The sequence below is a fragment of the Lathyrus oleraceus genome, chromosome 4 (genome assembly GCF_024323335.1).
Source record: "Lathyrus oleraceus cultivar Zhongwan6 chromosome 4, CAAS_Psat_ZW6_1.0, whole genome shotgun sequence".
Classification (NCBI taxonomy): Eukaryota; Viridiplantae; Streptophyta; class Magnoliopsida; order Fabales; family Fabaceae; genus Lathyrus; species Lathyrus oleraceus.
The window spans coordinates 102713025-102785113 of record NC_066582.1 but is presented as its reverse complement, the minus strand read 5'-3'; the positions used below and the strand labels follow the sequence as shown (position 1 = coordinate 102785113).

Genomic DNA, 72089 nt, shown 5'->3' with positions numbered 1-72089 from the left:
AGAGAGATCAAGAAGCTGTGTGCTTCTCGTCTTCCAGCATCCCGAGCTTCTAGGGATCCATAGGATGTTATTTTCCTTTTCTCTTTGTAATGATAAAAAATGCTGTACTTCTTTGTCTCGATTATATTGAATGAGATATTTTCCATATGAAATCAAAATGCTTAAATATTCAAAATTTGCAAATAAATACCCTAAGGGTTCCTTGAAAATAAAAACAAAGCATCTGCACAAGCATTTCATGCATCATTTTGCATAAGCAGGTACCTTGTTCCTGGTCTTCTTGTCTGTGGCCTAACTCTGTGCTCTTCATTTATTTTGAAGACAAGCTGACTCACCGGTATTATACTCGAGCCAATTCTGCAAGAGTTATGGATCAGCTAGAACAAGAGAACCGAGAGCTAAAGGAAGAGGTCGCCAGACTTGGCGCTTTGATGGAGCAACTCCTTGCTGCTCAGAATCAACCTGCTCAACCGCCTCCTGCAACTCCTGTCCAGAGGACGGTTATTTCTGAGATTGTAGCTCCGACTGTGCCAGCTACCAGTGCCCAGTTCGTGCCTCATGCTATGCCAGCCGGGTTTCCTTGGGGTATGCCTCCGGGCTTCATGCCAGATATTCCTGCCCCAACTTTTGCTCATATGCCGGCATCTAGCCCGGTCCCTGTTGCTGCTCCTCCTGTCGTGCATACCATCCCGAGGGTAGACGACACCATCTATCATTCCGAGCCGTCTGAGGGCCCGGACGTTAATGAAAAGATGGACGCTATGAACGATCAATTCCTTGAGCTGAGGAAGGAATTGAAGACCCTTAGAGGGAAGGATTTGTTTGGCAAGTCCGCTGCGGAGCTGTGCCTTGTTCCCGGCGTAAAGATACCGATCAAATTCAAAGTGCCTGACTTTGAAAAATACAAAGGGAACACCTGCCCTCTTGCTCACCTGGTCATGTACGCCAGGAAAATGTCTACTCAAACTGATAATGATCAGCTTCTGATCCATTATTTCCAAGACAGCCTGTCCGGTGCTGCGCTCAGATGGTACATGAGTTTGGACAGTGCTAATATCCGATCCTTCAACGATCTTGGCGAAGCCTTCGTCAAGCAGTATAAGTACAATGTTGATATGGCTCCTGACCGTGATCAGCTCAGGGCCATGTCTCAGAAGGATAAGGAGACATTCAAGGAGTACGCCCAGAGGTGGCGAGAGTTGGCTGCTCAGATTACTCCCCCGTTGGAAGAGAAAGAGATGACTAAGATCTTCTTGAAAACTCTTAGCTCTTTTTATTATGAGCGGATGGTTGCAAGTGCTCCCTCTGATTTCACCGAGATGGTGAACATGGGGATGCGACTTGAGGAAGGTGTCCGTGAAGGACGATTGGCAAAAGATGAAGGCTCTTCTAAACGGTATGGGGCGTTTAAGAAGAAGGATGGGGAAGCACATGCTGTGCAGTCTCATTCTAAATCCAAGAGACCCTCTGATAAGAGGAAGCCAGTGCGTCATCAGCACCAGGTAGCTAGTGTAGCGCCTGTTTTCCGGGACAATTATCAGCCTCAGCAACATCAGCAATATTAGCAGCAGCAACACAATCAGCAACAATCTTCTCAATAGTATCGTCAGCAACAATCTCGTCCACAACAACAGGCCTACCAGCCTCGTGGTAGCACTAGTAATCAAGCCAACATGAACTATGATAGGAAGAAGATCAGTTTCGATCCGATTCCCATGTCGTATGCAGAATTGTATCCCTCTTTAATAGAGAGGAAGCTGATTACTCCAAGAGATCCTCCGGCTATACCGGTCAACCCTCAGTGGTGGTATAAGCCTGACCTGCACTGTGTCTATCATTCTGGCGCTCCGGGCCATGATGTAGAGAACTGCTTTCAGCTGAAGACCAAGGTGCAAGACCTGATGAGATGTGGCATTCTGAGCTTCGAGGACTCAAGCCCGAATGTTACAAAGAACCCATTGCCCGCGCATGGGAAATCGGTTAATATGGTCCAGGGATGCCCTGGGAAGTACAAAGTCAAATATGTAAGCCATATTAGACAGTCGTTGGTCGAATTACATCGGTTGTTGTGTCAGTACAGCCACATGGAGCATGACCACGACAAATGCCGTATTTGCTCGGTTAATCGTTTGGGTTGTAACCAGGTACGCAGAGAACTCCAAGAGTTGCTAGATGAAGGTACCATTGAGATTCTGCAAAATCGCAATGTTGATGAAGATGAGCCGGAGGTGAATGTTATTTCACCAGTGTTCAAATTACCCGAGCCTGTTGTTATTCGTTATGATAGCAGCAAGCCGAAAGTCTCTTCGTCGCTAGTCATTAAGCCTGCAGGCCCTGTGCCTTATTCTTCTGACCGAGCTGTTCCATTCAGATATAACCCCGTTGCTGTTGAAGATGGGGTAGAAGTGCCTTTGCGTTCAACGTCTGTAACCAACATTGCCGATGTTAGCGGGTTGACCCGGAGTGGTCGTGTATTCTCTGCGCCTAAGCCTCAGGCTAAGGCTGTTGCTTCTGACACTGTTGAGCGTCCGGTTGGGACGGCTGTGAATATTCAGAATCCGGCACTTGATGTTGCCAAACCCTCCTCCTCTGTACAAAAGACTCCTGCTTCTTCAGCCGGCCCGAGTGGCATTTTGAATGAAGAGTGTGATGAGATGCTGAAGCTCATCAAGAAGAGTGAGTACAATGTTGTAAACCAGCTTCTACAAACGCCATCCAAAATTTTCATCTTATCTCTGCTTCTGAATTCAGAACCCCATAGAGAGGCTCTGCAAAAGGTTTTGGACTTGGCATATGTTGATCACGACGTCACCGTTGAACAGTTTGATGGTATTGTTGCAAACATCACCGCTTGCAACACCTTGAGTTTCTGTGACGCTGATCTCCCTGAGGAGGGAAGAGACCACAACATGGCTTTACATATCTCTCTGAATTGCAAATCTGATGCCATGTCCAACGTGCTGGTGGATACTGGATCATCTTTAAATGTATTGCCAAAATCCACCCTTTCAAAGTTGTCATATCAAGGGCCTCCCATTAGGCAAAGTGGTGTTGTTGTGAAAGCATTTGATGGGTCGCGTAAGACTGTGATTGGGGAAGTTGATCTCCCAATCAAAATTGGACCAAGTGATTTCCAAGTTACCTTCCAGGTAATGGATATCCACCCATCATATAGCTGTCTCCTTGGCAGACCATGGATTCACGAGGCTGGCGCCGTGACATCCACCCTACACCAGAAGCTGAAATTTGTTAAGAACAAGAAACTGGTTGTGGTAGGGGGAGAAAAGGCTCTCCTGGTTAGCCACCTGTCTTCTTTCTCATACATTGACGCTGAGGATGAAGTTGGAACGCCTTTCCAAGCTTTATCTATTGATGAACCAATTGAGAAGAAGTCTCATTCATTTGCTTCCTACAAAGATGCGAAACTGGCCATTGAATGTGGTGCAGTTGCTGGTTTGGGGAAGATGATTGAGCTTGAAGACAACAGATCCCGGGCTGGCATTGGCTATTCGTCTGGGGCATTTAATGAGCAAGGTTTGTTCAAGAGTGGAGGTTTCATCCATGCTGATCAATCTGAAGAGGCTGCTGCTATCTTGGGAGAGGATGCAGAGGACTTGAACAATTTTGTCATACCTGGTGGTGTCTGCCATAATTGGGTCGCTGTAGATGTTCCTACAGTCATCCATAGATCAGAGTAATTGTTCACTTTGTTTAAAACCCTTCTCCCATGCCAAAAGGAGAAGTGATGACATTGTTGGCAAAGCATTTATACAATGATGTTTTCATTCAATTAATGCATTGTTCAACATTTGTTTTTCCATTTGTTTTCACTTTTTGCTTTTTGCATGAAATCAGTGATCACAAAAAACCCATAAAAACAAGAATAAAAGCAATCATTTTTCATCTGCATAATGATTTGCTTGTTTACATTATAAAGTTTTCATTAACCAAAATCATTATGCAGGTTGATTCTAAAACCCATTGAACATAATGATCCAACGCCATCTCCCAATTTTGAATTCCCTGTATTCGAGGCAGAGGAAGATGATGTTGAAGGGATCCCTGATGAGATTACCCGTCTCCTTGAGCACGAGAAGAAGATCATTCAGCCGCATCTCGAAGATCTGGAAACAGTCAACTTGGGGTCTGAGGATTGTGTTCGTATGGTGAAGATTGGGGCACTTCTTGAAGAGTCTGTCAAAAAGGATTTGATCAGCTTGCTACGAGAATATTCAGATATCTTTGCTTGGTCATATGAAGACATGCCAGGTCTAGATACAGATATTGTGCAACATTTCCTGCCTTTGAAGCCTGAGTGCGTGCCTGTGAAGTAGAAGCTCAGAAGAACTCATCCAGATATGGCAGTGAAGATCAAAGAGGAAGTTCAGAAGCAAATTGATGCGGGGTTTCTGGTGACTTCTACATATCCTCAATGGGTGGCCAATATTGTGCCTGTTCCTAAGAAGGACGGAAAAGTCCGTATGTGTGTTGACTACAGAGATTTGAATAAAGCTAGTCCGAAAGATGATTTTCCTCTGCCACACATTGATATGTTGGTAGACAATACAGCTAAATTCAAAGTCTTTTCCTTTATGGACGGATTTTCCGGATATAATCAAATCAAGATGGCACCCGAAGATATGGAGAAGACAACATTCATCACACCTTGGGGAACATTCTGTTATCGAGTGATGCCCTTCGGTCTGAAGAACGCCGGAGCCACGTATCAACGAGCTATGACTACCTTGTTTCACGACATGATGCACAAGGAGATAGAGGTCTATGTTGATGATATGATTGCTAAGTCCCGAACGGAAGTTGAACATGTTGAGCATTTGTTGAAGCTTTTTCAGCGTATGAGGAAGTTCAGACTTCGCCTGAATCCGAACAAATGTACATTTGGAGTCCGTTCCGGCAAGTTGTTGGGTTTTGTTGTCAGCGAAAGAGGTATTGAGGTTGATCCTGCAAAGGTCAAAGCAATACAAGAGATGCCTGCACCCAAAACTGAGAAGCAAGTCCGAGGTTTTCTTGGCCGCTTGAATTACATTTCCAGATTTATATCCCATATGACTGCCACATGTGCGCCGATATTCAAGCTCCTCCGGAAAGATCAGTCTCATGATTGGACCGAGGATTGCCAGAAAGCTTTCGACAGTATCAAGGAATATCTGTCTGAACCTCCGATCTTGTCTCCGCCTGTGGAAGGAAGACCTCTGATCATGTATCTGACTGCTCTTGAGGACTCGATGGGTTGTGTACTCGGTCAACAAGATGAATCAGGGAAGAAAGAATCTGCTATATACTACCTCAGTAAGAAGTTTACTGATTGTGAGTCTCGGTACTCCATGCTTGAGAAGACGTGCTGTGCTTTAGCTTGGGCTGCTAAGCGTTTGCGCCAGTACATGATAAATCATACAACTTGGTTGATATCCAGAATGGATCCAATCAAGTATATTTTCGAGAAGCCTGCTTTAACCGGGAGAATTGCCCGTTGGCAGATGTTGTTGTCTGAGTATGATATTGAGTATCGAGCTCAGAAAGCTATCAAAGGTAGTATCTTGGCTGACCATTTAGTGCACCAGCCGATTGAAGATCATCAGTCAGTTCAGTATGACTTCCCAGATGAGGAGATTCTGTATTTGAAAATGAAAGATTGTGATGAGCCTACACTTGATGAAGGTCCGGAACCTGGTTCCAGATGGACGATGGTGTTTGATGGCGCTGTAAATCAGTACGGAAATGGTATTGGGGCAGTAATCATTACTCCTCATGGCACGCATATTCCGCTTACAGCAAGGCTAACTTTCAAATGCACGAATAATATGGCTGAGTATGAGGCCTGTATTATGGGACTTGAAGAATGTATTGATCTGAGGATCAAGCATCTTGATGTTTATGGTGATTCGGCCCTGGTTGTCAATCAGATCAAGGGTGAATGGGAGACGAATCAGCCAAGTCTCATTCCATACAGAGATTATGCAAGAAGGATTTCAACGTTCTTTACAGAAGTTGACTTTCATCATATTCCTCGAGAGGATAATCGGATGGCAGATGCTCTTGCTACGCTTGCTTCGATGATTGTTGTGAAGTATTGGAATGAAGTTCCCAATATTGTCGTGATGCGCTTGGATAGACCAGCTCACGTATTTGCAGTAGAAGAAGTCAATGATGACAAGCCTTGGTATTTTGATATCAAGAATTTCCTCCAGAACCAGGTTTACCCGCCTGGGGCATCTGTGAAAGATAGGAAAACTTTGAGAAGGTTGTCAGGCAGTTTCTACCTCAGTGGTGAAGTGCTATATAAGAGAAATTTTGACATGGTTTTGCTCAGATGCGTGGATAGACACGAAGCAAACCTGTTGATGACTGAGGTCCATGAGGGTTCATTTGGTACTCATTCCAATGGACATGCCATGGCTAGAAAGATGTTGAGAGCAGGCTACTATTGGCTGACAATGGAGTCTGACTGTTGCAAATATGTGAAGAAATGCCATAAGTGTCAGACTTATGCGGATAAGATTCATATTCCTCCGACACTTCTGAATGTGATTTCATCACCATGGCCTTTCTCTATGTGGGGAATTGACATGATCGGCATGATTGAACCGAAAGCGTCCAATGGACACAGGTTTATTCTCGTAGCAATTGATTACTTCACCAAATGGGTTGAAGCCGCTTCGTATGCGAACGTGACCAGGCAGGTGGTTGTGAAGTTTATCAAGAATCAACTGATTTGCCGTTATGGTGTGCCAGATAAGATCATTACTGATAATGGATCTAATCTGAATAATAAAATGATGGAAGATTTGTGCGCTGAATTCAAGATTGCACACCATAATTCCTCTCCCTACAGACCCAAGATGAATGGGGCTGTTGAAGCTGCTAATAAGAATATCAAGAAGATTATCCAGAAGATGACAGTTACGTACAAAGATTGGCATGAGATGCTGCCATTTGCTTTGCACGGTTATCGTACATCTGTCCGCACTTCAACAGGGGCAACCCCTTTCTCTCTTGTTTACGGCATGGAGGCTGTTCTCCCAGTAGAGGTGGAGATCCCATCAATGAGAGTCTTGATGGAAGCCAAGTTGACTGATGCTGAATGGATTCAGAGTCGTTACGACCAGCTGAATCTGATTGAAGAGAAGCGATTGACTGCCATGTGCCATGGGCAGTTATATCAGCAAAGAATGAAGAAAGCATTCGATAAGAAGGTCAAGCCTCGTGTGTTCCGAGAGGGTGACCTCGTGCTCAAGAAAGTCTTGTCTTTCGCGCCCGATTCCAGGGGCAAGTGGACTCCAAACTACGAGGGTCCATATGTTGTTAAGAGAGCCTTTTCAGGCGGAGCTTTGATGCTTACAACAATGGATGGGGAGGATTTCACTCGTCCTGTGAATTCAGATGCAGTCAAGAAATACTTTGCCTAAAAAAAAAGTATATGCAAATGAAAAACAGAATAGCTCGCTAAGTTGAAAACCCGAAAGGGCGGCTTAGGCAAAAATGAGCGTCTCGGTGGAAAACCCGAAAGGGTAATCCAGGCAAAAATTAGAGACTTGGAAAAAGTGAATATTTGCATCCCGCTAGATTGAGCACCTCACCCTGGGGCAATCTAGGCAAAAATTAGGGATTTGGCAAGTAACTGCATCCTGACAAGACTTTCTGTTCCGCAGCTGTCTTTTCGTTAGAGGTTCTCGATTCGTCGTCAACTGAAGCTTCGGATACATCGAGATTCAAATTGGTAGAGAAAGGATCATTATGTTCAATGTAGCCCTCTTCCAATATATATCACTGATTTCAAATTTGTACAGATCTATGGAGTCTTGCCATTTGCAGGCTACCATTCCATCAAATCAATTCGAGCTTTTTATCCAATTATTTGCACTCTTATTTGTTTCAATTCAACAAATGTTTTGCATGTTTTAATTGATAAAATGTCATTGTTTTAAACAAATAAATTTTTTCAAAATTGTTGTTTTGAACAAAGTGAACATTCACAATGATGAAAGGATACTCAAGAATTTCTCAGTGCTCTCCCAAGGGTGGCATGATTTCCAACAGGTAAGACATTTGTTCATATTCCTGGCATTGGTTGTATCCTCTTTCTCCTGCTTTGTTGTTGGGGTTGTTCCCCAAGCAGGTTTGTTGTTGTGGGTTGTTCCCCTAAGTAAAGTGCTTGTTGAAGACTTCGTTTTCTTCTCCAGCAGTACTCTCCCCCAGCATGGGTGTTCTCTTTGTGGTAGATTCGGTAGTTGGTAGTTTGAACCCAGGTACTCCGTTTCTCCCCAGTCCAGTCGCTAGTAGAGTTGTTGCTTCTCTCCTCAGCATGGTTGCTTTCTGTTGAAGATTCAGTGGTAGGTGGATTGATATCCCGGTACTCTACCGCTTTCCCCAGCGTTGTCGCAAGCAGGGTTGTTGCTATCTTTCCTCAGTACAGTCGCTAGTGGAATCTGTGATATATCCCCAGAGCAGAGTGCTTGTTGAGGACTTCGTTTGCTCCAGCAGTATCCTTCTTCCCGGCCAAGTTGCCAGCGGAGTTGCTATCTCCCCATCAGAGCGCTTATCTCTTCAGCAGGGTAGTGATTGTGTTCCTCCTCAGCAGTTGTGGGTGTTCTCCTCAGAAGAGTTAGCAGTTGGTGGTTGATCTCCAGCCCTCCTCCCTATCCTCAGTGGATTCTTCAGTGAAATCCCCAGTGGAGCCGTCAGTTGGTTGGTGGTTTGGTGGATTGTATTTGTGCAAAATCCCCGTTAGAGTTGGTATCCCCAACAGAATGGATATCCCCGACAGAGTCAGGATCGTATCTGTGATAATCTCAGAATCTCTGCCAGAGTTGAAACCTCTGTCTCCCCAGTAGGGCCAGTTGGTGATCTATCATCCAGAGACTGGGCTGAGTTCCTGATTGCTTTTGATCCCCAGTAGAGTGGCTTATTGCAGAATCTACTTGTGTGATCTTTTCTTCCTCCTCAGTGGGTTGTTCTCCAATGGAATACTTGTATCATCCCCAAGTAGAGTTGCTTGTGCAGTTGGATTCTACATGGATGATCTGTTCTCCCTTTGTGGGTTGTTCCCCAGTGGAGTTATTTGGAGTTGCTTTCATAGCAGTGAGCTCTTGTTCCCCTGCAGATATTTTGGGATTTCTCCCATTCCCCCGACAGATTTGTCTTTGTGGCCGTTGTTGCCTGTTGTGACTTTCTGTACTCCAGTTGGGATGTTTGTTGATCCATCGCTCAGAGATTTTGTGATATCTCCGATCTTTTGCCTCCCCGCAGATCTTTGCTTTTCAGCTCGAAGATCTCCAGCAGATTGGCTTTCCAGTTGGACCTCCTTGTTTCTCTCTGGAAGTATAGTACCGGGCGTTTGATTCCTGGGACCTGTTTGTGTTAGATATGTCTGTTTTGTCAGCATTCATCAAACATAAATCACGCATATTCATGCATACTCATAAACATTCAGATATTCATATTGCATTTTTGCCATATATCTTTGTTTGTTGTTTCCTGCTATGGTGGTATAGATCTTCTTTATAGATCTCCCAAAGCAGGTGTCGGGTGTTTAATCTCTCAAAATAGAGTCAGCCCATAAGCAAAAAGTGTCTACCCTTTCATGCCTTTCCCCACTGAGATATATCCTCGTGGATGACGGTTACTTCCGTTCCCTCCCAACACACATTGGGACGGGTTTTCCCTTTTGAGTTATATCCTCATTAGGTTAAGTCTTGATTCAGTCCGCCTTTTTGGTTCGATCCTAAATTGGCATTTTTCAACTGTCTCTCGTGCTTCCCTGTGGTATAAATGAATAGTTGCTTACAAAACGGCGCTCATTCATCTTATCCTCAGTGGAATCTTTTTTGGCCTTCTGCCTACAAACCAGCAGTTGTAAGTCCTATCTTTGCGGTTTTCTACCTACTACCCGGTAGTTATAAACCCTGTTTTCTCCCCTAGCAGAGTTAACTTTGTGTTCATCCCAACCGATGGCAGTTACTCTTCTGTGGTTTTCTATCCAATTTTTTGGTAGATGTAATCCCCTCTTTGTGGTTATCTTCATCTGGTAATCACAAAAAACATAAATAAACAATATAATTGTCCATCTGCATAATATTTGATCACAAATTCACTTCTCGAAAATCAAAATACCAAATCATTATGCAGGTTGGTTCCTAACCCCATTGAATACAATGATCCTTCTCCTTCTCCAAATTTTGAATTCCCTGTGTTTGAGGCTGAGGAGGAAAGTGATGTAGAGATGAGTGAGGAATTGTCTCGTCTCCTTGAGCAAGATGAGAAGATTATTCAGTCGTTCAAAGAGCAGATTGAGCTAGTCAACTTGGGTTCCGAAGATGATGTGAAGGAAGTCAAGATTGGGTCTCGACTGTGTCCAGATGCTAAGAAGGGGTTGATTGATTTTCTTCGAGAGTATTCAGATGTGTTTGCTTGGTCCTATCAAGACATGATTGGGTTGGATTCTGAGATTGTGGAGCATAGATTATCGTTGAAGCCAGAATGCCCGCCAGTCAAGCAGAAGTTGAGAAGTACGCATCTTGATATGGCTATGAAGATCAAAGAGGAAGTTCAGAAGCAAATTGATGTCGGTTTCCTTGTAACTGCTGAGTATCCGTAATGGGTGGCCAATATCGTGCCTGTGCCGAAGAAAGATGGAAAAGTCCACATGTGTGTTGATTATAGAGATTTGAATAAAGCTAGTCCAAAAGATGATTTCCCTCTGCCACACATTGATATGTTGGTAGACAATACTGCTAAATTCAAAGTCTTTTCGTTTATGGATGGATTTTCCGGATATAATCAGATTAAGATGGCACCCGAGGATATGGAGAAGACCACATTCATTACACCCTGGGGAACATTCTGTTATAGAGTGATGCCTTTCGGTTTAAAGAATGCTGGTGCAACTTACCAGAGAGCAATGACTACTCTTTTTCATGATATGATGCATAAAGAGATTGAAGTATATGTCGATGACATGATTGCTAAATCAATTGATGAAGAGGAACATGTTGAGCATTTATTGAAGTTATTCCAGCGTTTGAGGAAGTATAAACTCCAGCGTTTGGTGTTCGTTCTGGTAAGCTGTTGGGCTTTATCGTCAGTGATAATGGTATTGAAGTTGATCCTGCCAAGGTCAAAGCAATACAAGAGATGCCTGCGCCCAAAACTGAGAAGCAAGTCAGAGGTTTTCTCGGCCGCTTGAATTATATTTACAGACTAATTTCCCACATGACTGCCACATGTGCACCTATATTCAAGCTTCTTCGGAAAGATCGGTCTTGTGATTGGACCGAGGACTGCCAGAAAGCTTTTGATAGTATCAAGGAGTATCTGCTTGAGCCTCCAATTTTGTCTCCACCTGTTGAAGGAATGTATTTGATTGTGCTAGAAGGTAGTATGGGTTGTGTTCTTGGTCAGCAAGATGAGACTGGGAAGAAAAAATTTGCAATCTACTACCTCAGTAAGAAGTTTACTGACTGTGAGACTCGGTATTCAATGCTTGAGAAGACTTGTTGCGCATTGGCTTGGGCCGCTAAGCGTCTGTGTCAGTATATGTTGAATCATACCACTTGGTTGATATCCAAAATGGATCCAACCAAGTATATATTTGAGAAGCCTGCTTTAACTGAGAGGATTTCCCGTTGGCAGATGTTGTTGTCAGAGTATGATATAGAATACCGATCTCAGAAAGCGATCAAAGGTAGTATCTGTAAGACCCCAATTTTGTCCCTAAGATCCCTCATGGCATCACATCATATCATATTCATTGCCTCAAGGATCATTGTACACCTTTGCCTCCTTTCCTAGTGGGTGGGTTATCTTTTGAGAGTGGTTCTTGATCACCAAGCATGTTTAGCATTTGTATATCATTGCTTTTCATTTGTTTACTAACCAAAAGTACAAAAATATGTCATCTAACCTTGTTACTTGCAGATGAAGCAACCATTAGGTCAAGACAGTCAAAATCATTCATTGAGCAATGGATGGTGGCCATTCTTGAGAATTTGGGCACCATGATCATTCATCAAGAGTTCATATGAGTTGTGACATCATTTGGAATCAAGATCTCAAGTGGTAGAAGCTTGAAATTCATCAAAGCATTGTTCAGTCAACCAAAACCCTAGCAAAGTCAACTGTGGTCAACTGTGCATTTAATCAGGGATTTGAAGGTGTGAAATGGTTGGAGAGGTCTCATTCATGTCCATACAAGCCTCATATAACATGTCAAACATCATCATTGGAGAATTTGAGGTCAGACAAAAAGTTTCCAAAAATAGTAAGTGACCTATAATTTCAAACTGCCAAAAATGGAAAGGTCTTCTCCTCAACTTTACATCATCAAGCAAGCTTCAAATCAAATTTTGTCCAACATGAAAGTTGAAGATCTTGCTCTCACCTTTCCAAAAAGTCCAAGAACACTCATTTCTCATTTGTGGTTGGCAAGTTATGATCAAATCATTTTCAAGAAAAGTTGAACTTCAAGGAGGCATAATTTTCACACCAAAAGGCCAATTCATGTGATTCTTTTTTGAGCAAACTCCATTTGACATCCTCTATTCAAATCATTCATTACATTTCATCAAAAATCACCATATAAAAAGTGCATTTTTCAAGTGAATCAATTTGAATTTTGGTGGGAAAAAGGTCATTTTGAAAAGTACACATAATTTTCACTCCAAACCAATTGCAATGACCTTAAAACAGGATTTGTGACTTGCTGCAAGTGGAATTTTACTGTTCCATTGGTTATATTTGCATAAGGGCATTTTTGCCAAATTGCATAACATGCTTAATTCACTAATTCATTGCATTATTGCTAATCATGTTTAACAAGTGTGATTAACAGGTGGTATAAAGTCCTAATCCTAACAGAATTCTGGGGAACACTTCACAATCTCAGATCCAAACTCAAAATCTCTCAAATTCTCTCAAATTGGCTCAAACTTTTTTTCAACTTTTCCATCGAAATTCTTGATTCTCTTTGCTTGTTCTTGTGCTAATCATCATCTGCAGGAATTATTGGAGATCTGTTGAAGCAAAGATTGGAGAATTCTTGAAGATTTGCAGCTGTTGAAACTTGAGCATTCACATGGCATTTGGAGTTTTCTTCGAATCTGAGCATTGTTGAGCTAAAGCACATCATTCATCCATCTTCCTCTTCATCATTGAGCGTCTGTTTTGACAATTGAGGCCTTGAAACACACGAATCAGCTGCTGCATCATCAAAGAGGTAAGAATTTGAATCCTCCAATTCTCATAATTATCATGTGGCTTTTATAGATCTTAGCATGTAGATCATTCTGCAACTTGAATCGTGCATTTTCATTAGGTATTGAGCAAGTTATGTGGATTTGAACATTTGGATGTTAGAACTTATTTCGATCGATTCTTTGCATGTGGTTAGAATTAAGTGAAATCAATGCTAGATTAGTGATGTATGATGAATGCCGATTCGATTGATATATGGTTTGCAAGTTTCTGTGATTTTTTGTTCTTGATGATGATGAATGCTGAAGAACACGATGAGTTCTTTATATTTTCGTTTCCAGAATCTCTTCAATCCGCCTGGCCTTGGTTTGCATGATTTTTGGTGTTTTCAGCGCATGGAGTGGTCCATTTGTCACGACCTGATTGGTTAAGCGTTTCATTTAAATGAAACGCATCGTTTCATACTGGCGCCAGATTCAAATTGTTCGGCTTATTTACAAAAATGCCATGCGCTTCATTTAAATCATTTTCCAACTCAAATTTTTATTTCATTTCATGATCAATCTTCAAAAAATCATAAGTAATTCATCTTTGATCCAAATTGAGTGAGAATTTTTGCATTGATCTCCATTTTTCCTCTAGTTTTTTAATAGTATGATAGAAAAAGTTGTGCACGGCCTGTTTCTATTTTGGTCTAATGGTTTTGTTCATGTATGCTTTTTGCCTATGCTTTGCCATTTCTTTTATGAAATAATGATGGTTGATCCTATGGAGCTGAAATTTTATATGCATGATCTAGACATATTAAGTGATCTTTTGGTATATGGTTTGCTATTTTTGCATTTCTGGATTGTGAGATATGACCTGATCTTTGGAGGTGTGACAATGTATGTCACACCATTTCTTGTTCATGTTCTTGATTTTATTTGCCATGCCTATTGAACTTGAATTGATCTGGATTTTTGCATGTTGATACTTATGGATGTTAAGTTTGCTTGTGATTTTTCCTGGAATTTTGGAATGCATTTTCTATTTGTTTGAGAATTTCTCCCCTGTTTGACCAATTGGGAACCTTTCGAGAGTCATGAGATCATATGATTTGTGAAATTCTTGTTGTTTATTGGATGGACTTGAAATTTTACACATGCATTCTAGACATCTTGAAGTTTGACATGGCTTTGATTCCATTCATTTATCATGTTTGGTTTCTGTTTTATGTTTGCTTGAAGTTGATGCATGATTTAGTGCCTTGCATGAGCTTGTTTGAACATGCTTTGACTTAGGGATTTTAATTGACTTACTTCCACTTATCCAAATGCCATGAAATTTGATGTGTTGCTCATTGAATGTGTTCTGTTTAAGCATGATTTTTCTTGGAATTTATTGAGCCATGTTGGTATTGATATGCTTGTGTTCATTCTGTTTACATCATTGAGTTCTCAACTTGCCTAGTTTGACATGATTTGCTTATGAAATGGATTTGGTGCATAGTTTTGATATGAGACCAATTGGACTTTGTTCTTATTTGATTAATCTTGATTTTGATCAATTTTCATGTTCTGTTTTGGTCTATTTCTCCTCCTTTGGCCCTAGGCTTTGGCCTAAGGGTTTACTTCTCATGTTTGAGTTTGATTTTCAGGTTGAAGAAGCAATTGCTTTAAGGAGATTAATTCAAGTTGATTGAGCTTGGTTTATTTGATTGTCATGGACTAACTTGGTTTGTTTTGTAGGATGCTAGCTCATTTGATTGAGTTTGTGCTTTGCACATGTGTTTGATTGGGTTGACTGTTGGTTCTTATCTTGTCTGTTTTGACTTTGTGATTGGTATACTGATTATATTTGATTGATTTCAGGTACATTAGTTGCTATAGTTCCTTTGTGAACTTGCTATTGCTTTGCTTGATAGCTTAAGCATTGAGGTATACCATCTTTTCTTCATGTAGTCTGGAAGACCTGGCTTGTTACTTAGCCAGGCACCTGTCTGAAGTCCTCCTTAAGAGGCAATGTTTGTGATTGTTTATCTTTGTCCCCAAGCAGGTAAAGTCCTTTTGATAAGGCAATTGGTAGACAAAAGAGATGTGTAATCCATCTCCTACTATTCTGTGTGTCACTCACCTTGCTCACACTACATGTGTTGATGCATAGTGAGTAAAAGCCCAAGATCTATCGAGTCATTAACTTGTGGAGAGAGTTCCAACTTTCTGAACTCCCACACCTTCTGATATTCAATGCTCTCCCTGACCAGGGATAAGAGCAATGAGGCACACACCTCATATCCTTTCATCTGCTTCACCTTGGCTCTCAATGTCAAGGTTAAGAGCACCATCTACCCCATTCCAGTTGACTTCATAGTCTAACCCTTGCTTGAGCCAAAATTGCTTGTATATAGAGTGTGCTAAATGACTTTGTTTGATTGATTGCTTCATCTGTACATGTTTGCTTGTTTGCCTTTGTGCATTTATCATCATTAATTGTTCATTATTGCATGATCATCACTTCATATCTTTGTGGTTTGTTTGAATTTGCCCATTGAGGAATCAGCTATAAGTCCATTCTTTGGCTTCTGTTCCTATGATTTGGAAGGGATTGAGTGTAAGACCATTTCATTGGCCACTCATGTCCTCTTTGCTTAGTGCTTCTATTTGTTGTTGTATGTGAGGATGCAATTGTAAGACCATGTTGTTGGCATTTGTACTCCCATGATCATCTGTTGGAGATTAGAGTAAGCCCAGATAGATTGGCATCTGATATCCATGTTTTGTGTTTGCCTTGTGAGGATGCAATTGTAAGACCATGTTGTTGGCATTTGTATTCCTGTGATCATCCTTTGAAGGTTGGTATAAGTCCAGATAGATTGGCATCTGACATCCATGTTTTGATTCTTTGGAGATTGGTATAAGTCCAGTTGATTGGCATCCGGTATCCACCCTTTTGTTTTGTTTTTGCTTTGTGAGATTGGAATAAGTCCATTTATTGGCTTCCGGTATCATTGTGTGTTTTAGGAGATTGGTGTAAATCCATTTATTGGTATCCGATATCCGCTTTTGTTTGTGAGATTGGTATAAGTCCATTGATGGCATCCGGTATCACCTTGCCTTTTATTTGCTTACTTGCTTTATTGCTTTATCACCAACCAATTGAAGGTTATCAGTCAGTACAGTATGACTTTCCTGATGAAGAGATTTTGTACTTGAAAATGAAGGATTGTGATGAACCATTGCTAGAAGAAGGGCCAGAACCTAGTTCCCGTTGGGGCATGGTATTTGATGGAGTTGTTAATCAATATGGAAATGGCATTGGGGCAGTGATTATTACTCCTCAAGGCATGGATCTACCATTTACAGCTAGATTGACTTTCAAGTGTACAAACAACATGGCAGAATATGAAGCTTGCATTATGGGGCTTGAAGAGGCCATGAATCTCAGAATCAAGTATTTGGATATCTTCGGTGATTCGGCTTTGGTTGTGAATCAGATCAAAGGAGAATGGGAGACAAATCAACCCGGTTTGATACCGTATAGAGATTATGTGAGGAGGATTTCAACTTTCTTTACAAAGGTTAAGTTCCATCATATCCCTCGAGATGAGAACCAGATGGCAGACGCTCTTGCAATGCTGGCATCAATGATTATAGTAAAGTATTGGAATGAAGTTCCCAATTTGTCGGTGATGCGTCTTGATAGGCCAGCTCATGTGTTTGCTGTTGAAGAGATCAGAGACGAAAGTCGTGGTATTACAACATCAAATGTTTCCTCTAAAGTCAGATTTACCCGCCTGGGGCATCTTTGAAAGATAAGAAGACTTTGAGAAGATTAGTTGGCAATTTCTACTTGAATGGTGATATACTGTACAAGAGAAACTTCCACATGGTTTTGCTCAGATGCGTGGATAGACACGAAGCAGACTTGTTGATGACTGAAGTGCACAAAGGTTCCTTTGGTACTCACTCCAATGGACATGCAATGGCGAAGAAGATGTTGCGAGCAGGTTACTATTGGCTGACAATGGAATCTGATTGTTGCAAGTTTGTGAAGAAGTGCCACAAGTATCAAATTTATGCTGATAAGATTCATGTTCCTCCGACACTATTGAATGTTATCTCTTCCCCATGGCCCTTCTCCATGTGGGGAATTGATATGATTGGGATGATTGAGCCCAAAGCTTCAAATGGACATCGTTTCATTTTAGTGGCAATTGACTACTTCACAAAATGGGTTGAAGCGGCATCGTATGCGAATGTAACCAAGCAAGTTGTTGTAAGGTTTATCAAGAATCAGATCATATGTCGTTATGGTGTGCCAAGTAAGATCATTACTGATAATGGATCGAACTTGAATAACAATATGGTGGAAGCTCTTTGCAAGACTTCAAGATTGCACATCATAATTCTTCTTCCTATAGACCCAAGATGAATGGGGTTGTTGAAGCTGCAAATAAGAACATCAAGAAGATTATCCAGAAGATGGTTGTCATGTATAAGGATTGGCATGAAATGCTCTCATTTTCTTTACATGGGTATCGTACATTCGTCCGCACTTCAACAGGGGCAGCCCCTTTCTCTCTTGTATATGGTATGGAAGCAGTACTCCCCGTAGAGGTTGAGATTCCTTCATTGCGTGTACTCATGGAAGCCAAGTTGACTGAGGCTGAATGGTGTCAGACCATGTTTGATCAGCTGAATTTTACTGAAGAAAAGAGATTGACTGCCATATGTCATGGTCAGTTATATCAACAGAGAATGAAGAAAGCTTTTGATAAGAAGGTCAAACCTCGAGTGTTCAGAGAAGGAGACCTTGTGCTCAAGAAGATTTTGTCATTTAAGCCAGATTCCAGAGGAAAATGGACTCCCAATTATGAAGGCCCATATGTTGTTAAGAGAGCCTTTTCAGGCGCTGCATTGATTCTTACAACTATGGATGGTGAAGAGTTCACTCGTCTTGTGAACGCAGATGCAGTCAAGAAATACTTCGCCTAAAAAAAAAAGAAAAAAAAATAGCTCGCTAAGTTGAAAACCCGAAAGGGCGGCTTAGACAAAAAAAGAGCGTCTCGGTGGATTGAAAACCCGAAAGAGCGATCCAAGGAAAAATAGAGACAGAAATTGATTTCCCGATAAGTTGAGTACCCCACCCCGGGGTAACTTATGCAAAAATTAGGGATTATGGCAAGTAACTGCATTCTGCTGATCTTTAGTAATTTTTGAAGACTTGTTTAAGCACAAGGGTTGACATCAGTGGTTAAGAGCACAGTGGATATCAAGATTTGGTAGAAGGATTAAGGATCATTTGTATTCAATGTAACCCTTTTCCATGTAATTACCATTTTCAACTTTGTAAAATCTATGGAGTCTTGTCATTTACAGACTACCATCCTATTAAATAAAGTTGAGCCTTTATCCAATTGTTTCTATTCTTATTTACTTCAGCCAATAGTTTTAAATTTATTTATGATCATTTTGAAATTAAATTTTTTAATCAAAATCAAGTTTTCTTTAATATATAAAAGCAAGAACTTTTCCAAAGTAAGTAACAATAATATCAACATCATTTCAATAAAAAGCAAGTTCTTAAATGTGAAGCATATGATATTTCCCAAGCAGTAACTCTTCGGGTATCTCTAGACATCAGTGTTGATTCATCTCCTCAGCAGAATGCTTTTATCCCCAGCTAATAGATTCAGTTCCCCGGTGGAGGTATTTGATCCCCCAGTAGAGTTTCTTCCTATTTCCCCAGCTGAGTTGGTTGGTTTATACTCTGTGGCATTTTGTTTTTCTCCAGTGAAGTCGCTAGAATGTTTGTACATCCCCAGTGGAGTTTATTTCTCCATTCCCAACAGAGTTCCAGCCCTCTCCGACAAAGTTCGTATTTCCTCAGCAGATAGATCGTCATCAGAAGATGTTTGATCTCTCCCCAGTAGATCGCTTTGGTGTCCCCACCAATCATCGTATATTTGCTACCAGTCAGAGTTCCCTCCTGGTTTCTGAGCAGCTTTTTGATTTGTTCCCCAGTAGGGTTGTCTCCCATTCTTATGGTGTTGACTTAAAATTCCCTACAGTTTGGATGTTTTCCCTCAGCATATCTCTTTCCCCAGGAAGGTTGAGCCTTTGGGATGGTGATCTCTTTTCTCCAGCAGTTTGTCTCCATGATTTTCGTGGATTGACTGAGGATTGTACCGGTGGTTCAATTTCTTTGCGACACTTATGTATCCTCCGTGATCGTTTTGTCAGCATAATCACCATATATACATATACATAAACATTTATATGAATTCATGATTCGCATATCCTGCATCTTCATATTTGATTTATTTAAGATCTTTTATGGTGGTACTTTATCCCCATACCAAATCTGGTGTCTGTCCTCCTTCAAATATAGAGTGTCAGCCCCTAAGCAGAAAAGACTTTAACCTTTCTCTGTTTCCCCACTGAGTTTGTTTCCTCGTGGATGATTGCTAATTCAGCTTCTTCTCCAACAAATTCTTTGGATGGAATTACTCCCCTTGAGTTATGTCCTCATTGGGTTGAGTCTTGATTGACTGTTTTCTTTCTAATTCTTAACTGGACAGATACTTTGGTCCCTCTAAGAGTCTATTACCCAGTAGCTGGTAATATTCTTCTTAGTTTGCAGTTTGTTACTTCTTTCCTAGTACCCGACAAAAGTACCCTTTTTCTCTCCACTAGAGTCCCCTGAAAGTATATCCTTGATATGTTCATCCTAACCGGTGACAGATATCTTTCTTCCCCCCGCAGAAGTCTATCCTTGATATGTTCACTTTAACTAGTGACGAATATTCTCTTCTTTGGTGTTCTACCCAGTAAAAAGGTAGTTGTAATCCCTATTTTGTTCCTCAGAGAGTTAATCCTTGATATGTTCATCTTAACCATGACGAGTTTTCTTCTCCTAGTGGTCTTCTACCCAGTAAAAAGGTAGTTGTAAATCCTATTAATCCCTTTGAGCAGAGTCTATCCTTGATATGTTCACCTTAACCGGTGACGAATTTTCTCTTCTTTGGTATTCTATCCAGTAATTGATAGATGTAATTCCTATTTTATCTCCTCACTAGAGTCTATCCTTGATATGTTCACCTTAATCGGTGACGGATTTTCTCTTTGGTTGGTATTCTATCCAGTAACTGATAGATGTAATCCCTACCTTTTGTTCCCCTTTCAGAGTCTATCCTTGATATGTTCATCTTAACCGGTGACGAATTTTCTCTTTGATTGGTTTTCTACCTAGTAACAGGTAGTTGTAAATCCTGCTTTGTCCCCTCGCAGAATAAATCCTTGATATGTTCATCCTAACCGGTGACAGATTTTTCTCTCCGACGGTTTTCTATCCAGTTTTCGATAGATGTAATTCCCTTTTGTTCAATTGGTATATCCTTGATATGTTCATCCTAACCAATGACGGGTATCCTCCTTGACATCCCTAGGCAAGTCTATCCTTGATATGTTCATCTTAATCGATGATGGATTTTCTTCCCTGTCGAGTTTATCCTTGATATGTTCATCCTAACCGATGACAGATACTCTCACCTTTTGGTCTTCTGCCCAATAACTGGTAGTTGTAAATCCTATTTTCTGTAGTTTTCCCCAACAAGTTTATTCCTACCCAGTAACCGGTAATGAATACTTCCTCCTGGCGGTCCTCAGCGAGTCATCCTTGATATGTTCATCCTAACTGATGACGGATGTTCTCCCTGTCAGATCTTTATTATCTCCTTACCCAGTAACAGGTAGTAGATAATAGATTTCTGCTCCTCCTGTGTTGAAATTTTATTTTTCTCCCCAGTTGAGTTGAGTGCGTTTTCCTTAGTGAAATCGTTTTTCTCCCCTGCATGAGTCAAATATTTCAGTGTTATCCTGACTTATTCGTATCCCCTGCAGATGTTTGTGTTTCCCCGGCTGAGTCTTTCCATTTCGTATGGAATCCCTCTAATCCCCCGGCAGTTTTAAGTCGTAGCCTGGCCTACGCATAACTCCTTTTTATCCCCTCAGAGTCTCTGTCTCCCCAGTGAGTTTTCCTTGTGGAATGCATTATGCTCCTGCGGACTTTCGGTCTCTCTGATTTCTTTTCCTTTGTGGCAACATTTCCCCACAAAGCATTAACTTTTGCATTCATATCATATGCATTATGAGGTCTCTTAGGGACCAAAATTTGTTTCTCTATGTTGTTATTTAAGCCCATTCTACTGAGTCGACATGAATATTTTAACCTTCGCCTCCTCAGTTAGAATATCCTTAAATAGGGGCAACTGTAAGACCCCAATTTTGACCCTAAGATCCCTCATGCATTTCATCATAAGCATTAGCATTGGGATCATATCTTGGCATCCTCCTCGCCCCTCTCTCATTAGGTTTGTTTTTGGGAGAGATCACCAAGCATCTTTGTGATTATATCATACTTGTATTTTATCATTTTACTAACCGAAATACCAAAAATATGTCTTTGTATCTATCTAACTCTTTTGTAGGTAGGGCATGATTTCATTGATTCATTGATCACATCTAGGGTTTGAGACCCTCATGAACAAAGAGCACAACCAAGAATTGATTCAAGAATGGTTATAAGCATCATAGTTTGCTTCAAGAGTTTGAGGGTGATTTGCCTTGGAAACCCTAGTTTGACTGAGTATCTTGAGTAACTTCTCCAACAAGCTATCTCACCAATTGATCGAATTTATCAAGGTATACTTCAAATATCATCATCTTATGCATATATGATCTACCATGAGCCAAGAAAGTCAAGAGAATTGGAAATTAGCAAGTTGGTTGATGGTGGTTGGCCAGATGAATTCATCTCATCAAAACTGGGTCTCCCTAGACCCTATCTCCTACACTTTTCACCATATGAAAATGATTCCAAGAGAAAACTTACTCTAAACTACATTATAAACAACTTTCATGTTGATACCTAGAGCTATTTTTTCTTGGAAAATCATTTTCTATGTTGAAACATTATAGGTCATTTTGTCTAAACCCTAATTTGAAAGTCAACTTCCCAAGGCCATAACTTGCACAATTTGTATGACATGAAATATTTCCAAGTTGCACAATTAAATTCAATGTGTCTACTTCAATTTTTATGTTTGGAGTAAGAGCTAATTCAACTTCTTTGCACATGTGATATGAGGCTACATTATAGGTCACTTTTGACATATACCATTGATCAAGTGATTTCGCTAAACTTCAAAAATGCATAACTCTATCATTTCAAATCCAAATGACATGAAATTGGTGACCATTTTAAGGGTCTTTGATAGATCTACAACTTTGATGAATACACTTTTCTCATTTGAAGCTCTCATAAAAAGTTAAGCAAGGTGGAATGTTGAGACATATGGCTTGACACTTAGAAAGTTTATGATATGTCAAATTTTTCCAAACTTCCACCTCAAATATCTCAAAGTTCCAAGCTCCAAATGAAAAAGTGTTCAACATCAAACTTGTTCCTCTTGATCTCACCTTTCCAAAGAGCTAAATTTCATGCATTTTGGATGAGAAATGCCTAGGCCGCGCATGGCTTAAACAGGTTGGTATCAAGTAGCATGGATCAAACTTCAAATGACAATGCTCAATTGCCTTGCAATCCAATCCACCTCCATTGCATCTGAACTTGATTTTGGACTTTTGGACAATCATTTCACGGGCCTATGCGTGCCCATGCAACTTGCTTACATCATTTTGCCAAAATTAGAAACTTGAAGGAGTGTGCAATTATCATTGGAATTCTCTATAAATTGAAGCTCTTGTGATCAAGATTAGGACACACACTGCGCAAGCTTTGATTCCCCACAGAAAACCCTTCATACCAAGAGGATAAACCTGAGAAATTCTGTTGAATTTGAGCTTGAATCTCCACTATTTTGGAATTCAATTCTCCAGGAGTCCTTTGATTCTAAGCCATTCCATTCCTCTTCTGCAAGCAATTGGAGTGAATCAAAGCACGATTTAGATCAAGATCTAGCAAGCTCAGACCTCCATTAAAGGTATTTTGCAGAATTTTTCAACTCTTCGATTCTCCTTGTTTATTGCTCAATTCTCTTGATTGTTGTGTTGGCTGAAGTCCTACCAATGTAGGCAAGGTGTTTGAGTTGTTTTGGTGCTAAACCGAAGCAACTCAGATCATGAACCTCATTTTTCAATTCCACATATCTCTCAATATAGTTGGAATTGGAAGAAATGGAGGTGATATTCGTGCTCAGTGATGTTTTCTCTTTGAAATCATGTCCCTGTTTGCAATTTTGGTGATGGTTGATGATGACTAGTCCGATGAAGCTCGCCGGAGAAGACAACCGGAGCTCTGGCTCCGGTGATGATGTGTTTGAGGTCTAAACTGTGTGATCCAATTCCTGTGTTCTAATCTTAGCTATGCATTGTGATTAACAAGTTTGCAGCGCAGTTGACTCACGTGTTGGTGGAATGTGCACTGTGGATCATCAGATATGCCACCTCAATTAATGAGGGAGATCTGATGGTCCACGTATTTTTGCATTTTCTGATTTTTCATTTAATTCCATTATTTTCAATAATTCATAATAAATTTAATATTGATCCAAAAAATATGGGACTTTCACTGAAAGTTTTCAAATATTTTTTTCTTTCATATTTTGAATTAAAATTATTTTTTGGATCATTATTAATATTTTCCATGAATTAATTGATTTTTCATTTGTTTTAATTGTTTAAAAATATTTTTAAGTGTCCAAAAATATTGAATTTTTTTATCCAAGGTCCTTTGACCTTGTTTGACCTATGATAAATCACATGACCATTTATTTGGTGTTTTGATGTGATTTTAGGATTTGGACAAAACATATTTGAATTTAATGCATTATTTTAATATTTTTAATTGAATAAATGTCATTTTTATTATGTTGACCATTTGGATTGACTTATTTGAGTTTCTCATTTGTTGTTGGACTTTGATCAAGGTTGATTTGACTTTGTCAAGTTAATATTATTAGATTTAGGGGATTGATGGAATGTACATTTCATCTCCCAAAATGAATGAATAATATTAATTTGGTAAAAGTCCTCCTTTGACCAATTTGTGATCTCATTCATCCCTTTCCCTTTTCATCTAATTCCCCTTCTTCATCCATTCATTTCCCTTTGGCCAATGACATCTCATGATCCTAATGCTAGTTGATTAAAAGATTAACATGAGTATGGATGAGATTAGGCCACACTCTTTGCATATTTTTATGTGTGGTATGTTTAATGAGCATAGTTCTTAATACTATGTCTCCAATATGCATTAACACCAAAAGCTTATTGCCCGGCCTCAAATAGTTGTGACTTCTACATAAGTCCAATTACGATTGCTTAACATAGCGTTAAATTTGTGACATAAAAGGCATAAGCATTCTAGTTAGTGAGATTGTAAGTCTCCCCTCTTCCATGGTATTGTGTGGAAACTTGGCCTTCTTTCCTTCCTTTGGAAGATATTTTGGTTCAAGGATCCATGCTTGTGGCAAGTGGGTTGAATGTTCTCCAAAGAATGTCTTGAATGAAAAAGCAAAACACAATTAACTATTAATTTACTAACCATTAACTTTTACTTTCAAGATTTTACTTTTAATGCAATTTATTTTATTATTATATTATCATTTATCATTGTACATATCATTCTAATTGTTTATGCTTTTACAATTTTCACTTTGTCCACTTGGACCATATTGTGTGATATTATTTTACTTTGTGTATATCTTGTTTGTTTGATTGGTCTTTGACCATTAATGCACATAATAATAACAAAAATCCTAAAAGATAATTTGAGTAGAATGTTGTTTGATCTCCCCAATTGGACTTAGAATCTAGGCAACATTCCTTTGCTATTGGACTTGGCCAATGCCAACATATGAAAAACCAAGAACTTGCAAGTTTGAATTCATCTGCTACATCATTCAAGATCACTCCAGATTCATCTGCAATATTGATTATCATTAAGTTGTTTGTGGAATTCATCTGCTACATGGGCTACCTTGAGAAGATCTTTGAAGTGGATAAGCTTGGATGAGGCCATCTTTATTTGATGTATTTGCTCTTCAAGATTGATATGTTTGTGCATTTGTATGTTGATTGAATCTAAAAAGTCCAAGGGAATTCTGGGTTTCTATTGACATACTTGTCTATTGGATTGCTCCCATTTGGTCAGATCTTTTCAACTTTAAACTTTTAAATTGTGTGCATAGGATAGTCTCTTCATCTTCTCCCAATTTCTTTAATTTCAAAATCTCTCCCTCCATTTTCAAAAACATTCTTTGTGTGAACTATTTTTGTTCTAAACTTTGACCACTTTTAAGAAGATAGAAACTTTGGCCTTATGCCATTGTCTTTTCAAACTCATTTTTCTTCAATCAAACTTGTAAATAAACTTAATCATATTTGACTTAAACTTTCAAAAATGCCAAAAAGAACTAACCCATTCAAACCATTTTAGGCCTTTGTGCCTTTCAAACTTAAATTTTGTTAAAACCAATACACTCATTTTGAAATTTCTAGCACGAACTACGAGGTTTTGATCCCTCATTTTTATGTTGGTACGTAGGCACAAGACCGAAGATCTTGTCAAACACAAAAACCTAATTTATTTTTGGCACAAAGTACCATTGTTACTACACGACTCCATGAACCATAGTTATCACCAGTAAGTAAAGTGGTAACAAGGACAACTAAAGGATTATCTGAATGGTGAACAACACAAGGATCTGTGTTTGAGGTTGTTGTCGAGTGATCAGTGATGGGTGGATTTTCAGAAGAAGGAATGGGAATTGTTGAGTTTGGGATAGCATATATAGTGACAGATGAAAACAAGGGTGTCAATGAAGAAGAAAAGAAGCAAAGTGATGGATATTAACCAAGAAAAAATATTGATACCATATAAATAATAGAAACAAATTAATATGTAGTAAAGGAGGAATAATTGTTGTATCAGAATGTTATCTTTGTTTAATGTGATTTGCATTACATATATACATGATTTCGTGTGATGTACACGTATTGTATAAACTAAAAAATAGATACAAGAATATATGTATTGAAAGCATGCATTGAAAGCCTAACCTATATTTTGCCTATAATAAAAACCTATTAATACAATTGATAACAATTTTCATATGAAGAGATACAGTTGATAAGCTTTGCCTTATTGTACTTGATATGCATTGATCAGCTATGTACACACCTAACTTTGCTGTAATTTTGGTATTCATTCATTGTATAATATATTTCTAACATAAACACATATCATTCAACTGCACTTGAAAATTTGCAATTGTGTATGTGTTGTTTAATATTAAAATTGAATAAAAGGCTTGCTTATACATTGTCGAAACTATGACATGTATATCGATTCCCTTGAAGACAAAAATGTAAAGAAAAAAATGAAATGGTTGGTTATAAATGGAAAACATAATAGATTAGGAATATGAAAAGCTGTAAAGTTCAACTTGAGAAATGGAAAAAATCAAACATGCAAAACAGACATAAGTAAAGCCAATAATGGAAAAAAAACATGCAGAACAGACTGAAGTAAAACCAAAGGACATAAGTAAAAAAAAAAGACTTCATTGTCAACCAATATCATCTCAAAATTCTCATTCGTGTTAGATACAAGAGTTCACTTATGGTGGACTTTGACGACTACCTTCTATAACTCTTTACGATCGTTTATATCCTTAATCATTTCACAGGATTTGGCTATGGTGAATGGGTTAAACTTTGAGTAGAAATGAAGAAAAAAAGGTTCGATTATGAATTACAATATGATGTATTTTAAAAAAATATGATACAAATTTGATGGTGGAAGAGGAAGAGAGATGTGCGGGTTAGCAAAAATTCAATGGGTTTCAAATGTAAATAAATATAACACATATTGAAACAAAAGTTTTCTTTAACATTTTCAATGGGTTTGTTGAAGAAACTGAGTTTGGTTTTCGAAAATCAGCGATGAGAAAGATGATATGATTGTGAAAAATGGAAATGAGAACATTGGGAATGAAAAAGGATTATGAAAATATGAATAATTGATTTGACAATTAGTTACTTTACATCTTAAAAAAATAATTCAATTAGAAATATCAAAAGAAATAGGTAGAAAGGAGTGAATATTATACATTTTGATAGTTAAGTTGAAATCAGAACGCAAAAGTAGTTGGAAAAAATAATAAGTAGACGGGTTTTGCCCTATTTGAATAGGCGGCAGAAGAATCATAAATGGTAATATCGAATTTTTCAGAACATCAAATTTTTTTATATTATATATTTGAATTTTGAACTGGAAAAGAGATTGTAAAAATATTTTACATATATCTAATGATGTGTTATGATATTATTTAACGAGTTCAAAGACATAACTTATCATGTTCATTAAATAATACGATAATACATAATTAGATAGCTGTATGTGAATTATTTTTACACCAACAATTTATATATTTATATAAATTAAAATGGAAATTTCAATCACATTCTCTTAAATTTATTAAAATAACACTATCACCCTCTCTAATTTATTAATTTTCTTTAAGGTATCATCAAATAGACAAACATGTTTTTTCTGCATTAATATATCAAAAAAAAAATTGAAGATACTAATAAAATATTTTAATAACACACAAAAAAATTTCGTAGATATCAATAACATTTATTTTTGGTGTTAATAAAAAAAGATAAACATTTATTTATTTTATCTAGTGACCTAGTAACTGAATAACCATATAATTGAATATCCGTACACAACTGAGCTAACTTAACATAACATAATTTAATGAGTGAGAAGATAATTGAATTTAAGAGAGAAGATAGATATTTGTCTTTTTGATAAAAACAAAGTATATATTTTAAAATCACAGGGATTAGTAAATCTTAAGGATGGAAGTGTAATTTCTCCCTAATTAAATCTTTAACTAAACTCGTTCAATCAGATTGAAAAATAAGCACGGATATATATATTTTCTTGATGAATAATACTCACTTATAAAAGGATAACATCATTATTCATATTGAGGGTCATATGTGTGCATGATTCTTAAACCAACCTGAATTAAATCATATATATAATTTGGTTTGATTTAATTTATAAAATTATTTCTATGGAATCGGTTTATATTTTTTAAAACCGAATTATATTTAAATTTGTTTGGTTTAAAACCGATTTTTATCAAAAATTGATTTTTAATTTGTATTAATTTTTAAACCGATTTTTGTTCAAGCCAATTAATTTGAATAGTTTTTATTAAAAATTAATGATCTAAATATTTGTTTTTAAGGAACTGAATTTTTCAATAATTAAAAAAATAATAAACTACAAATTCTTTCTTTCTGAATCGTGACTCAACTTTTCTCTTTAAGTAAAAAAATTAGAATCTATTAAATAGAAAAAAATTACTATTTAAAAAAAAATAATATAGTATAACAAAAACAATAATTTCTAAAAAGTAATTCAAAACAGGAGAACAAAAGTTCATTGATCTCAGCTAAACAAAACAAAAAGCAAATTGTATAAAAAAATTAGAAACTAAGCAAAATCAAAATTAAGTAGGGGTGGTAAAACGGGCTTGGCCCGCGGGACATGCCTATTTTGCCCGCACTTTTGTGCGGGGCGGACCAATGATTTAGGCCCTCACCCTCAAATGTATCCGCTCCGCCCCGTTTTTTCGCGGGCTTTTGCGGGCACGTGTATTTACATAAATTTTTGCATTTTTAGGCTTAAAGAGTACAGTGCCCGCGGGCTTTTCCCGCCTCGCCCTCACTTTTTTGCGGGGCGGGTCTAAGTTTTAGGCCCGCATCCTCAACTATGACCGCCCCGCCCCATTTTTTTGTGGGCTTTTGCGGGGCGGGCATGCCCGTTTGCCACCCCTAAAATTAAGGAAGTAAATAATAAAATAAATGGGAAAAAAGATAAAATCAAACTAAATCAGATCTACAGAGAAAAAAAAACTAAATCAGATCTAAAACTATATTATCGTGAATGTTGTCATTGTTGTTGCAATTAACATCATCTTGTTACAATCATCATTTCAGTGTTCCCCATCGACCATCAATGTTCTTCTCAACATATAACACAAAATGAAATATATCCAACAAAGAACCATCAATCTCTCTAGCAAGAATGAGTATGAATATGAACCAGATATTGATGAATAAACAAAATCTAAATCTTTTCGTTTGGAATGGACAAACGAATGTCCTCCGATAGGTATTAGGAGGAAGGTGAAAGTGAACAAAAAGAGAATGATGGAAAATGAAATCGATAACAAAGTGTTTTATTTCAAAGAATGATGGATGATGAAAACAGATACCATCATCTGTCTTTAGTTCAAGCATGATGAATTGTATCTTCCCTTCACTGTCAATCATGGGTGAACGATGCTCTAGCTTGAGAACTCTTTGATTTTCTGAATATCATATGAGAGTATTCAGTTTGAATTTTAGATCGACGAGAAGTATGTCCTTGGAGACCCTAAATTAAATTGGGGGATTTGCGCCATTGAAATACACAAATGCAAGATGGATATATGTATTCATTCAGGTTTTTGTAAAGAAGATGGAATGATATACCCTAATTATGCATGTTTTAGAATAATTTGGACCTTAGAAACCATATCCTTTCATCAGGACATATTACAGATGTTCATATTTGAACACACTCTATTTTGTTTACAAAATAAGGGTGTTTAGGGAGATACACATCTGTAAAATTCCCTATTTTGTTTTTCAATCAATTAAAGCGGGGGGTGTCTGAAGATGCATATTCAGACTCACCCAGAACACTGTTCATACATAACCAGTATAAATATGCAACGCGGAACTTAAAAACCAAAATTTTGTCCAATAATTGTCCAAAATTTACCCCCAAATTCTATAACATTCAAGTAGAATAGACATTACATATGTTACAAATTGTATCGAGATTACATCATTGACAATATTACATACAAAAAATGAGTTACATTGTTAGATTAAAACTAAAATGTATTAGAACACATGCCACTACCTAAATATATTGGTGGTTCATTCTTTGACCTTTCCTTATTTGATTTTCTTTCAACGTCTCCAAACTTGGTGAACTATTCCATCCTTCCTAGAAAGTGATCATACCAAGTTTCAGCATCTTGGGTGAAATGTGTCATCCACTCTGATGATATCTTTGGTATAAGACATCCTAGTTTTAAATAAAATTGAACAAAATATTGTGTTTCTGAAAGCCACGCAATACACCTGATGCATCCAGATGGATTTTGAGGTGGCCTGTTCTGAAGTGGAAAAAATGTTTATAAGAAATTGTGTCTTGTTAGATCAATACACACTCTATCATAAGCATTTGTTATAAGATGTTCCATTTCAGGGAAACATGTCCATTTTGCATACAATATTTGACCACTAACATAAGGAACAAGAGCATTGAGAATTGCATCGTAATTTTCCTTTTTCCCGTATAGAGATATGTATGATTCCCTATGCATTGTCATCTCTTGTATAAGCTAATGGCAAACAAATTGGTAGTCCTCTCCTTTATCGAGTAAACCCAAAACAACTCTAAAATCACAATTATCGTCACCTTCAACATCTACAATCCACTCAATATATTTATGCATAAAAAGAGGTATCTCTTCAATGTGTATAATTTTTTATAACGGTGGTGGAGGAGGTGGTTTGCTAATGTAAGCATCCTTGAAACACTTTTTTTATATATATTTTGGAGTTGGAGAATCTGAAAAATGTGAGTCAACGTGTTTAAAGTATGAAGGACACCGTCTTGTAGAGTGGTCACTGTTGGTTGTAAATGTTGGCAGTAATTTTGGTAAAACAAAGAGTGTTCACAAGATGTTGCATGTGATGTCTTAACTTAAGATATTTGTGTACCTACTGGAGTTTAAATGGAAAACATACTTATGCAGGATTGTTTCAGAATGTCATACACCATGTCATGGCATCTGATATTATGTACCTGCTGGAGTTTAAAAACATAATTATGCAGGATTGTTTCAGGGTGTCATACACAATGTCATGGCATCTGATATGTTTGTACCTGCTGGAAATTATAAATGGAATTATGGAATTATGCAGGATTGTTCCAGGATGTCAGACCCGATGTCATGACATCCTGTACACAGAACATTCAGGGAGAATGTTATGTGTTTTGTGATTGCGCATTTAATGGCAATCTATGTATGATTGAAGATCTGATTTGCAGGCGCATTCAATCATTGATTACAACCTGATTTACTTATTTTCCAAGGAGATCTAACCAGCTGACATGAGAAGATTTAATTGGAAAATAGTTTAGGGTTTTCAAGATGTCCAAGCCCAGTTGAAAGCTTCTATAAAAAGGGACTTGGAAAACCTGATTTGTACATAACCAATACTGAGCGAAATACTGAGAGAGAGCAAGGGTTTGTGTCTTATTTAGTCGTGAGACTTGTAAACCATTCAAGTCATCCATAGATGATTGAATTGGTCTGATTTATGGGTTGTAATTTGTCACTCTAAACTTTTAAGCAAGAGTGTGTGTCTACTTGATCAAAGTTGTTAAGCAAGATCAAGTGTGTGTCTACTTGGTTGAAGATCAAGTGTGTGTCTATTTGATTGAATATCAAGTGTGTGTAATTGAAAAGTGTTTTCTTTTCACAAGGGATTGTTGTTTAAAATCACAGGTGTGATTGAAGGGAAGTGAGTGGGTTCTCATATCTAAGAGTGCTTAGGTAGAAATTGCACGGGTAGAGATTAGGTGAGAAAGACTGTAACTTGTTGAAGTGTACGGAGAGTCTTTGAACTGATTCTATTTTAGTGGATTTCCTTCCTGGCTTGGTAGCCCCCAGATGTAGGTGAGTTGGACCGAACTGGGTTAACAATTGCTTGTGTCTCTTGCATTACTATTCTTTATCTTTATCCTGTTTGTATTATTCAGATATTAGTGTCGTGACATTACCTTCGACATCTCATATCTGATACCATAATTTCAATTGGTATCAGAGCAGGCACCCTGCTCTGGTTCTGGGTGAGATCTAGGGACAATACTTTCTGGTACAATGGAGAGAGATCGAGGATCTGTTCACAGGCCACCAATTTTGGATGGATCTAACTATGACTATTGGAAACCTCGAATGGTAGCTTTCTTAAAATCTCTGGATAATAAGGTTTGGAAGGCTGTGTTAACAGGCTGGGTACATCCAGTAATTACTAAGGAAGGAGAATCCACAACTGACAAGAAGCCTGAAGAATAATGGTCCAAGGAGGAGGATGGTCTAGCCCTTGGAAATTCTAATGCATAGAATGCCATCTTCAATGGAGTAGACAAGAACATCTTCAGATTGGTAAACAACTGTGAAGTGGCTAAAGATGCTTGGGACATTCTCAAAACCACTCATGATGGCACCTCTAGAGTAAAGATGTCTGGACTACAGCTGCTCACCACCAAGTTTGAAAACTTAAGGATGAAAGAAGATGAAAATATTCATGAATTTCATATGAGTATCCTTGAAATTGCCAATGCCTCTAGAGCTCTGGGAGAGAAGATGTCAGATGAAAAGTTAGTAAGGAAAATACTCAGGTCACTCCCTAAGAGATTTGCTATGAAGCTGACAGCCATATAAGAATCTCAATACATCTCAAATATGAGAGTTGATGAGCTAATTGGATCCCTCCAAACATTTGAGATGGGAATATGTGATGGATCTGAAAAGAAAGCCAAGAGCATAGCCTTCATGTCAAACACTGAAGGGGAAGATGAGGAAGGTGGTCAAGATATTGATGAAGATCTGGCAAATTAGGTAGCAATGTTGGGAAGACAGTTTAACAGACTTATGGAAAAGATAGATGTAAGATCTAAGACCAATGTCAAGAACATCGTATCTGACATCAGTAAATTCAACAATTTTGGAAGAAGAACAAGGTATGAAGAAAAGCCCAAAGAAGGAAAAGAAGTTCAGTGCTATGAATGTGATGGGTATGGTCACATTAAAACTGAATGTGGGACCTACCTCAAGAAACAAAAGAGGAGTCTTGCTGCCTCTTGATCTGATGGAAGTGAAACAAAAGAAGATGCAAATCGTGTGACTGCATTGATAGGAAGATGAGGTTCTGATGAAGAGTCAAGTGATGATGAAGTAACCTTTGAAGAGCTGGCCACTACCTACAGAGAGTTGTGTCACAAAAGTGCTGAGGTGTGTAAACAGGTTGAAAGCCAGAAGAGGTAATAACTCAACTTGAGAATGAGAAGGTAGAACACTTGGAAACCATCTCAAAATTAAAAACAGAAGCATTGGTTCTGAATGCCAAGCTAGATGAAAGTCAACAAGTTGAAAGCCAGGAGAAAGTGATAGTACAGTTGGAGAATGAGAAGGCAGAACATGTGGAAACCATCTCCAAGTTAAAAACTGAAGCTATGTTCTTGAATTCTAAACTAGAAGAGATGACCAAGTATGTAAGAATGTTAAACAATGGATATGATTCATTAGACAAGATTCTCCAAACTGGAAAAATAACAGGAGACAAATCTGGCATTGGGTATAATGAATCTAAGCCTGAGTGCAGTTACACTGGTGGCAAACCTAAATCCAAACCTAAGTGCTGCCATATTAAAAGCAAACCTGAGATGTCACATCATATGTCACAACATCAGAAGGGAAGACAGCAGAAAGGGAAACACCAAAGATGGAGATGCCATTACTATGGAAAATTTGGCCACCTGAAGCCCTTCTGCTATAAGTTGTATGGTTATCCTAGCCCTGTTCATCATCAGACTCAATATCAACCAAGACCCAAACATCACAGGCATGTCAACAAGAAGCAATGGGTTCCCAATACTAATGTTACAAGTCTAATAGCTCACACTTCCTTCAGAGTTTCAGCCAAAGAAGATTGGTATTTTGACAGTGGGTGCTCCAGACACATGACTGGAAACAAAGACCTGCTAATTGGCCTTCATCCTCATGCTATGAGTTATGTAACCTTTGGTGATGGAGCAAAGGGTGAAATCAAGGGGATTGGTAAGCTTGATTGCCCTGGAGTTCCTGACCTTGACAATGTCCTACTTGTTAAGGGCTTGACTACGAATCTAATAAGCATCAGTCAACTATGTGACCAAGGTCTAAATGTTAACTTCACTAAAACTGAATGTCTGATTACTAACAAAGAAAGTGAAGTGATCATGAAAGGAGTCAGGACCAAAGACAACTGTTACATGTGGAGTTCTCAAATTGGTTATTCTTCAAAGGGTACCTTAGTCAAAGAAGAAGGAGTGAAGACCTGGCATCTAAGATTGAGCCATCTGCATCTTAAAGGTATGAAGATGATTATATCTGTTGAAGCTATTAGAGGAACTCCCAAATTGAAGATTGATGAAAGAAAAGTCTGTGGGAAATGTCAGACAAGGATGTCACACCAGAAACTCAGACATGACATCACTTCCAAAGGGTTGAAACTCCTCCATATGAAGGGACCCATGCAGGTGGAAAGCCTTGGTGGAAAGAAGTTTGCAATGGTGGATGATTTCTCCAGATACATCTGGACCAAAAACAAATATAATGTGGTTGAAATCTTCAAAGATTGTTGTCTGAAACCTCAAGGAGAAAAGCTCATGGTGGCTCAAATAGATGTGGATAATATTGGGTTTGGTAGGAGGTCAGATCAGATGGTAGAACATGTTGCTCGTCAAATGCAGTTTGAAGTTAGGAAGAGCTTTGTTGGACTTGGGCTACAAGTCAAGCAGATAGAAGAGTCTATTTTTCTATCTCAAAGCAAATGTGCCAAGAACAATGTTAAGAAGATTGGCATGAAGAGTGCAAGGACTCCTGCTCCTACACATTTGAAAGTATTCAAAGATGAAAATGGTGTTTGTGCTATATATCAACCTGAATACATAGCAGCTAGAAGTAGCTGTTCTCAACAGGGTTGGTTGAAACTAATGGTGACTGAACACAATGTCACACAAGATGTCAGGACAGTGTACTGTGACAACCTGAATGCTACAACTATTTCCAAAAATCTTGTTCAGCACAGCAGGACAAAGCACATTGATATTCGTCATCACTTCATTAGAGAACTTGTGGAAGAGAAGATCATAGCACTGGAGCATGTTACTACTGAAAAGCAATTAGCTGACATATTCACAAAAGCTTTGGATGCCAATCAATTTGAGTGTTTAAGAGGGAAATTGGGGATTTGTATTCATGAGAATCTATAGCAATCAAAGGAGTTTGTGGTGAATATCCTAGAGGATATTTCTAACAAGAATAACAAATAATTCTGCAAGGTCTTTGTGAGAAGAAGGTGTGTAAGGTTCTCCCCAACTATAATGAATAAGTTCCTAAGGAGAGGAACAAAAGGAGTTGTTGAGTTAGAAGCCACAGACAATAAAGTCTGTAGGACAATCACTGTTGGTCAAGTCAAAGAATGGCCAAGAAAGAAGCGTGACACTGCTGAGAGAGTAATTGATTTGGAGGAAGAGAGTTCAGAAGAGGAAGATGACACCTTGGTTCATCACTTGAAACCAAGTGTTGCAAATAAAATGAAAACCAGGAAAGGCAAGACTGTGGCTGAGATGTTGACAGCTAGAACTAAAAGGAAGGTTGCTGCTGTAGGTCCTTCTAAATCATGGAGTAAAGTAGAGGTTCAAAAGAGGAAAATCAGAGAAAGCTCTGATTCTGAAGATGATGTCGAAGACGATGTCCCAGACATCTCACCTGCTAAAAGGCAAACTGTTAGAAAGTCTCCAGCTAAGGTTACAGCTGTGCATTTGGACAACATTTCCTTCCATCTGGAAGATGGTGAAGCCAAGGAGTCAGATGCCCATACCTCAAGTGAGAGGTCTAATTCTCAAGATCAATCTAGTGGCAGTTCTGAATCTGAAAGTGAAGAAGATGCTACCTCCTCAGACTAAGTTGTGGTTATGGTCCCCCTGTTATGATGACATGGGTGCTGTTCTGGATGCTGTTATAACTGTTTTGGAAGCTTGGATGTTTTGTTTCTGTTGAAATGACAGTCCTTATTGATGCCTTGATGTAATATTTGGGCTCTTAATGAGTTCCATGGATTTATAATTATCTCAGCTATTACAGCTGTGTATAATGATGGTTTGTATCTCCTAACAATTATGTTTTAACATTTTAAATGTTATGACATTTGTTGTGACATTCTCTGCCAGGCTAATTGACATTTATTTTGTCTAATTGGTCACCTTTGGTCAAAATTTTGACTAAAAAGGGGGAGAAGTGTTTATGTGGAGAGCTGCAGTTAAATATGTGGTTGTGGAGATCTGCAGTGCTGATGTAGCTAGCTAGGCTAAACAGATGACAGCTGATGATGTTGAATAGAATGATGTTATATGATGTTCTGTTCTGTGATGTTGGAGGAGATGTCTGATGTAAGACAGAATGATGTTCTGTTCTGTGATGTTGGAGGAGATGTCTGATGTAAGACAGAATGGTGTTCTGTTCTGAGATGTTGGAGGAGATGTCTGATGTTCTGTGCAAGCTCTGTGTTGTACAGGTGATGTTGAAGGAGATGTCAGAAGGAGGTTCTGAATGTTAACATGTTGAAGGAGATGTCAGAAGGAAATTCTGAATGTTAACGTGTTGAAGTAGATGCCAGAGGGTGATTCTGACTGTTACAGGTGATGTGGTTACAGGTGCTGTTATTATTAAAGGAGATGTCTGTGTTGCACAGATTTAGGGGGAGAAGAAGAACCCTTGTGCATTTGTGTGTCCGTGTCTTACTAGTTGCATCTATAACTAGTAATATTGTTTGTGTTGCACATATTTAGGGGGAGAAGAAGTACCCTTGTGCATGTGTGTATTACTAGATGATATAGCTAGTAATTGTGTTTGCTTATACTGCTATTTAAACTGTTGTTATGTTGTTTAACTACTGATGTGTTTTCTCTTGTGAACAAAGTGGACAGATATATGTTTTAGCCAAAATTTGCCAAAGGGGGAGTTTGTTGGTTCTAAATGTTGGCAGCAATTTTGGTAAAACAAAGAGTGTTCACAAGATGTTGCATGTGATATCTTAACTTAAGATATTTGTGTACCTGCTGGAGTTTAAATGGAAAACATTATTATGCAGGATTGTTTCAGAATGTCATACACCATGTCATGGCATCTGATATTATGTACCTGCTGGAGTTTAAAAACATAATTATGCATGATTGTTTCAGGATGTCATACACAATGTCATGGCATCTGATATGTTTGTACCTGCTGGAAATTATAAATGGAATTATGGAATTATGCAGGATTGTTCTAGGATGTCAGACCCGATGTCATGACATCCTGTACACAGAACATTCAGGGAGAATGTTATGTGTTTTGTGATTGCGCATTTAATGGCAATCTATGTATGATTGAAGATCTGATTTGCAGGCGCATTCAATCATTGATTACAACCTGATTTACTTATTTTCCAAGGAGATTTAACCAGCTGTCATGAGAAGATTTAATTGGAAAATAGTTTAGGGTTTTCAAGATGTCCAAGCCCAGCTGAAAGCTTCTATAAAAAGGGACTTGGAAAACCTGATTTGTACACAACCGATACTAAGCGAAATACTGAGAGAGAGCAAGGGTTTGTGTCTTATTTAGTCGTGAGACTTGTAAGCCATTCAAGTCATCCATAGATGATTGAACTGGTCTGATTTGTGGGTTGTAATTTGTCACTCTAAGCTTTTAAGCAAGAGTGTATGTCTACTTGATCAAAGCTGTTAAGCAAGATCAAGTGTGTGTCTACTTGGTTGAAGATCAAGTGTGTGTCTACTTGATTGAAGATCAAGTGTGTGTAATTGAAAAGTGTTTTCTTTTCACAAGGGATTGTTGTTTAAAAACACAGGTGTGATTGAAGGGAAGTGAGTGGGTTCTCGTATCTAAGAGTGCTTAGGTAGAAATTGCACGGGTAGAGATTAGGTGAGAAAGACTGTAACTTGTTGAAGTGTACGGAGAGTCTTTGAACTGATTATATTTTAGTGGATTTCCTTCCTGGCTTGGTAGCCCTCAGATGTAGGTGAGTTGGACCAAACTGGGTTAACAATTGCTTGTGTCTCTTACATTACTATTCTTTATCTTTATCCTGTTTGTATTATTAAGATATTAGTGTCGTGACATTACCTTCGACATCTCATATCTGATACCAGAATTTCAGTCACTATGTGTCGGTTTGACATTTTTAGAGGCACCATTTATTTTAACCGGTTTTGACTATGGTCTTAAATCCGTTGTTTTTGGATATGCAATCTTCCTCGACTCCTCTTTGATGTCCAATTTCATGATCTCATAAGTATTACTTCCCATTCGGTCAAAATACTTATGCTTGATTATCATCCTTCATCACACCATCATCATCAAACCAAAGCCTTTTCCAGTGTAAACTTCCTCCATACATATCAGTTTATCAAGCTTCATCTTCTTTGAAATTAAAAAAGCACATGGAAGATCGTATGTATTCCTAAGTGTGCATCCACACTTTGAGCTATCTGAACCTGTTTTATTTGGTCACTTGACTTCGTGAAAAAAATTCCATGCCGCCCGAGGTATGTTGCCAACCAACTTTGAATAAAGGATGTTGTCTTTGAATCAGTGTTCTAACACAGTAATGCTCCGACCAAAAGATGCATGTATCTCATTGTGTTGTTTTCGGAGCATTTGGTTCATGATGTCCAAATATCGACAAAAATCATCTTTATTGTTTCTCAACCAATTCTTCAGTGTAACATGTGCAGATTCAACTCTGTTAGTTATTGTATTGCCAAAGGGCCTAACATGATTGGTCCAGGCACAAACAATTTTCTCATTCACCTAGTCCAAAATAGTTGTCTCAACATATTTCAAGAAATTTGGATATCTCACACACACCCTCCTGAAATATATTACAAATTTAACATATAACTCTTTTGTGGAAGAATTTATCATACCATTTCAGACATCCATTATTTTTTCTAACACCACGACAGGTTTGACCCGTTTTTCATCTTCACATTTGACTTGTTTGGTGCCTATCGTAGGTTTTAGTCAACTTTTCACATTTTTGGTTAAGTGATACCTACAAAGTATTGCATGCGACGTAGGAAACGTCGTTGCAATCAAATTCATTGATATTGTGCCGCGATCGATGATAATTACATTTGACATGTTTTCTTAGTCCTTCAACATAGTCTTGCACATTTTCAAAGTCCATGTAACATTGTTTTCTTTTTCGAATTACAAAAATGCAAAAAGCAATTGAAAAGTCATCTCTCTAGAAGTAACACCAATAATTTCTAATAGTGGAAGTATATACTTGTTTGTTTTCTATGTTGAATCAATTATGAGCATAATGGAAAATGTGTTGAACAACTTGATAAAATTGGGATGAGTCCAAAATGTATCTCGAACTGTGACATTATCCTCACAAACTTTATACCTAGAAACATAGTGGTTAGTTATCATATAAAAGCTTCAATAGTTGTTGCATTTCAAATCTTAGACCTATTACCGCCTTTTTATTTCGGGCACGCACATTGTATATTAGTTTGATATTAGAAACATTTTGAGGTTTTTTCTGTTTAAAAGTTGCAAGTATATTTTTCAGCAACACCATGTTTAATGTCATGTCCGAAACAAGTTCCTTCTCCTCCGGAATAAGGAGACATGCAATGGAATGACCGACAAGCTTGCCACTCAAGGTATGATTATGTATACCATAAACCACATTAATTTTCAATGTGTCATTGGCTTTAAGGTATCAGCGCAATTTAAACGGACACTCACATTTTCTTGATCTGGTGTCATCATGTTTTAACTTCCTAACCGGTGGATGGTATGTGTCACTTCTTTCACATCTCATTGTTACAAATACTTGTCTTTTATCAGAACGCCAAATCCTTCTGATTACAATGCCAAATCCCAATTTCCCATCCTATATGCTGATCCATTGTAGCATATGTTCACGAACAATAAACTTTTGTTTATTTGTAAATCATTCACGAATATCTACCTCGACAGCAACCAGTATAGCACCCAATTTAATATCATCCGGTTTAACATCATCATTCACTTCATTTGGTTTAACATCATGCTTCACTTTGTTTGATTTAACATGCATCCTCACAATAGCTTTGGAAAACATATTCGGGTGCACCATATCTAATACTAGCCATAACAGAAAAACATATTCAAAACTCAAACTATCAGGTAGATCCTGAGATATATCTCCGAAACACACCAAACTTTGTCCGAATATACATATTCGGACTAAACGTTCATATTTTCAGCTAAAAACACATTAATGCAAGGAATGAGAGATTAAATGAAATAACTTTACCTTAAATTTCAGCTTATTTTGCTCTATTTTATGTGATAAAATACAATAATGATATTTTGGTGTTGAAAAGTTGATTGAGAATGAAAGAATTATTTTTAAGAGTTTCAAAAAGAAACTCCCTTTGATCATGAAGGACAAGAACATACAAGGTGGTATTTTATACAATTTTCTGTTGACATTTCCGGATATGCATCTCTGGAACAACCTTTGTACTCGTTTATAGTATTTTTATTCACTGAGTTGATTTATTTTACAATTCAGTGATATTTCTGGAGATGTATATTTGGATACACCCCACAAAATATACAGATGTATATCTCCATACAAATTTTGATCAAAAATAGTATGGCTATTAGAAAATATAAAAACCGTTGTAATTTTAAATACGTTCGAAGATACATCTCCAAAAATAAAAAGAGCATCTTTGAGCTTCTAGAGGTGTGGGTCACATCCCATATGATGGACATTTCCCTTTTATAATGGACTGGGCCACTTTTTATAGAAAATGGTTTGGACTTTTAAAATAGATCCACCAAATTTTCTAAAATGGTTTATATAAACTAGTTTTTTTATATACACGAATCGAAGATAAAGATTCTATGAACTCGAGCAAAAACTAGTTATGAAATAAAATTCTTATTTATTTACTTAAAAAAAACAACATCCTCCATATTATCGGATGTAATTTTGTTTTTTTAATAAAGCGTCTATCAGTTATAAATTTTTTAAAATTTATTTTTTCTAAATAAAAAAACTAATTTTAATATCATATAATATAAACATACACTATTAAAGATCAAAATATAATTGAAATTACAAGTTTTTCAAAAGGTGGATTTCAAAAATAACTTTTGTAAAAAACTATTAAAAATAATTTTAAAATTAAGTGATTTTTTAAAATTTTGAAATTAAAAATAAGTTTAATTAATAATAAAAAATACAAAAAATAATATTTTAAGAATAACAAAATTTTCAATTGAGACTTTTATAAAAAAAAGAATTTTACGTATATTAATGTGAAAATCATATTTTTAGAAAAAAACGAAAGTAACGGACCCAAAATCTGAGAGATTTTTCTTCTAGAAAGTATATCATCGTCATTAACATTTCTTTCTAGATGATAACGATATCGCACACAATGACCACAATTGGGGGAGAAATATTTTTTTATTAGATGATAAAATAGTATTTTCTTTTCAAGAATAAGAGATTTAATATTATTGATGCACCAGTTAAACAAAGAAGAAAATAAAAACAGATTTTCTAAAACAAGTATGTGCAAGCATTTTTGAAATAAAATGACATGCAAAAACATAATAAAATAAGACATATCGTGCAATTGTGAAGCATATGCTTTATTAACTAAATCTAAACTAATAGCTTATTTTTGACAGAACAACTTTTTTTTTATAACAACATAACCCAATCAATTTACCTTATATATGGTTGCTAATTAAAATGATAACAAATGGTTTGTTATGGCCTCAATAACTGATTGAATAGTATAACTAACAAATAAAAATCAGTTTTGCGGAGGTGTCAAAAAGTGGATTTAGAATCTTCCTTTCCGAACTCTTGCCCATGCTATGGCTGCAACTGCAATACCCCCCAAATGTGCAGATCCTGATATCGTATTGTCTCCCTACAGATCAATTTGATAGTTTTAGTAAATCTCAAAATTTGTAGAAATTATGGTAATATCATAGAGTAAGTAGTTATGAGTCTGGCGATCCTTTCCGGAAAATTAAGCTACTAGAGATGGAAAAATGTTTATGAAAAAAATGTAAACATGATAATTAGTAAGTTTGACAGAGTCCACCATACCTCAATTATATTCAGCAAATCTTTCCCGATCAAAAAGACACCCTTCATTCATTAACCATAATTTACAAGACAGAAAAAAAAGGATATGTGAGTATCCTACTAACAAATTTCAGTTTTTTGACTTAGCATAAAGTAAAGAACAGCTTACCAGCAATGCCGCGGGAACTGGTATAAAAAAGTTCAAGTATAAAGTTGCTCTTGGATTGAGGAATATGTCCAGCAGTATAACTGCATTCACAGCTCCACTTGCTCCCTAATCATTGGCAAGTTCTGGTTAAATTAATAGGAATTTATCTACTGCCGTAAGTGATAAAAGGAAATACATAGCTCATAAATCATAATTGACAAGTGAAGCCAAGAACATCAATAATTGCAATATGTGTCCTACGTTCCTTGTTGAAGGGTAGCCGGTTATAGAATAGTTACTATAAGCTCACCAATGCAAATTCCCTTGAAGAGTTGATAGCTCCCCAGCCCTGTTGCAAACAAAATGCAGAGAAACGTTAAAACCCAATAATAAAATGTTTATGAGTATTTTTCACATGTTTCGAAGTATTTCGACCAAAAGATGTATAAGTTCCAAAATATACACTTGACGCCTTAGCTACAACATGTTTATCATTGTATACTAAAACCATACATTTCTCAGGGAAAAAAAGTTTTAAAATTTTTAAAGCAAAAAGAAAGTATAATTGAGAAATCCATATATCAAAGGTTTGAGATTGAAAATGAATTAGCATATTAATGACAAACTTTTCTAGCATGTGGTGAAGGCTAAAAATCAAGATTTTGTTCCTTTGATTCACCCAGAAATTATTTTAAGTGAAAGATTTAGAATTGGTGGACATTCAGTGTCATTTCTAATCTCACTGGACCTTAGCTGTTTGAGCCTTGTAGGCTTGATGCACCAGATAGAAAACAGAACCACCTATTGCGCCAGCAAGATATAGCTTCAGCAGAAATTCAGGCCCAAATTGACTTACAATCTGCTCAAAGCCCAATCAGAAATAGTTAAAGATTAATGAAGCTAATGGTAAAATAACCGGTGGCAGAGGAAAACAAAACATGTAACAGCAAAATTTATCAGTTAAATGATAGCATCTGACATACTCCAATTGATGTTCTTAACAAGTCAAGTGAGATTTGGGAAAAACAACAAAGTATCAGTCATACGAGAATTTCAGGGGATGGCTAGTGGTAAAACCGGAGCCTTTAAATTGTATTGTATTAAAAAAACCCAACATATAGTAGAAACTCTTTAATCTACAAACTCAATATTTTACATATAAGGGATATTTCTTCCTAAATCTTACACCTAGTAACAGTGATACCAAGAAATTACAAAATGAATGAAACTAGTCTGAACAAGTATATAAACAGAAAAAGAAAAATATGAAATAGGCATATCTAGTCATATAACACCAAGAAATTACAAAATGAATGAAACTAGTCCGAACAAGTATATAAACAGAAAAAGAAAAATATGAAATAGGCATATCTAGTCATATAACACCGAAAATCAAAGTTGATTTTGGCATGTTTAAAGCCAAAAGTGATTGGGAAAAAAAGACTATTTATAACTAAAAACTTGTTGCGCAATTACTGATTATTAGATTTATATTCAGTATATTTATGCTAAATTATTTGACAAATGGAGTGGTTCAAGACAAACCATTTGGTGAGTGAAGTGACATAAACAGTTCTCAAGAGACCAAAAATCTGAAAGTGCCACCTAAAAAGACAAGCCTGAATGCCTGATAATCTAGAATACCTAAGAACTTCAGATGTTATATGTTTCTTGTCAAAACTATTGCATTTCGAATTAAATACCAAACTCAATTTCATAACCATGTGACATATTATTCTGTGTTTTGGAGAATGCGAGTCTACACACCAGCCCAAAATAAAATATTGCTAATATAAGGAAAGGAAAGAAAAAATGAAGAGATGAGAGAGAAATAATGATTAAGAAATAATATTCAAGAACAAGGAACCTTACATTCCCTCCAAAGAAGTAGAGTCCAATCATGTTGTAAATTAAATGCCAGGTATCTGCGTGACTGAATGCATTGGTGATCAAAGTGTGCAAGCGTCCACTCTTAATATTGTCCAAGGAGATCTGTTAACAGAAAATAAATTAATCGGCGCTCTAGATGAAGTTAAATCCACACGGACTATAACTACAAAGCAACACATTTACTAATTCCGTCCTTCAAAAGCTGGTAAAGTGTCAATCCAGCAATCATTGTTACTTTGATGGATTCTACACTAATTCTATATGCATCAGTCATGAATTTGGCCTGAGCGTCTCTTAGTATCTCCAAAACATAAGCTTCAACTAGAAAATTAGGATACCCTTGCTATTAGGAATTGTTTAGAGCCTAAAAATATTGTTTTTTTTTCACTTTCTATCTTCAATAAAAATAAGGTAAGATATTGATACATCTACAAACTACTAAGACAATAGTAATATATCATACCGTAACAGTACAGCCGTATTGACGACTTTCCTAAGAAACACTTGATAAACGCAATAGTAGGTGGAAGTTACATACAAAGCAAAGGCCGAGCAAAAATATTTACAAGCATCATCAACTTGAATAAAGTCCATAAATCAAGAAACTCACAGTAAAGTTATTTAGCATAAACTTTTCATTTGCTATCCTCCAAAATAAATAAACAGCAACATTAGATACAATCAAACCCAGAACCACGTCATTTGGTGTTAGCCTGTTAAACCATGACCTCCTGCAAAAAGGTCAAAATATATTATCAAAATACCATATAACACTGTAAGTAGTCTAAACAAGCAGGTAAAAAAAAATCATGGATTTTCTGCATAGTATTATTGGTGTAAATATTTTCTATCTGAATGGCACTATAGAAACTGAAAGTGGCAAGAAAACTCAGAGCTTCCCAAGCATAAGCCATAAACACTTTGTTAAAGAAACGTCAGTAATACTGTGCATGATTGTCTTCCAATTCTAGTTTAATTTACAGACATAAATACAACAACAACAACCATGTTTTATCCCACTAAGTGGGGTCGACTACATGAATCAACTTCTGCCATAATATTCTATCCAGAACCATATTTATATCAAAATCGTTAATCTCGAGATCTTTCTTAATCATGGTTGTCAAGTTTTGGATCTAGATCTTAAAATCTTACAACTTTGCGATCTCACTCACCCCCAACGATCTCGATCTTGAGTAGAATCGCGTGTTGTAGTCAAAATGTGAAGAAAAATAATTGTAAAATCATTGATTTTGTGCGATCTTGGCCAGTGCCAGCCACGATTAGTCGTTTTCCGCCCATGCTCGCCGTTCCGGCCACCACCATTACAAGCCGAAAAGGTTGGCAAGATGCCGGGGCGCAATAATTACGGTTCAACAAAGCCCACTTTCCCACGAATACACTTGCCTACCCAAAATATCATGTAAAAAAACTTCAAATATATAGTATAATTTTTCGTTTTAGTAATATCTTACGATTTTTGTTACTATCTTATGTTTTACGATCTTGCTACCCCCTCTCGATCTTACAAAAATAATTGAGTAGGATCTTCCGATCTTAGTTACGATCTTATGTTTTATGACTTTACTGTCCACTCCCAATCTTATGCAAGATCCCAATCTTGACAACCTTGTTCTTAATAACTCTTATTATAGTTTTTCTAGATCTTCCTCTACCTCTAGTTGTTTGACTCTTCTCCATCTGATCTACTCTCCTTACCATAGAATCTACAAGTCTTCTCTCTACATACCAAAACATCCTAAGACTCAGAAGTTTGGTATAGATGCTACCCAACACTCTCTCTAATGTCATTTCTAATATTTTCCTGTCTAGGCTCACCACACATCCAATTTACACAATTTACATGCACAGATACAAGTTCACTAATTTCAAATTGCACACAACCATATAAAAGAGTTGAAAATAGCATGGAAATAAAAACCACTCTATAGACACAGAAGTATATGAAGGTCAATCTACAATAGATACATCATTTGAACTTTAGTACATTATAGAATAAAAAAATAGTGATTACTAATAAGCAGTAGAATTAAGTAATAATATCAGGTTTTTAAAAATTGGAAATCCAGCAGACAAGCAAAAACCTCCTAAACCCTAATTAAACCCAATTCCGAATTATAATCACAAAATTCAACGTGAAAATGAGGATTGTAATCTGTAAACCAAAAACAAAACAAAACAAAACATAAACGAGCTGGTTATAGTGTTCGCATGATAGGGAATCTCACGGAAAATTACCAACCACGCCGGTAAGAGTTATAATTTTGGTTGAAACTGAAGTTCTGTCTATAAAAATGAACTCTGGGAAAACTACGAACAAGGAGGGTTTTGGAGAATAAAGTGGAGAGATAGTTGCGCGAGACGGATGCGAACTGTTGGGCGATCCTTGGTTGGGAGAGAGAGGAACGAAGGATGGTGGAAAGGGAGCGCCATGAGTGAAAATGATGAATGGCGGAGGAAGAGGGAATGCGATGCCCTGGATTGGAAGGTTGAAGATGAGTGTGAGAGATACGGTGAGAATTGAAGGGGAGATTGGGTTGGCGTTGGGAATGATGGCGTGTGACCACCGTGAGCCTGCGAACTAAGCTCTGCATTTTTTTTCACTGTTTGATCATAAGCTTTTTTCTTTTAATTCAGTTTAATCATAAGCTGGAAGTGTGGTCATCCCCGTTTATTTGGAAAAAGAAAATGTGATTTTTTTAGTAAACTAAAGTTTTTTTATTGAGGCAAAACAAAAGTGATTTTCTTATTAACTGAATTTCCTGGTAAAAGAAATGCATGTAATTGTTTGAATTCAATGCAACGACGGCAATATGATATCTATAATAATAAAAAGAAAATTTAATTTTGGTGTAGCCTATTTTTCTACCAACTTTATTTTTAGATAACTTATATAATTACGTCTAATAACTTTTATTGAAATCATTACTATTATTTTTTATCTAACTTCCTACTATTAATTTTTTATATAATTTTTATTTAAAATTAATATTAAATAAAATATATCGTATGTATTTTCACGTGTATTCATTAAAAAAGCGGAGAATGTCCGTCTGAACGCTAGTATTCATAAAAAGAATGGTTTAAAATTTAAATACATTTTTAACCTGTTAAATAATCAACTTTTTATCCTTCATTTAATATTTTTTGGATTTTTTTCTCCTTTCAATTTAAGTAATTGACCTATTTTTATGATAAGACATCGATTTGGCCGTGTACACGTGACGCCACATCATATAATATAATATTGCTATTTCATATATTTAAAAAATAAAAAATAATTTTATTATATTATTTAATTATAATATGTATTATTATATTTAAAAATAAAATAAAATCTTCTTAAAAAATTAGATATTTTTAAAGAATAATTAAATAATTTGTATCATTGATAACCCTATCCCGCAAGGAAATTAACATGACAGTATAACCAATTGAGTTTTACTTTAATTTGTCCATCCCTCCCCTGGTTTTATATTTATCATACACTTAAATAAAAATTTAGAAACAATCATATGATGTGGCACCACATGTGCACTGCTAAATTCATGTCACGTCATAAAAGAAAGTGTCAACTACTCAAATGTGAAAGGAGACAAAAAATCCAAAAAATATTAAATGAAGGGATTAAAAAGTTGTTTTTTTTAAGGGGGATTAAAATGTTATATAAAAAATCAAAATAGAGGGATCAAAAGTGACTAGGTGTAGGAGTGAAGGTAATAGCAGGAAGGATGATGGTGACGAGAGAAAGTGAGGCACAAGTTAGTTTTACAGAGCCCACGGTAGGCGACACTGTACTGGTCAAAAGGGTGTGTGCGCTCCCTCTGCAAGGAAAGGAGACTTAGAGACCTTAGTAGGTGTATTATAATTTGGGTATTGAGGGTTTGCTCACGGCGGCGAGAAGCCTTGTGCGCTGATGTTGAAGGTTGTTTAAGGTACTAACTCACGTGAGGTGAGAGGCCTTGTTGGTGGCCGACGTTGTTGGATAGCAAACAGATGGTTAGGTTAGGTTGAGTGTTACGACTACTGGGAGCGTAGTGCTCTTTGAGTAGTGGGGAATGTGTATGACTTGAGAATCTCCCTATCATATTGAGGAATACGGTATTTATATGAGTTCCTGTCGCTTGTGGCTTTTACCTCTTAGATGTGGTCTTAATCGGCCCCTTCTTACTAGGGGATGTTATTGACCGCATATCTTCTCGAACTCAATGAAGACTTTCTCTTGCTTGACTCCCACGTTAGTAGGACCTCTCAGATGATTCCCTTAGATACTGTCTGGACGTGCTCAATTGTTGGACGAAGGCACTCTAGTATAGGGTTTTACTAAATATAACAATATATATATATATATATAATATATATATATATATATATATTATATATATATATATATATATATGTTGCTTTTGTATTCTATAATTATATAATTATATTTGCGTCAACTCGCATGATGATGTAATGTTTAATATTTTGAACCAACGTCTAAATTACATATCTAATGATGAATTTTGAGATAATATTAATTATTCTCAAATTAGTAAAAGCTCTGAGGGGGGATCAAAGAGATTAAAGAAGGAAACTTCTAATACCATTACAACTTTATTTCATATTGTATTGTTATTTTGAATTAATATATTTTTACTAATGCATGCGGTTAAATCCAACATCGTCTGACATTTCATTTTAAAAGACCAACATCGTCTGACATTTTGTCATTTTAAAGCCCAACACCGTCTGGCATTCTGGCATGTCTTTTCTCCAGCAAATTATTATTCCTAGTGAGTCTTATTAGAAGTAATTCATATTTATTAGTTGTACTATTTTCTTAGCCCCTAAGTTTGTTAGAGGGTATTTTAGTATTTTATCTTATTCTAGTAACCCTAGTTTTAGCTTATAAATAGGGTGACAATCATTGTAACTTTTATCATGTTTTGTAGCCGTCATTCTCTTAATAGAATATTTCCGTTCATCATTCATTCTACCTTTGCACCAACAATTGGTATCAGAGCTCCGGTTCGGATTCATTGGGAAACACGGGAAACACGAGTGAACGTGAGGTCTTGTGTGTTTGATTTTGATTCTTAGATTCGTGTTGAATCTTGAACAAAATCTGATCAGAATTTTAATTCTGTGGGTTGGGAAACACTGTGTGAGAAATCTGAGTGTACTGTGCAAGGTAGAAAGATGAACGGAAACGGCAACATGAACACCAAACTTCCAGTATTTGACGGTAAAAACTGGAATCGTTGGATGATCCAAATGCGTGTACTGTTCGGTGCTCAAGATGTTCTAGATCTTGTCACTGATGGTTATGTTCCGGTAGCAGCAGATGCGACGGATGAACAGAAAAACGCGCAGAAGGAAGTAAGGAAGAAGGATCAGAAAACATTGTTCTTCATTCATCAATGTGTTGATGTAAATGTGTTTGAGAAGATTGTAGATTCAACGACAGCAAAGGCTGCGTGGGACACACTGGTTAGATGTTATGGTGGTGACGCATCAGTGAAGAAGGTGAAGCTTCAGTCCTTGAGAAAGCAATATGAGAATCTCAACATGAAGAATAATGAGAAAGTTTCTGAATACATCTCCAAAGTGATTATGATCACTAATGAGATGAAAGCGTGTGGAGAAACTCTTTCTGAAGAAACAATCATGGAGAAGGTATTGAGATCCCTTACCTCTCAATTTGATTACATTGTGGTAGCAATAGAACATTCCAAAGATCTGAGCACCATGAGAATTGAAGAGCTGCAGAGCAGTCTAGAAGCGCAAGAGTTGCGTTTGACTGAGAGAACTTCTGAAAGGGAAGTAGAGCAGCAGGCTCTGAAAGCAACTTCTGATAGGAGGTATCAGAAGCAGTCAGAAGCCAGGAGAAGATCTGATGGTGGTCAGAAGTCAGAAAGCTCAACCTCTGATAGACAAAAGAATGCTCAGAAGGGAAAAGAGAAGTATGACAAGAAGAAGATCCAATGTTACTGTTGTAAGAAGTTTGGTCACTTTGCTAGAGACTGTTGGTCAAACAAGGAGAGAAAATCAGAAGAAGCAAATATAGCCAGAAGTTCTGATGACGAATCTGTGCTATTGATGGCCTCTGAATCTGATGATATGGATCTGATAGACTGGTGGTATATGGACACTGGCTGTTCAAATCATCTTACTGGAAACAAGAAATGGCTGGTTGACTTTGACTCTGAAAGGAGGACAAAGATCAGATGTGCTAATGACAAATATCTTAATGCAGAAGGTATGGGAAATGTCAGAGTGATTCTGAACAATGGGAAAACAACATTGGTTCAGAACGTGTGGTATGTACCTGGCATCAGAAGCAATCTGATGAGTGTGGGACAATTAATTGAGAAAGGTTTTTCAGTTACCATGAAGGACAATCTTCTGAAGCTGTATGACTGCAATCAGAAGTTGATTATGGAGTCAGAACAGGGAAGGAATAGAACATTCAAGGTGAATGTCAGAACTGCAGACTCAGAATGTCTTAGTGCAACAAGTGCTGAGAAGGAGAGTGAGTTGTGGCACAGAAGATTTGGTCATTTGAATTTCAGAAGCTTAAAACATCTGAATTCAAAGAAGTTGGTACATGGAATTCCTGCAATTAAGAAGCCTGAAAAGTCATGCAAAGTTTGCATGGAAGGAAAACAACCACGATTGCCATTTGCGTCAGAAACTTCTCCAAGAGCAAAACATGCCTTGGGAGTTGTACATTCTGATGTGTGTGGTCCATTTCCAGTAGCATCGATTGGAGGGAATAAATACTTTGTGTTATTTGTTGATGAATTCACAAGAATGACATGGGTATCCCTTATTAAGTTTAAACACGAGGTGTTTGATGAATTCAAGAAGTTCAGAATGAAGGCTGAAAATCAGAGTGGTCAGAAGTTGAAGTTTCTTAGAACTGACGGTGGAGGTGAGTATAACTCCAAAGAGTTCCAGAAGTTCTGTGAGGAGAATGGAATTGAGCATGAGGTTACTGCTCCTTATACCCCTCAACACAATGGTCTTGTTGAAAGAAGAAACCGCACTTTGCTTGATATGGTGAGAAGCATGCTAAAGGAGAAGAAGCTTCCTCAGAAGCTCTGGGGAGAAGCTGTTGCCACTGCAACGTATGTACTCAACCGATGTCCTACGAAGAAGTTGAAGGAAATAGTTTCAATACAGAAGTGGACTGGAGATAAGCAAAGTGTTAGTCATCTGAAGGTGTTTGGTTCTGTTTGCTATAAACATGTTCCAGAAGCCAGAAGACAGAAGCTGGATGATAGAAGTAAAGTGATGATTCTGATAGGGTACCACAGTACAGGTGCATACAAACTCTATTGTCCAGAAACCAACAAAATTGAATTCAGCAGAGATGTGATTGTGAAGGAATCAGAATTTTGGAATTGGGATAAGTCTCAATCTGATTCTGATGTTAGAACTTCTGAAGAAAGGTCAGAGTTAAGAATTTCTGAAGTTGGAGTAAACTCTGACGTTGATTCTGATTCTGATAGTGATTCTGACTCTGGAGAAGACTCAGAAGATGAAGGTGACTCTGATGATCCAGACTCTGATGACCCAGACTCTGATGATAATCCAGATTCTGGTGGCAATTCAGACTCTGGAAATATGCCAGGCCCTGAAGATGGTCAAAGCTCTGGAGGAAGTCAACCATCTGAAGCTAGAAACTCTGAAGCTCAAGACTCTGAACAAGTTCAGAGACCACAAAGAATCAGAAACATCCCCAGAAGATATGCAGAATTTGACATGCTGCAAGACACTGAAGTAGACTCTGAAGGAGAAGTTATTCAGTGTGCCATGTTAGTAGACTCCGAACCCATAAGTACAGAAGAGGCTCTTAAGCAGAAGCTCTGGCTGAAGGCCATGAAAGAAGAACTTGATGCTATAGAGAGAAACAAGACTTGGAAGCTGACAGAACTTCCAAAAGACAAGAAAGCCATCAGCGTCAGATGGGTTTTCAAGCAGAAGTTAAAGCCAGATGGTTCAATTGGCAAACATAAAGCAAGGTTGGTAGCCAGAGGATTTCTACAGAAACCTGGGCTGGATTACTCTGAAGTGTTTGCACCTGTAGCAAGACATGAAACAATCAGAATGGTGATTGCAATAGCTGCTAACAGGAATTGGCCTCTGATGCGTTTAGATGTAAAATCTGCATTCCTGAACGGTCCATTAGAAGAAGAAGTTTACGTGTCACAACCTCCTGGATTTGTGAAAAAGAATCAAGAAGGGATGGTGTACAGATTATACAAAGCTTTATATGGATTGAAACAAGCGCCCAGAGCTTGGAATCAGAAGATTGATTCATTTTTCAAGAAGCAAGGCTTTCAGAAATGTGAGATGGAGTACGATGTCTATGTTCAGCATACTTCTGAAGGAAATATGACTCTGGTATGTTTATATGTTGATGATATACTGCTGACTGGAAGTTCTGAATAGGAGATAGTCAAGTTCAAGAAAGTTCTGATGAATGAATTCGAAATGACTGATCTAGGCAAAATGACATACTTTCTAGGGATGGAATTCAGATACTCTGAGAAAGGTATTATTTTGCATCAGCTCAAGTATGAATTAGAAATTCTGAAGAGATTTAATCTGAAGAATTGTAAGATTGCTGTCACACCTTCTGATACAAATCAGAAACTGGATTCTGACTCTGATGGAAAGGATGTGGACGCTACAACCTTCAAACAGTTGGTTGGTTCTCTGAGGTATTTGTGCAATACCATACTTGATATTTGCTATTCAGTTGGGATGGTTAGTAGGTTCATGAGTAAACCTAAGTGGTCCCATTACCAAGCTGCTGTCAGGATTCTGAGGTATATCAAGGGAACTCTGAAGTATGGAGTATTATTTCCTTCTGGAAGAAAGGATGAGTCAGAACTTCTGAGTTATTCAGATTCTGATTGGTGTGGAGACAGAGTTGACAGAAGAAGTACGTCTGGGTACTTATTCAAATTTCTGGGAGGTCCCATTTCTTGGTGTTCCAAGAAGCAACCTGTTGTGGCGTTGTCTGTAACACCCCGATAATAATAAAATAATTATTTGAATTGAGTTAATAATTTAATTATTAATTTAATTAAATAATTGGAAATTTTATTATTATTTTTGGATTATTATTATTGGAAAGTATATATATGTTGGAATAAGGAAAAGTTCTCATTTGGAAAAGCATTTCACGTGAAAACAGAACAGAGAAGCATCGTGAGAGAAAAGGGAAAAAGGGCAGAGAAGAGGAGCTGAAGAGCAAAGGTTGGAGAACGAAAGCTTGAAGCTCAAAGATTCTGCCGGATTGTTAAGGTAAGGGGGGTTTATCGTCGATTAATGGGTATTTTGGGATAATATGTCATGGGTAGTGATAAGCCGTTAATTTGACCCTAATTGGGATTTGTAAATGTTGAAATGTTGTTGGATGAACTGTGCTGAAAGTTGAAATTAAATCGGTATTTGTGTGAGTAATGTTTTCCCGATCGTATAGCTTTTTACGGAATCGGAATCGGAGGTCCGGAAGTCCTCCAACGGCGGAATTCTGCATTCTGCCGTGTGTTAGCGCAGGAATTGTTGGTTGGTCTGCGTTAACCGGTTAACCCAGGGTGTTAACCGTTAACACTGTATTGAAATGTGAAAATATTGAGTTTTTGCCTGCTTTAACCGGTTAACCCAGGGCGTTAACCGGTTAACGCTGTTGCGTTTTGCCTGAAAATGTTGTTTTGTCCTGCGTTAACCGGTTAACCCAGGGTGTTAACCGGTTAACACTGTGTTGAATTGTGAATTATTGCTGTTTTGTCTGCGTTAACCGGTTAACCCAGGGTGTTAACCGGTTAACACTGTTGTGATTTCTGATATATGGCTGTTTGTGCTGCGTTAACCGGTTAACCCAGGGCGTTAACCGGTTAACCCTGTTAAGTTTTGAGACAGGAGGCGTGTTGTGCTGCGTTAACCGGTTAACCCAGGGCGTTAACCGGTTAACGCTGTTGTAGAGTGGAAAAATGTTAATTTTAATGTTGTGTGCCTAATTGAGGGTTGGCCTATGTTGGCCTATGACGTAATAGGGATTAATTCCCGCTGTTTTGAGCAGTATAGACATTAGTAGAGTGTGCTAATGTTGTGGTTGTTGTTTGGCATGATATAATATGCTTTTGTGATAAATTGTGTTGATAATGTGGAATGGTATACATGATGTTGTGAATGTATGCATTTGTGAATAGACTATTCTATGGCTTAGAGTATGAGCATGTGTCTATTCTTGATTATCGTTGATGTTGCATGCTAGGTGATTAGCGTGCATATCATGGCCCATTTGGGGTGGTAGCTAATTCCCATGGTGAGGAATTAGTGAGTGAGTCACTATGTCTCAAATGAGTGGGACTAGTGAGCTTGGTAGCCGTGCCTGGATTTGGACGGTGAGGTTGAACTATATGTTCACAACATAGTCGGTACCGCATGCATAAGAGTCTCATTGCATAATGAATGTATGGCATATGATATGAATGGATGTATTCCAGTATCATATGTGTGTTGTGTGTTGTGTTGTTAATGTTGAATATGATTGAGATTTTCACTGTTGAATATGATGGTTGGATGGATATTGCCGTTGCTGAATGCGTAGTCTGGTTAGGGTGAATTGATGTGTTATTTACTTAGCATTACATGTTGTTCTATAATGCTTATTATATTGATTGAGGAACTCACCCTTACAACTATTTTTCAGGTAACGAGCAGTGAGTTGAGTAGAAGCTAGTGCTATGGAGTCTAGTGTAGTCTCCGTAGTGGGTCGTGCTCTGATAGATGTAACATCGGGATGGGTTGTCTTAACTTGTTTCGAATGTTTTATTGTTGGTTGAGAACCATTTTCCATGTAATGTTTTACATGATTGATGAAATTATATCCGCTGTGTTTTATGCAATTGCTTAAGTTTTAAATTAATAAAAGAGCATGACCTCTATATTGTTGAACGGTGTGAATATTTTGTGTGACACCCTTCGGGGCATAATTACTCTGATTGATATGTTGCTATTTTAATTAAATATTTTGGGGTATTTAGAAGGGTGTTACATTAGTGGTATCAGAGCATAGTCGGTCGAGTCGAGTCGTAATTATTCTGTTTTCCCTGTACGGTATAGGTGGTGAGTAACCTATCAGTACTTATTGTTTTGGTTGTTTGGGTTTTCAGAATAGAGATGGCTGGAAGAGGTAGAGATGATGCTGCAATTGCTGAGGCTCTGGGTATGCTAGCTGGAGTGCTTGGAGGAAATCAGAATGTTATGGGAATGGGAGCTGCTCGTCAACTGAGTGAGTTCCAGAAGAACAATCCTCCAATGTTCAAGGGAGCATACGATCCAGATGGTGCTCAGAAGTGGTTGAAGGAGATCGAGAGGATCTTCAGAGTAACTGAGTGTGCTGATAACCAGAAGGTCAGGTTCGGTACACATATGTTGTCAGAAGAAGCTGATGATTGGTGGGTTGCTACCCGCACTGAGTTGGAATCTGCTGGGAATACTGAGATCACTTGGGCTGTGTTCAGGGAAAGGTTCCTGAGAAAGTATTTTCCAGAAGATGTCAGAGGAAAGAAAGAGATAGAGTTTTTGGAATTGAAGCAGGGTAACAGGACTGTTACTGAGTATGCTGCGAAGTTCACAGAGCTGTCAAAGTACTATACTCCCTATAATGAGGCTGCTGGAGAATTTTCGAAATGTGTGAAGTTTGAGAATGGGTTGCGTCCCGAGATCAAACAGGCTATTGGATATCAGAGGATTAGAGTGTTTTCTGATTTGGTTGACTGTTGCAGGATTTTTGAACAAGATTCCAAAGCCAGAGCAGAGAGCTATTAGCAGAGGGTTGATAGGAAGGGTAAGAATCAGGTTGATCGTGGGAAACCGTATGCAGCTGGCAAAGGTTTTCAGAGGCAGAGTGGAATGAAGAGGCCTAGTGGAGGAGATTCTAGTGCTCCTGCTAAGTGTTACAGATGTGGTCAGGCTGGACATCGTATCCATGAGTGTACCAGTAATGAGAAGAAGTGTTTCAAATGTGGAAAAGGTGGTCATTTGGCTGCAGATTGCCGGTTGAAGACTGTGACTTGCTTCAACTGTGGAGAGGTGGGTCATATCAGTCCACAGTGTCCTAAGCCGAAGAAGGAGAATCAGTCAGGAGGCAAGGTTTTTGCTCTATCAGGTTCTGAGACTTTTGCAGATGATCGGTTGATCCGAGGTACGTGTTATATTAATGGCTTTCCTCTTGTAGCTATTATTGACACAGGTGCTACTCATTCTTTTATATCTTTGGACTGTGCTGTGAGACTTAAGTTAGAGATATCTGAGATGCGTGGAAGTATGGTGATTGATACTCCTGCGAAGGGTTCAGTGACTACTACTTCGGTTTGTTTGAGTTGTCCTTTGAGTATTTTTGGTAGAGACTTTGGGATAGACCTTGTGTGTCTTCCACTAGTGCAGATCGATGTTATTCTGGGCATGAACTGGTTGGTGTTTAACCGAGTTTCTATCAATTGTTTTGATAAGACTGTGATATTTCCTGAGGTTGAGGAAGGAAAGAGTTTGTTTCTATCAGCAAGGCAAGTGAATGAGGAAGTAGCAGATGGGGCAGAGTTGTTTATGCTGTTAGCGACTTTGGAGGCTAAAGATAAACTGGTGATTGGTGATCTAGCGGTGGTGTGTGATTTTCCTGATGTGTTTCCGGAAGAAGTGAATGAATTACCGCCAGAGCGTGAAGTTGAGTTTTCGATCGATTTGGTACCTGGTACTAGACCGATATCGATGGCTCCTTATCGTATGTCTGCTGTTGAGCTAGCTGAATTGAAGAGTCAGTTGGAAGATCTGTTGGATAAGAAATTTATTCGTCCGAGTGTGTCACCGTGGGGTGCACCAGTGTTGTTGGTTAAGAAGAAAGAAGGTACTATGAGGTTGTGTGTGGACTACAGGCAACTGAATAAAGTGACGATCAAGAATCGGTATCCCTTGCCGAGGATTGATGATTTGATGGACCAGTTGGTTGGTGCAAGTGTATTCAGCAAGATAGATTTGAGATCTGGGTATCATCAGATACGAGTAAAAACTGAAGATATTCAGAAGACTGCTTTCAGGACGAGGTATGGACATTATGAGTATTCTGTGATGCCTTTTGGTGTGACTAATGCGCCTGGAGTATTCATGGAGTATATGAATAGAATTTTCCATCCGTATCTAGATCAGTTCGTTGTGGTGTTTATTGATGACATTTTAGTGTATTCGAAATCTGAAGAAGAGCATGCCGAGCATTTGAGAGTGGTTTTAGAAGTTCTACGAGAAAAGAAGCTATTTGCTAAACTCTCTAAGTGTGAATTTTGGTTAGAAGAAGTGAGTTTTCTTGGTCATGTGATTTCCAGAGGTGGTGTTGCTGTTGATCCTTCTAAGATAGAAGCGGTATCTAAGTGGGAAGCTCCGAAGTCGGTTGCTGAAATTCGAAGTTTCCTTGGTTTGGCTGGTTATTATAGGAAGTTCATTGAGGGATTTTCTAAGTTGGCGTTACCGTTGACGATGTTGACTAGAAAGGGGCAAGCGTTTGTTTGGGACTCGAAATGTGAAGAAGGTTTCCAAGAGTTAAAGAGAAGGTTGACTACTGCTCCTATTCTGATATTACCGAGTTCATCGGAATCGTTTGAAGTTTACTGTGATGCTTCATTGTTGGGTTTAGGTGGTGTGTTGATGCAGAATAAGCAGGTTATAGCTTATGCTTCGAGACAGCTGAGGGTTCATGAGAGGAACTATCCTACACACGATTTAGAATTGGCAGCTGTGGTATTTGTTCTGAAGTTGTGGAGGCATTATTTGTACGGGTCGAGATTTGAGGTTTTCAGTGACCATAAGAGTTTAAAGTATTTGTTTGATCAGAAAGAGCTGAATATGAGACAGAGAAGATGGTTAGAGTTTCTGAAGGATTATGACTTTGGTTTGAATTACCATCCGGGTAAAGCAAATGTAGTGGCTGATGCGTTGAGTCGGAAGTCATTACATATGTCTATGTTAATGGTTAAGGAATTGGATTTAATTGAGCAATTTAGAGACTTGAGTTTGGTGTGTGAGAGTACTCACAATAGTGTTAAATTGGGAATGTTGAAATTAACGAGTGGTATTCTGGGGGAGATCAGAGAGGGTCAGAAATCTGATATGCTTTTGGTTGATAAGTTGACTTTAGTGAATCAAGGTCAAGGTGGTGAATTCAGAGTTGATGAGAATGGTGTTTTGAGATTTGGTAGTCGGGTGTGTATTCCGGATGTTACTGAGCTTAAGAAGAGTATTCTGGAGGAAGGACATCGTAGTGGATTGAGTATTCATCCTGGAGCTACGAAGATGTATCATGATTTGAAGAAGTTATTTTGGTGGCCGGGAATGAAAAGAGAAATTGCGAGTTTTGTTTATTCTTGTTTGACTTGTCAGAAGTCAAAGATTGAGCATCAGAAGCCGTCTGGGCTAATGCAACCGTTGGCTATTCCAGAGTGGAAGTGGGATAGTATCAGTATGGATTTTGTTTCTGGTTTGCCGAGGACAAGTAAGAATTTTGAGGCTATTTGGGTGATTGTTGATAGATTGACGAAGTCGGCTCATTTCATTCCGATCAGAATGGATTATCCGTTAGAGAGATTAGCCGAGTTGTATATTGAGAAGATTGTAAGTTTGCATGGTATTCCGTCTAGTATTGTTTCGGACAGAGATCCTAGATTTACATCGAAGTTCTGGGAAGGTTTGCAGAAGGCTTTGGGAACTAAGCTGAGATTGAGTTCTGCATATCATCCGCAGACTGATGGTCAGACTGAGAGGACGATTCAGTCACTAGAGGATCTTTTGAGAGCTTGTGTTTTGGAAAAAGGAGGTGCGTGGGATTGTTATTTGCCTTTGATTGAGTTTACCTACAACAATAGTTTTCATTCGAGCATTGGTATGGCACCGTTTGAAGCTTTGTATGGTAGGAGATGTCGGACACCTTTATGTTGGTATGAGTCCGGTGAGAGTGCTGTGGTTGGACCGGAGATTGTTCAACAAACTACAGAAAGGATTAAGATGATTCAGGAGAAGATGAGAATTGCTCAGAGTCGTCAGAAAAGTTATCATGACAAGAGGAGGAAGTCACTTGAGTTCCAAGAGGGAGATCATGTGTTTCTTCGTGTTACTCCGATAACTGGTGTTGGTCGAGCCTTGAAGTCGAAGAAGTGGACACCTCGATTTATTGGTCCTTATCAGATTTTGGAGAGGATAGGGGAAGTAGCCTATCGTATCGCTTTACCGCCGTCGCTTGCGAATTTGCATGACGTTTTTCATGTGTCTCAGTTGAGGAGGTACATTCATGATCCGTCGCATATAGTCCAAGTAGATGATGTACAGGTGAGAGATAACCTGACTGTTGAAACATCACCTATGAGGATAGAGGATCGAGAGTTGAAGCAGTTGCGGGGTAAAGAGATTGCCTTGGTGAAGGTAGCTTGGGGAGGACCAGCAGGTGGCAACGTGACTTGGGAACTGGAGAGTAAGATGAAGGAGTCTTATCCAGAGTTGTTCGCTTGAGGTATGTTTTCGAGGACGAAAACTCTTTTAGTGGGGGAGAGTTGTAACACCCCGATAATAATAAAATAATTATTTGAATTGAGTTAATAATTTAATTATTAATTTAATTAAATAATTGGAAATTTTATTATTATTTTTGGATTATTATTATTGGAAAGTATATATATGTTGGAATAAGGAAAAGTTCTCATTTGGAAAAGCATTTCACGTGAAAACAGAACAGAGAAGCATCGTGAGAGAAAAGGGAAAAAGGGCAGAGAAGAGGAGCTGAAGAGCAAAGGTTGGAGAACGAAAGCTTGAAGCTCAAAGATTCTGCCGGATTGTTAAGGTAAGGGGGGTTTATCGTCGATTAATGGATATTTTGGGATAATATGTCATGGGTAGTGATAAGCCGTTAATTTGACCCTAATTGGGATTTGTAAATGTTGAAATGTTGTTGGATGAACTGTGCTGAAAGTTGAAATTAAATCGGTATTTGTGTGAGTAATGTTTTCCCGATCGTATAGCTTTTTACGGAATCGGAATCGGAGGTCCGGAAGTCCTCCAACGGCGGAATTCTGCATTCTGCCGTGTGTTAGCGCAGGAATTGTTGGTTGGTCTGCGTTAACCGGTTAACCCAGGGTGTTAACCGGTTAACACTGTATTGAAATGTGAAAATATTGAGTTTTTGCCTGCGTTAACCGGTTAACCCAGGGCGTTAACCGGTTAACGCTGTTGCGTTTTGCCTGAAAATGCTGTTTTGTCCTGCGTTAACCGGTTAACCCAGGGTGTTAACCGGTTAACACTGTGTTGAATTGTGAATTATTGTTGTTTTGTCTGCGTTAACCGGTTAACCCAGGGTGTTAACCGGTTAACACTGTTGTGATTTCTGATATATGGCTGTTTGTGCTGCGTTAACCGGTTAACCCAGGGCGTTAACCGGTTAACCCTGTTAAGTTTTGAGACAGGAGGCGTGTTGTGCTGCGTTAACCGGTTAACCCAGGGCGTTAACCGGTTAACGCTGTTGCAGAGTGGAAAAATGTTAATTTTAATGTTGTGTGCCTAATTGAGGGTTGGCCTATGTTGGCCTATGACGTAATAGGGATTAATTCCCGCTGTTTTGAGCAGTATAGACATTAGTAGAGTGTGCTAATGTTGTGGTTGTTGTTTGGCATGATATAATATGCTTTTGTGATAAATTGTGTTGATAATGTGGAATGGTATACATGATGTTGTGAATGTATGCATTTGTGAATAGACTATTCTATGGCTTAGAGTATGAGCATGTGTCTATTCTTGATTATCGTTGATGTTGCATGCTAGGTGATTAGCGTGCATATCATGGCCCATTTGGGTGGTAGCTAATTCCCATGGTGAGGAATTAGTGAGTGAGTCACTATGTCTCAAATGAGTGGGACTAGTGAGCTTGGTAGCCGTGCCTGGATTTGGACGGTGAGGTTGAACTATATGTTCACAACATAGTCGGTACCGCATGCATAAGAGTCTCATTGCATAATGAATGTATGGCATATGATATGAATGGATGTATTCCAGTATCATATGTGTGTTGTGTGTTGTGTTGTTAATGTTGAATATGATTGAGATTTTCACTGTTGAATATGATGGTTGGATGGATATTGCCGTTGCTGAATGCGTAGTCTGGTTAGGGTGAATTGATGTGTTATTTACTTAGCATTACATGTTGTTCTATAATGCTTATTATATTGATTGAGGAACTCACCCTTACAACTATTTTTCAGGTAACGAGCAGTGAGTTGAGTAGAAGCTAGTGCTATGGAGTCTAGTGTAGTCTCCGTAGTGGGTCGTGCTCTGATAGATGTAACATCGGGATGGGTTGTCTTAACTTGTTTCGAATGTTTTATTGTTGGTTGAGAACCATTTTCCATGTAATGTTTTACATGATTGATGAAATTATATCCGCTGTGTTTTATGCAATTGCTTAAGTTTTAAATTAATAAAAGAGCATGACCTCTATATTGTTGAACGGTGTGAATATTTTGTGTGACACCCTTCGGGGCATAATTACTCTGATTGATATGTTGCTATTTTAATTAAATATTTTGGGGTATTTAGAAGGGTGTTACATTGTCAACTTGTGAAGCTGAATACATTGCAGGTGCTGTTACTGCATGCCAAGCTGTGTGGATTCTGAATCTATTGCAGGATCTGAAGATTAAAGTAAACAAACCTCTGAAGCTGATGATTGACAACAAGTCTGCAATCAATCTTGCCAGAAACCCAGTGTTGCATGGGAGAAGCAAGCACATTGAGACCAAGTACCATTTTCTGAGACATCAAGTTCAGAGGGGAGTGTTAGAAGTTGTACACTGCAGCACTCAAAAACAGTTGGCAGATGTTCTGACGAAAGCTATCAAGACTGATCAATTTCTCAGATTAAGGGATGGAATTGGTGTTACAAGTTTTGATGGAATATGAATTAAGGGATGGTATTAGAAGTAATTCATATTTATTAGTTGTACTATTTTCTTAGCCCCTAAGTTTTTTAGAGGGTATTTTAGTATTTTATCCTATTCTAGTAACCCTAGTTTTAGCTTATAAATAGGGTGACAATCATTGTAACTTTTATCATGTTTTGTAGCCGTCATTCTCTTAATAGAATATTTTCGTTCATCATTCATTCTACCTTTGCACCAACAAGTCTTCACCCTCATTGTCTTTGTCATTCTCTTGTGGATCACCGCTACCACATATCTTAATCATTCTCCACATGTCCATCTTTCATCTTTCATTCATCACAAGCATCATGTTATGGTTCATCTCGTATCACTTCATATCCCTAGCAAACCAAACAAAAAAATAGTCCTTCATGCATTCATAACATTTTATATCATCTGCATTCAGGGATAAATTTTGGGTTTAATATTTAACTATCTCCTACCGCGATCATATGAAGAATGATCATCTTCATATTCCATGGTCGAAAATACTTAAATACAGGCAACTGTCATACCCCAATTTTGCCCCTCATTCAATAAATCAATACCTTCATCATGACATTTACATCATCTACCTATCATAACATGCATTTTATCTCGCATAATGCTTAAAATATCAATCAGAACAAATTTTCGGATTTATAGACAAACTGGTTGAACTGATTCTCAAATGTGCATGAAATTAGCGGGCAAAAAGTTTTGCAATCGAGCTTGCAAACATCAGTATTATTAACTTACGGTTCGCGTAATTTAACCTGATGTGCTCGTTTTTAATTTTTCGACTATTTTTCAGTCGCTTTTTAAACAATATGAGCTTTTTAACCAATAATTTTTACTTCAAAATTTGATTGAAACATGTATGTTTCTGAGAAATTTATTTTGCGTTGATCATTTTAGTGTATTCATTTTATGTTTTCGAACATTTTTGCATCCGACTTTTATTCATTTTGAATCCGTTTATTTTTTATATTTTTTAAATATGTTCGAAATAATTAAATAGGTTTAATTGTGGTTATATTTCAATTTTATCATAACTTTTTTAAGTGTTTGATTTTATTTAGTTTTATTACTTTTATCACAATTTTGATCTAAGGGACATTTTGGAACTTTTAAAAATAATAGAAATCCTAAGTATGCGAGAAAATATATATATATATATATATATATATATATATATATATATATATATATATATATATATATATATATATATATATATATATATATATATATATATATATATATATTATATATATATATATATATATATATATATATATATATTGTGTTCTGAAACTTGAGGAGACAACAACAATCCAACACGTGGCGGATAATTGTTGGCTTCTTTTTTTCAAAAAATTCATCACACAAATGAATAGCAAGAGAGAGGTTTGTTTGGAAAAAAGAGAAAAAGAAAAGCTCATGTAAGCTTTCAGTAAAGAACCTCATTCTCGTTTTCCTCCGCTACAGTGACCTTCTCATTCCTCGCACTTCCATCGAAACTAGTTGTTTCTCACTTGTTTGGTTCTAGTATTGGTAATATTTTATTCACCAATATCTACTATCCTCTTAAAATAATATTTTTCACTAGATAAAAACACCAATTTCAAACATGGAAACTTTGTAGAAAACAAGAAAAAGACAAACCAGTTGAAGTTGCAGTTATTAAAATCACCTTCAAAATATTCTCTCTATAGTTAACATCACCACATACCCTTCATAGAATTTATCCTTGCCTCACTTTGAAAAACACAGAAGAAAATGTTTACTAAGAGTTTTCATTTTTGATTTTTCTGTTCATTTTCCTCGAGTCCCATCGCCCAATACTTCCGGCGTATTACTGTCGCATCCGCGAAAAACAACCGGCGGGAAAAACAAAACAAACAGAGCCGCCACTGTGCGTTATTTATCCCAAAAGAGGGAAAGGAAACGCTCGAAGTAAACCTGGAAAGGAAATGGTCTCGCGACCAGAGAGAGATGGGATCGGGAGTCGGTTATGCGAAGGGAAGGTATTAGCATCCCTACGCATCCGTCGTACTCGACGGGATCCACGCTCAAAAGAATAGAAGAAGGGTTGCTAAACACTGCTCACAAACTGCACACACACACAGGAAGGAAACACAGATGGAATAAGAGGGGAACGGGCTCGCTAGGATATCACATCCTATGCCTACGTATCTCATCTGGAATGAGAATCAGAGCTACCGTAGTTCGGCGAACGCACACCAAACAAAACCAACACAGGAAACCGACTGCCAATCGCTGGACTTACGTCAGACTCCACCCAAACAAGCAAACATGGAAACCGAATGCCAATCACTGGACTTACATCAGACTCCGAACCAACAAACACACACAGGAAACCAACTGCCAATCGCTGGACTTATGTCGGACTCCAAACACACACAAAAGGGGTTAACCGGACGCTGAGTCGTCAAAAATCAACAAAAAAGTTGAACATGTTAGACTATGGCACGGATCTAGAAGGGGGGGTTGAATAGATCCCAATTAAAAACTTGAGTCGGCGCTACCAATTTAACATTGGTTTTGAAAAATTGTTTTAAGTGCGGAAGCAGCCGAGGAAAATTTTAGTCTAAAACGAACCGTTATTGGAAAACCGGATATGCGTTAAGCTAATGGATAAGAGATAAAGTGAAATACAAGTCACTATACTAATTGCACAATCAATGATATAATTCACTTGCTAGCAAGCCTAGTTCCAATGAACCAAAATACCAAATTAAACTGATGCAATCTTAAGACAACTTTGGCTTAAGCAAATTTACAAACACTTGGTGTGCATAAACACTCCAAGTGATATTTGAGTTGAGTAAGTAATTCAATTTAGCCTAGTACAATGTATTATTGTACTTAGTATTCAAACAACAGTTTTAATCTCTTACTCAACTTATATCAACGTTTGGTAAAAATCGCTTAAACTAAAATCACTTAAATTTTAAGCTGAAAAACTGATTATGCAGAAAATTAAAGAAGACACAGATTTGATGAGGCAGTTCCCCCGCCGTCCTCGCTTCGGGGTACGTCTGCCCTCAATTCTAAAAATAGAATTGAGATGAGTAATTAGATATCACCTGTGAGATTTAATCGTTTATACAAGGATTGCAAAGTATGTAAACAACAGAACTTCCAATGTGTTGAATGATACTTCTTATCCTTGCTCCTTGATTCAAGATGAATCAAGACCTTTGATCGTTGATGTTGGACCTCCGTTTCCTGCCACTCGTTGAGGAACCTTCCGTTCTTCAACCCCTTGGCCCGGCTGATCACGAACACGAACGAATCAAACCCGAATCCTTCACTACACAAACACCGAATCCGCTACTAAACTGATGAAGACGTTCTCTTATCAGTCACCTTCGCTCAGCTGAATGTTAATGAAGCAATTCGTCCAAAAACCCCCAAACACAAACCGGTATTGGAGGATAAAATCCTAATGATTTTATTCAAGAAAGAACCTGCCAAGACTTCAACTCGAACCCGATTCTCCAATCGCAGCTACGAACCTTATCACCTTCAATCTATCACGAATTACATCAAAAGTTATTGTGTGCAGTTGATGTATTGTGAACTGTTGAAGATGAAGATGATGAATCTTTGACACCTTTTTCACTCTTTCTTGTTTCCTTGAACACTTGAATACAAATTGACAAATGTTGGTTAATAGAAGTGTTTTGACTTCTATATATATAGTAACAGACAAAACCAAACAAACATAACAGAATTTCAAACAGTTGAAATAACTCAGAAAACTGAGTTTGCGCGCGAGCGGTCGACCATAGGTCGGCGTGCGCTGAGCCGTGAGTTATGCGCCGACCCCTATGGTCGACCCATTGTTCCATGCGCTGAGCCAGGATAGCATCAATATGCTGAGCGCTGACTTATGGTCGACTCAAAGGAGTTTTGCGCTGACCCGTGAGGTATGCGCCGACCCTTATGGTCGACGCAAGGCATCATGCGCTGACCATCTTCAGTTGGGCTGAGCTTTGCGCTGACCCGTGAGCTTTGAGCTGACCCATATGGTCGACTCAAAGCCTTCAAATCTGCATAAAAACTGTGTTTTGTGATTTTCATGCATTTCGTCATGATCACACTTTGTCCATATGTTTTTAATGATTATAATAGATTTAGACAAACATAGAAAAGGATATGATGGGTAATGTGTTGCATTTGTTTGTAGACGTGCATGATGGTCCTTTGTTATCATCGAAACTTGCGATCGTATGTTGTCTGACTCTTTGTCTTTACATACTCCCCCTTTTTGATGATGACAACCTGTATAAATCAATCGTAACAAACAACATGCGGTATTGACACATTTTGCACACTCCCCCTTTCTTTTGTAATCTAAGGCTATCTGCAGAAGGCGACAGTTAGTTGTGGGTATTTTTGTCTGCACATTTCTCCCCCTTTGACAACATCAAAAAGAGAGACAGAGTGATTATTCAAGATAACAACGAAAAACTTCACAGGTAGTAGCAGAGACATAAAATAATATCACACTTATATCATTTCTTATCAATAGTCATTAATTAAATGAAGAAAATACATTAAAGAAATTACGGTTGCATAAACAGGCAAAGCAGAGAAAAACAGGAATGCATTCAAAAACAACAAGCAACATGTAATATGCAAATGAAGGTCTATTGTCTTAGGTGACGGTGGCCTGGATGGTAGCAGACGCCTGGGTTTCTGCTGGGGTCAGCCAGAGTTGATAGGTAATCAGAAACACCTTCCAGATGCCTGAGACTCCTGTCGACACACCGTTCCAAATCTGCATACCGTCCATTTAGGCTTGTGGAGAGGTTGTCGAGCCGCTCATTTTGGGTTTGAAGTTGACTGTTAATCTGAGCATATCGGTCATCCTGGGTTTGCATGAAGGATTGTTGGGCAAGTTGCATGTTTCGCATCATATCCAACAGCTCTGAAGAATCTGCTTGCTGTGGAGGGGACGGAGGAAATTCTTCCTCAACTTGGTGATACGGCTGGTAAGATTCACGTTGAGTTGTCCAGCCCGTATGTTGCCATTCACCCCAGCCACCCCCCAGCGTGGAACATCTTCTTCATTTGTATCCGGCTGCTGAACCCAAGCAGAGCCGGAGTAGTCATGAGTGCCAACGGGTGAAGGACTGTCATCTCCACCATTGTAAGCAGCATCGTGCCTTGCTTCTTCTTCTTCTTCTTCATTTTCCTCTTCATCGTCTTGTTCTTCGCTTTCATCACTGTCAACCCTTGGAGGAACGTATCCTCTTCTAACAAAACTTATACTTTCTCCGCTCATTGCACCAAAGATATCCCATCATAGACATGGTTTTTGTGCTAAACTCTTTGTCAGATGAAATAGAGGTGTATTGGAAAGACGGATGATGAACGTTGGCTGCTGTAAGGACTTCTTGAATGAAGGATCCGTAGGCAAGAGCAGTTCCTCGTCCGGAATCACGTAGATTATACATTCTACTGGCAATGTAGTACGGCCAGTTGATTTTTATCTTATTTTTCAGAATGTAAATCAGATGAACCTCGGCCTGTTCGACTCTGGAGAGACCGCCCTTCTTGGGCCGCAGGATGCGTGAGACAATCCACTGAAGAATCCTTTCTCCGGCGTTCAGCTTGCCGGCAGTGACAGTTCGTGGGAACAAGTCACTGTTCACAAACTCATCAGGATATGGCCGTTTCAACATGTCATTCAATGCACTCTTAAACTCATAGCCATCTATGTGGTGAGAGTCAGTCACCTCAGGTAGAGGATTTTCAGCATCATCCACAGACATATCAAAATATTTGTTCCAGATATTTGATTTAAGCGATACCTTTGTAGAGCCAACTCTGGAGGAAAGCTTGTGCCCGCGAAAGTTCTCATGAAGACCGGCGTAGAAAACTCGGACAAGGTCTTCACTGTATTTAGTGTTGCACTCCAAGAAGTTTATGAAGCCTTGATGCTGCAGCAGAGACAGGACTTCCGGAAGGTGCATGCGTTCAGCTGCAAGTTTGTAGAACGCATGTTGTTGCACAACACCTCTTTTGCTGAAATCACTGTTGAAGGTTTCAACACGAGTGGGTGGAACGAGTGATACAGCAGATAAGGGAAGAGATGCGGCGGATGATTCTCGGGTTCTCTTGCCGGAAGGTCTGCGTGATGAGGAAGCCATTTGAGTAGGTTTGAAACTAAGTGTTTGGATATAGAGAGAAGGTTTAATAAGGGTTTTGAGAGTGATTCTTCTAGAGAGAGGTTTTTCCCAATTTATAGTGGAAAGGTTAGGGTTTTGGGAAGATGGAAGAACAAAGAACAATAACCACTAGGTAGATGCAAGTTACAAGGTAGTGGGTAGTTTGAAAGGTGATGGAATGTAAATGCACACTTAATGATGGTTTTTGAATGGGAATGCATGAGAGATGATTTAAATTTTTCTGCAGAAAAACGAAATTTTCGAGCGATGCGTCGACCATACCCCTGTATGCGTCGACGCATACTGTTTGATTTTTGAGAAAATGCAAAAATTATTTAATCATGCGTCGACCATAGCCCTGCTGCGGTCGACTCATACAGTTCAAATTTCCATTTTTCACTATTCAGCACATACAATGACCAGTTTGATGCATAATTAACAGTTCATACAGCAATAAACAACCAAAGAGAGATATCAATTATATATATATAAACAACATCATTATGAGATAAAACTATTGTAGTTATGAGATTTTGCAGAGAGAGAGAAAGAGGAACATTATCACCTTAATGCCGGAGTGACTTAGTGAACTGAAGACTTGTGCTTACAACAACATAGATTTGTCAGAAGTACATGATTACGATTTTATATGGAATAAGGTAAAACAGTAGATTAGAGTGCCCGTTCCGAAATATCGAGAATGCCAAGTTCTCGGCGGATATGAAAGAAAGGTTCAGTGGCTAGCGGCTTTGTGAAAATGTCCGCTAGTTGATTTTCAGTATTGACGTGTTCAAACACAATGTCACCTTTCTCTACATGATCCCGAAGAAAGTGGTGTCGAATTTCGATATGTTTGGTGCGAGAATGTAGCACAGGATTCTTGGTCAGGTTAATAGCACTTGTGTTGTCACAAAAAATGGGAATACGTTCAAGTTTGAGGTTAAAATCCAATAGTTGTTGCTTAATCCATAGGATTTGGGCACAACAACTACCGGCGGCAACGTATTCCGCTTTGGCGGTTGACAAAGCAACTGACACCTGTTTCTTGCTATGCCAACTAACCAAAGAGTTTGAAAAAAAATGACAAGTGCCATTGGTGCTCTTCCTATCCGATTTGCAACCGGCAAAGTCGGAATCGGAAAAACCTACCAAGGAACAATCATTACCTTTGGAATACCATAGTCCATACTTCGGAGTACCGGATAGATATCGAAGTATCCGTTTAACGGCTTTTAAATGGGATTCCTTGGGACATGATTGATATCTTGCACACATGCATACGCTAAACATAATATCGGGACGAGAAGCAGTAAGATAAAGGAGTGAACCAATCATACCTCTATACCGTTTTACATCTACTTCCTTACCGTCTTCATCTTTGTTCAAGTTGGTACACGTAGGCATTGGGGTGTCTATGGCCTTAGCTTTTGCCATGTCAAATCTCTTAATAAGGTCCAAACAATACTTTGTCTGGCTCACGAAAGTTCCTTCTTTGAGCTGTTTAATTTGCAGACCGAGGAAGTATGTGAGCTCCCCCATCATACTCATCTCGAACTCGCCCTGCATAAGGTCAGAAAACTCTCTCACAAGATTCATGTTAGTAGACCCAAAAATGATATCATCTACATAAATTTGCACTAATATCAAGTGCTTTCCTTGACGTTTAATGAAGAGGGTTGTGTCAACCTTTCCTCTTGAGTACCCTTGATCGAGTAAGAACTTGCTCAGTCTCTCATACCAAGCTCTAGGAGCTTGTTTGAGGCCATACAAAGCCCTTTTCAGTTTGTAAACATGATCAGGATACTCATGGGATTCGAAGCCCGGAGGTTGTGCGACGTAAACTTCTTCATTTATGTGACCATTAAGGAAAGCGCTCTTAACATCCATTTGGAATAGCTTAAAGTCCTTTGCACAAGCGAAGGCAAGGAGAAGGCGTATAGCCTCGAGTCGGGCAACCGGCGCATAAGTTTCCTCATAGTCGATGCCTTCCTCTTGGTTATACCCTTGCGCGACTAAACGCGCCTTATTACGGGTTATTACCCCGTTTTCGTCCAGCTTGTTCCTAAACACCCATCGGGTGCCGATTACTCGATGATCTCGCGGAGGAGGGACAAGGTCCCAAACCTCATTTCTGGTGAACTGATTAAGTTCCTCCTGCATTGATAAAAACCAGTGTTCATCGAGTAGGGCTTCTTTAGGGTTTTTAGGTTCCATCTGCAAAACGAAAGCGAAGTGATAACAGAAATTACTTAGCTTAGATCGAGTTGTTACACCCTTTGAGATATCTCCGATAATGTTGTCGATTGGATGGTCTTTGGAAGACTTCTAAGCTTGAGGAAGATCATCGTTTGAAGGAGGATGAGCTACCTCGGTTTCATCATGGTGTACATCTTTGTCCTCCTCAATTTTGATTGTGTCGGGTTGATCAATCCCCGGCTCGCCACCATTGAGTATGTCTTCGGTAGGTGTACCTGCACCATGAAAAACACTACCCTTTCCGACGTTTCTCGGATTGGATTCATCAAAGGTAACATGCACAGACTCTTCTACTGTAAGTAATCGCTTGTTGTATATTCTATATGCTTTGCTAGATTGAGAGTATCCGAGGAAGATACCTTCGTCGGCCTTGGAGTCGAATTTCCCTAAGTTTTCCTTTCCATTGTTCAATACAAAACATTTGCAACCAAAGACATGTAAGTGAGAAACATTTGGCTTTCGCCCTTTTAAAAGTTCATACGGTGTTTTGTTTAGAATGGGGCGAATGAGCACCCTATTCAAAACGTAACAAGCCGTACTAATGGCGTCAGCCCAAAAATATTTTGGTAAGCCACTTTCATTGATCATTGTTCTTCCCAATTCTTCCAAAATTCGATTTTTACGCTCCACCACCCCATTTTGTTGAGGAGTACGTGGAGCGGAGAAGTTATGATCAATACCATGGTTACCGCAATATTCTTCAAATAAGTGATTTTCAAATTCACCTCCAGGATCGCTTCTAATTGCAACAATGTTTGTATTTAGTTTATTTTGGGAAAGCTTAGCAAATCGTTCAAAGGCGGCGAATGTGTCACTCTTACTTACTAAGAAAATAGTCCAACAAAATCGAGAAAAGTCGTCCACTATTACGAAACCGTAATAGTTTCCTCCTAGACTTTTAATCCTAGATGGCCCAAATAAATCCATATGGAGAAGCTCGAGAGGTCTCGTTGTTGAAACGATATTTTTGGATTTAAATGAGATCCTCGTTTGATTCCCTTTTTGACAAGCATCACAAAGGTGATCCTTGGTGAACTTAATTTTGGGGAGACCTAGGACTAGATATTTTGAGACTACTTTATTTAGTAAATCGAAGTTAACATGTGCTAAACGCCTATGCCATAACCATGAATCTTCATTCATTGTTACAAGACATTTGTCACTTGTTAACGATACTTCATTTAAGTCAAGCATATAGACATTGTTCACACGAAGACCATTAAACATGCTCTTCTTATCATCAGTATGTACAATTTTGCAACAATCTTTTGAAAAT

At 38.0% G+C, this 72089-nt stretch overlaps 1 protein-coding gene across 1 annotated transcript; it reads right to left on the bottom strand.

Moving 5' to 3' along the window:
- Positions 1 to 41838: 41838 nt before the first annotated feature.
- On the bottom strand, positions 41839 to 47056 carry LOC127073711 (RHOMBOID-like protein 12, mitochondrial). The gene is made up of 8 exons (XM_051014900.1): positions 46600 to 47056; positions 44951 to 45071; positions 44323 to 44442; positions 43199 to 43309; positions 42761 to 42799; positions 42472 to 42576; positions 42324 to 42365; positions 41839 to 42141 (listed from the first exon to the last, which is right to left on the bottom strand). The coding sequence occupies exons 1-8, from the start codon at positions 46953 to 46955 to the stop codon at positions 42052 to 42054; spliced, it is 984 nt and encodes a 327-aa protein (XP_050870857.1). The 5' UTR covers positions 46956 to 47056; the 3' UTR covers positions 41839 to 42051.
- Positions 47057 to 72089: the final 25033 nt, after the last annotated feature.

Excerpts from the sequence above, each read along its gene's own strand:
- LOC127073711 (XM_051014900.1), bottom strand. The coding sequence starts at position 46,955 with ATGCAGAGCTTAGTTCGCAGGCTCACGGTGGTCACACGCCATCATTCC. Across the intron at positions 42,800-43,198 it reads ACAAGGCTCAAACAGCTAAG|GGCTGGGGAGCTATCAACTC; the intron begins GTCCAGTGAGAT and ends TGTTTGCAACAG. Across the intron at positions 42,577-42,760 it reads CTTCAAGGGAATTTGCATTG|GGAGCAAGTGGAGCTGTGAA; the intron begins GTGAGCTTATAG and ends GCCAATGATTAG.